Here is a 70,583-nt window from a genome sequence, read left to right as displayed (position 1 = left end):
CGCATATCTGGGGTCATATCTGTTCCCTTTCCAGGTTTTCTTGGCCCTGCTCTCAGCCCCACCCCTTACCCAGCTTCATTGCACTCGCTTTGGCCCTATGCTCAGGCCCCCCCAACCTCTCCCTCCCTCTGCACCCGCAACCAGCAGCCCATTCTCAGATCACTCTTCCTGCACAGGTTAATCAAAGCACTCTTAATTCCTTTCTTCTTTGGGACCTAGACTTCCAGACCCACTTGGTCCACTTCTGTGAATTCCACCTTCAGCTCAGCAAAGCCTGAGCTCTCAGCCATCCCCTTGCTGACCCCTAGAGGGCGCGCTTTCAACACTCCCCTCCCCGCTGCCATCACCATTCTGGAACCACTAACCCTGTCCTTCAGGAGATGACCTCAGCTTCCATTCCACCCAGACCTGTCTAGAGATGGCTCAGCTCCTCCTCCAACTTCCTTCCTCTCCCACTCACGAATCCTGTAGTCAACTGTGTGCTCACACCCCACCTCCTCCACTAGCTGGCCGTGTGGCCTCAGCAAGCAGCTTTACCTTCTCACTGGAGAGCGGTGAGCACCAAGTGAGTGATGATGTGTGTAAGGAACCAAGAACATGACCGGAGAGAGGCAAACACTCGGTAATGTCGGGGTTACTGTGGTCGTGGGGCTGGCTTTTCCCTTTACCTCTTCTATCCTGCTCCCCTTCTCTAGCACTTTGTTCTGCTCTCTCAGGTATCTTCTTTCTCACATGGACTCCTTCCCACATTGAGTCCCGCACATCTTACAAAGAAACAGCCCAGGACTTGGTCTCTGTGTTACCCCAGTACCACTCACCCATCCTCCCCTCCCAGCCCGTGCCCTCTCCTCACCCTTGCCTCCCCGGAAACCCCTCACCTGCTGCAATCTGGTTTCCTTCATGGCAAGACCAGAGCCAGACATCAATACACAAAGATGGGGCATCCAGGGACTGATCCAAGAAGGGCTGGGGACCGAGGACCCCAGAGAGCTAAGATTACATTTGAGAGCTAAATCTATATAATCTAGTTCTGGGGCTCAGCCCACTTCTATGAGTGAATTAGGTCAAGTTCTTAGAGGGTGCCAATAAGGCTCCAAAATTGATGGGCCCTCCTCACCACTCCACTGAAACAACTCTCTCAAAGGTCACTTGTGACTTCCAGATCCCCAAATCCAAAGGCCATCTTGATCCTGTCTCAGGCATGCTGCATTGTAGGAAGTAATACCCCGTCTAGGTACCTTAAGCAGAAAGGGATTTAACATGGGGAATTCGGCGCTTACAAAATCCTAGGAAGTACACGCTGAGTGACTGAGTCCCCAGAACGCCACAGAACTGACCAAGGGAGCTGCTGCCAAGGCCACGGTCAGGACAGTGAAGACGCGGAGGCCAGCCCCAAACACACCTCTGTGGCTGCCACCAGGGCTCAGGAAGCTACAGCCACCACTGCACCTGTCCCTCGCCCCTTAGAAAGCAGGTGCCTGGACGCTATGACAGAGTCCAGCCACTGCTTCCTCTGCTGCAGCTAGCTGCTCTCGACACCCACCCCCACCCGGAGCAGCAAGAAGATAGCCACCTTCGAAACCTCACATGAGCAGTTCTCACAGGCAGAATCCAGTTTGCATCCAGAACCAGATCTGGGAGAAACGGTATTTTTAGCTTTCCAGGCTCCACTGTCCAAGGAAGCACAGCAGAGGGAGGATGGAACGGAAGCTAAGTGAGCTGACCCGTGGCTCCATCACAGGCCCATTCTCCCAGCCTCTCTGCATCACTTACCTGGTGGCCTCTCCCTCCCCTTTCAAGCACTTCTTAAACACGCCTCTTGCATTGGTTTGGGCTCCTTTGCCTGGCTCTGTGTGTCAGCGGACTCCACTCCACTGCAGGTACGAGAAACCCAGCAGCAGGGGCTTCAACAGGCAGGGGTTTGCTGCCTCGTTCAGCAAGGTGTCGGGAGGAGGCAGCCCAGGCCAACGTCACTTCACCCTGTGGAGAAGCAGTGACGTGGGAAGATGGACATGGCCGGCCTTGTGACTCACACTCACCGGGCCTCACATCTCTACCACTCATAGACCGTGGGACCCTGGACAAAACACTGTACCCTCTGGGCCTTAGTTCTTCAGATGTATGTCGCTGAATGTGTGGAGATTAGAGATCAGTAAATAGTTTCTAAACAATGTGTTCAAGTATTATATGAAAAACTTTAAAATGTGGAAGCGTATCAAATGGAAAGTATGGATGCTGAGTGGACGTCATCGGTCACCCAGGAAGGGCAGCCAGGGTGCAAACTCAGGCCATCCAAGTGCAGAATGCAAGTCCACAACACTATGGGCAGATGGACTCGTGGCAGGGAGGATGGATGGAAGAATGGAGAGTGGAAGATGGAGGCAGGTTGGGAGGATGGACAAATGAACAGTCACTGCATGGAGTCAGAAGGGTTCCTTGAGGGGCTTTCCATGTACTCCAGCTGTAGCCCAGCTACTCCCTACCCAGTCCCCAAACAGGGCCGGGCTAGGGTGAGGCAAGTGAGGCACTCACCTCGCCTGGGGCACAGAATCTAAGGGGAGGCCCAAAATTCACTAATCAAGACAAATAATACTTTATGTGATATCTTTATAAATCAAAATTAATGTAAAACACCATGATGAACAAAATGTCAAAAATAAAGTTAGATTTACTTACTTAAATTTAAATGAAGCTCAGATCTAATCCAGCACGTGCATGATCTCAGCCGCCTCACCCTGGTCCAGGCCCCACCCACCACCCCAGCACCTCCCTACCAACCCACCATCGCCCCCACCCCACCACTTCATCACCACCCCACCCAGAACCTGAGAGTCAGGAAGGACGCGATAGAATAAGAAAGAAGACAGGGAGACAGAGCTGCCAAGCTCTTCCCAGCATCCAGCCCTGACCCCGGCTACAATCACCACCCACAGATCCCTCGGTGTCAGGGTGAAGGGCCCTCTGGGGAGCCTTAAGTTGTGGCTTCTCTAAGCGGCGTCCCCTCAGGCCACCACAGGGCGGAGCCCGCGGGCTGCTTTGGTCTCTGTGGAAACGCTGGAAGGGGCTGAGGGAAGGGGCCAGGCCATCCTGGGCCTCCCTGTCTTCCCCGATGGAGCCCTCCTACTCATCCAGAGCGATTCTGAGCCTTGACTGTGGCCGAGGTCTGTGCCAGCTGCTTTACATGGATTCGATCAGGAAACTCCTCACACCTCCCCTCAGGGGAGGTACTATCATTATCCCATTTTTTGCAGAAAAGGAAACCAAGGCCCAGAAAGAGAAAGTCCCTGTGGACAGCAGCTGGCTGTGAGAGGAAGCTCCTCTCTAAAGGTCTGCACTTCTGTTTCTGTCTCCTTGGTCCCCGGGCCTCACAGAGAGCATTCTGGGCAAGTCTCAGGAAGAAATGAGCCCCCAGTCCCATTTTGTAAAGTTGGAGACCAAGGCCCAGAGTGGCTGAGTACTTGAGCTCCGTCACACAGCAGGGAGGGACAGAGGCAGTAGGGGAAGCCGGAGCCTGCCTGAGCCCAAGCCCCAGGCTCTCTGTACCTTCCATGTCCTTAGCCCACCCCGTGTGACTCCCACCTGAGGCCCCTTGGTCTGACAGACTCAGTCAGGCCCGGAGAGGAAACTCTAGCAGGTGGGAGTCAGGAGCGCTTTGTCCCTCCCCCCTAATGCTGACTTAGGGCAAACTGCACCCCTGTCTGTGCCAGGTCTATTTCAGGGCCTTGCGGGCCTGGGGTTGGGCAGAGAACCAGACGAGGCTTCCTCCCCAGCATGCTGACAGCCTCGTGTGGGCAGAATGGCAAAGCCTGAGGGTGAGTGAGAGAATAGGAAAGGACAGTAGGAAAAGAAAATGGGGGTGGCCGGATGGCTCCATTGGTTAGAGCTCCAGCTCTCAACAACAAGGTTGCCGGTTCAATTCCCACATGGGATGCCTGGCTGCGCCCCCTGCAACTAAAGATTGAAAACGGCGACTGGACTTGGAGCTGAGCTGCGCCCTCCACAACTAGAATGAAGGACAACTTGGAGTTGATGGACCCTGGAGAAACACAATGTTCCCCAATATTCCCTAATAAAATTTATTTGAAATAAAAAAGAGAGGGAGAGAATGAAAACCAGGACTCGGGGTGCTTGGGAACACCTCCCTACCCCCCATCCCACCATCGTTTTCTCTCCTGTGACCATAAGGGGAGAGATCTCGGACACTCTATGAGCCCTTCCAGAAGAACGCTCCAGGGTTCAGGGATTGCAAGCTCATTGCAGTGACAAGCTGGTCTCTTTTGCCATCCCTGGACACGCCAAGGAACCCAGCTTTTGGATAACTGAAGGTTCTGGTTAACAGAGTTACCATGTGCTCTGTGTACGGGGATGACCAATCTCAGAGTGAGGGTGAGAAACCCGAGCTTAACACTAGAAAATGGGTAACAAGGGTCGATGGCCTCCGCTCTCATTTTATCCCCGGCTGGGTTGGGAATGTTACCACCTCCGAAACTGGTTACTGGGTGGGGAAGAGATGCCAAATGCTGAACCTGCTGGCCATCTGCCTTTTGGTTAGACAGAACTTTACTGTTGTAGGGCATAGAAAGTCAGGGGTCAAAAGGTCCTCAGAGCCAATTTGGTCAAACCCTGTCTCCCACCCCAGCCATTTATTTATTCAACAAATACTTAGCACCACCATGTGCCTGAGGCTAACCAGATAGACCTGGCCCCATCCTTCATAGAGTTTATCATCCAAAAAATGAAAACAAATATTCAATAAGCAATTAAGGTGATACGTCCTAGGATTCTGGTAAGGTATACCGGGAGCCAAGAGTACGTGGGTTAGGAAAAACTGCCCAGAGAAAACAGATTAAGCCACGACCTGAAGCCTGAGCAGGAGTTGGCTAGAGATGATAAGGAGAAACAGCACTTCAGAAGGAGTGGCATGTGCAAAGGCCCTGGGGCATGAGAGAACATGGTCTGATCAACGTGAAGGAAGACGGCCCATAGAGCTGTCACATAGAGTGGGAGGGAGGAAAGGGCGAGAGCGGCAGGCAGCAGTCAGGTTCCAGGGCAGTGTGAGTCATGCTATGGAATCCCAATGCCTTCCTGAAGGCAATGGGGAGCCACTGACGGTTTTTAAGCAGAAGAGTAGAGTGATCAGATTCACGTCTTAGAAAAATCTGTCTGGACTATGAGGGGAAAGAGTCTGAGTGGAAAGGGGGCAAAGCTGGAGGTCAAAGGACCAACAGGGGCTGTCACAAGAGGAAAGATGATGGTGGCCCAAACAGGGAGGTGGCAGTAAGGGGGCCTGAGGATTCCATGGTTTGGAGAGTCATTTGAAACATCACATACTGGGAGACAGTGATTATCTAGGCAGGGAGGAGAGAGGAGTCCACATTGGTCCCCAGGGCCCCTCTTGGGTGGCTGGGGAGACAGAGCTGCCTTTGCTGAGCTGGAGACACAGGAGAGAAATGAAAGGCCAGTTTGGGACCCACTGAGTTGAGAGCTACAGAGACATTCACGTGTTCTCAGTAGGAAACTGTAAATGTAGGTCAGGAGTCAGAAGAGAACACGGGGCAGAAGAAGGATGTGTGTGGGGATGTAGGCCTTGACTGATAAAGACAGAGGTCCCGCGATAGCCCCTGGGGGAACCCCAGCATCCTACACACCGCTATGTCCGTGTCCCCAGGGTCTGGCACGTTCCTTGGCATTGAGGGACAGAGGCAGGAGGTATTTTCCAAACATGGCAGCATCAACATCTGCCATCCCACATGCTCGTCTTACAGTGTGACCCTGTGACTGTGGGAGAAGTGACACTGAGAGACTTCTGAGGCCAAGTCACAAAAGATGACACAGTTTCCACCTGGATCTCTCTCAGGACGTGCACCTTGGCTTCCAAGGCTAGCAGCTACCCTGGAGCTGCCATGCTGGAGGGACCAGGTAGAGAGGTCACACAGAGCAAGAGAGAGCTGCCTGAGGAGCCCCAGCTGTTAGAGTCCTCCCAGACCGGCCACCAACCATGTGGGAGAGTGAGCCTGAAGATATTCCAGGCCCAGCCTTGAGCCATCCCAGTTGACACCAAGTGGAGCAGAGGCCAGCTGTCCCCACTGAGCCCTGCCTGGATTTCAGATCTGTGAGCAAAATACATGTTGTTTAATCCACTAAGAATTTTTTGGAACAGCAGAACAGGGAGGCACCTCATAAGTATGTATTGAATGAACATTTCAGGGCAGGAAGAGAAAGGGGAGCTTGCAGAGGAGACCGAGGAGTGGTCAGGAGGTTGGAGGGAATCAGAGAGGGTGAGTGAGTGGTCCAAGGGCACACAGCAGGCTGGTGGCCAAAACTTTAAGTCTGGTCTCCCCTGTCCACTGCACTCATACTTTGCCTCAGATTTTTATTTTTCCTTCTTTCCTTCCTTCCTTCCTTCCTTCCTTCCTTTTTTCCTTCCTTCCTTCTTTCCTTCCTTCCTTCCTTTTTATATTGAGAAATTTATATCTCCCAGATAAGTACACATACACACAAAAAGCCAGGAATATGAAAGTAGAAAATCAGGACCAAGGAGAAAAGAAAGCAAAGATGTCAGATGATAGGTTGCAATCATTAAGCTTCAAATTTGCCTAAGTTTCCTGGCATCTGAAGTAAAAAGAGAAACAAGACAAGTGATTCAGTTCTCCTTACTAGGAAAGTGGAGCCTTGCCAGTCCCCTGGTGAGTTGGATTTCCCTGCCACCAAGCTAGAAGAAAGCTCGGTGTGCCCTTGGTGTAAGGGGTGCTGAGCGACCTCATGCTTCCAACAGCAAGCAAGCACTGATGTCGTTTCCTTGTTTCTTGTACTAACTTCTTTGCTAAAGGCTGATCCCAGAGCTCTGAAGCCCAGAGCGTATCCTGACATTTTTATGGAGAAAACAGGACAACGTCTCCCTTGCTCAGGGCACAGGCATCTAAGAACATGTTTAAAATAATGATTTCAGGCCCCTCCATCAGCGAACGGACTCAGGAGTCAGCAGTCTGACAGTTTATCTCTTAACAGTCACCCTGGGTGATGGGGGTGCACATCCAGGTTTGGGGTCCCCTGCCTAAGACCATCTTTCTTAAATCTCAGGAAAACAGACAATAAAGCAAGGCCCTACTGTCCACCGGGGCCCTGGAGCACGTTGAAAAAAGAAAAGCAGTGGAGGGACTGACGGGGGAGCAGTGGCTGGCTCCCCTGAGACCCTCTCCAGGCCAAACGCTTCATCACCACGCTCTCTGAGCTTCACAAGCTGGTGAGACACATCATGGCATCCCATTTTACAGATGAGAATGCTGAGTCCGGGAGGATGCTGCCACAGCTCATGGGTGCGGGCACTGAGGTCCAAAGCCAGGGTAACCCACCAGGATTCGCTGAGTGACACGCTGACACCAAGAAGAGCCCGGTGCCCCTGGCTGTGACACACATCAGCCTTTCACAAACAGCCCAAGTCTCACATGTGACAGTGTAATATTTACTTCTTCAAGAAGCATGTATTGAGCACCTACTGTGTGCCAATCTCTTCCAGCTGCCGGGGATGCCACAGGGAACCATACCAACCCAGCGTATTAACTGTATTTAACTATATATTAATGATATTTCCTTACCTTCTGTATTCTTGATGCTCAGACATCAGGCGCCTCACTGCTGGGGAGTGGCTGCCTCTCGCAGGGCCAGCTAATTTCTAGAGGTGGCCAATGACTGGCCTGCCAGCACACCTTTCATATGCAAACCAACCGACTCTGGATCCATACCCCCATCTTGCCTCCTCTGTCTGGCTTTACACTCCAGGAGGCAATATTTCTCTGCCCTAGTCATCCCAGGGCCACATACCAGGCAACTGAGGACCACCCCCATGGCCCAGAGCTCCCCCCTCGAATTATTCCAACTAGCCAATCCTAAAGCTGCTCAGCTGCTTACCCTGCCTCGCCTCTTCGTTCCCTGGAAAACCACAGTAAAGGCTCCTGTCCACGCTTTCCCCTCACTCTTCTGCCTCTTGACAGACCCTAGTGCTCCCCTGTGTGGCCCTGCGTAGCCTGTCATGTCCTCTCCTCTTGGGAACTGTGAGTAACAAACTATCTTTTCCATGGTAGTCAGCTGCTCAGTTGGTCTCTCCACACCTGAATAAAACCAAAATCTCAGGGAACATTTAAAAACGCCCAACCCTGCCCTCTTAGCCCACAGACATGGTTCTAACCAGTTGATTTCCAAAACAGGAAGTCCCAGGGAGCCCCAGCATGGCCCTGGGATGGGGGCGATCCTGGATGGCATGGCAACCCCAGCACACGCAGCTGGTAGCCCTCATCTTCCCACATACCGCAGGGCCCATGAATGTGGACATGGGAGCTGAAGAGATGAGACCAAAATAACAGAAAAGGGGCCAGAGGGATCCAAGACAACACGTAGAAAAAGATTATTTTGTTCAAACTCTGTAATTACACTTTTGAGCGAAAAATGAGGTTCCACAGTAGACCAAACCTGACACAAGTTTAAATACTGAAGTGTAAGATTTCAATCTTTGGAAGGACTGACAAAACTCTGGAGGAGTGGCCTCCAAACTAACAAGCACTCATGTCCCAGAAAGATGAGTCAGCCTTAACCGCGATAATGCGAAACTCAGAACCTCCTCCGGGCCGGAATCCCTGCCTGCGGGCAGCCCTCTGAGCCTTGGTTTCCTGGTCTGTGAAGTGGGGAGCAGAGATGCCCTTGGGCCTTTCTCCCAGGCTGCCCCTCCACTCTGCCCTCCTCTCCTTCTCCCAGCGACCCTCTCCAGTCACAAATTCCCTGGGTCTCTGATGCTTTGACTCAAGTCGCTCTCTTCTTTAAAACACCCTCCTCAGCCTGCCCCTCCACTCAGGTGGACCCCACCTCTGCTCTCTTCTTGCCACTCTGCTTCCCCACTGCTTCCACTTCCTCAGTCCCCCCTGCCGGATACCCCGGCCTCACCAACTCCCACCCCCAGGAGCCCAGCTGCTAATGCCCTGGATGCCCAGAGACCTCCGCCTCCCCCACAGAGGGGACGCGCTGACCACTTCTCGAAGGACCCTCATCTAGGGTCTCTGACCACTCCTGGACTTCCTCCTCTACCTCTGGCTGTTCCCCCTCGGCCCCTGGGGGGGGGAATCTGCCTTCAGGGCCCCATAGGCCTGGGCCTTGGTTCCTACCTGCAGCTTCCTTCATTCCACCTCCCACTTAGCAGCTGCAAAGACCAGGTGCATCATTTCCCGGGATCCCTTGCATCCAGGTGTACGTGGTCAAGTAGGTATGAGACTCCTCCTGGAATTGCGCAGATATCTGGTGACCACGAGGGAGGCATTGCCTCTGGCTTGTCTCAGACCTCAGCCCTGCCCCACCCCCTGACTTAGCCACATGGGCCCCCTGGAGACCTTCTGCTTCCCCCAGACCCCTACTCCAGTGAGCTTGGGAGAGAGGTAGAGCCTGGGGCCACCTCCTCGTGCATGTGATGCGTACACATGCCCTTGATGTGCCAGTGTGTATTCCTGTTCCCAGCAGAAACTGCTGTTCCGAAATTACTGCCGCCTGGGTTGGAAAGGGGAAGTGGGAGTCAGGGAACAGCGGAGTGCAGGGTGGAGACCCAGGAAGAGGAGGAGGGACAGAGAGGGAGAACAAGATCCAGGCCTGGATTCATCCCAAGTCCCAGCCTCCATTCCATCTCAAGCCTCTGAGCCTTTGCTCAGGCTGTTCCTTGAACCTGGAACACCCTCGCCCTCCCCTTCTCCAAAGCACAGACTCCTGCTTGACCTTCAACAGGATTCTTTCCTTCCTTGTGCAAATATCCAAGACCCCAGGTAGTCACCCTGCTCTGCGAAGCCCTCGCTGAATGGGTTAAGAGACCCTCTGCCCCCTCGGGTTTATCACTGGGTGTTGTCAGTGGCTGTTTAGTTTTCTGTCTCCAGCACCCAGCACCTGGCTTGGCACAAAGTTTGCAGTCAAGAACTCCTGGCTGCCCACTCAGCGTGAAATGACAGCTCTCACTTAAAATCTCCCCTCCCCTTGAAATTCCACCACGCAAGTCCCATGCTCAGGTAAAAGCACTCGTGATCTGGCGAGCACACACATCTCCAGCACAAAAGGGCAAATTCTCAGAAGGGAGACATTCTCAGATGTGGGCGGCACATCTGGGATCCTGCCTACTGGACTACGGTACTCACAGCTGTGCTTTGGTAACCTCACCCACAGAGGAAAGAAGGAGGTATTCTTGCTTATTTTTGCAGTTAAAGAAGCAGATTCACAGGGTAAGGTAACGTGTCCCAGGCCACACGGGTAGGACTAGGATTGGAGCCCGTGTCCAGGGCTCCTCAAGTAAGAGAAGAGTTCACCTGCCTGGGCCACCATTATTGAGAATACAGCTTTGGGCCCCCCCTGCTCCGCCATTTCACTGTCTTGATGAAGGCGGGTTCCCTTCCTGGGCTGCCCCAAGCACACCTATCTGGCCTTTATCGTCTTTACCTTTTCTTCCCACGTGCTCGTCGTCCAGCCTCCTACAGCTCCTGGCAGCCCTTCTGTTGTTGACGTTGTTGAATAAAACATTCAAATACAAGGAAAGTTCAAGTCACCTTAAATCCCACAACACAGAGACGGTGTCTGTTATGTTGGTGACCATTCTTCCATTGTGTGTTTACATCCCAAGCATCAAATGGGTGAGCCAGAAGCCGATCCACCCATTTTGTTAGCTTTCACCTTGTTCTCCAGCTCAGCATTTTACAATAAAAAAAAAACACACAAAATGAATTGATTATTAATATCATACAAAAATTTATAAATCCAACTATTCTTGGAAAACAGAGATCTGGCCATTCTGGGCTCCTGGGTCTTCATGGCGATAGTTGCCTAAAGCTGAGGACCAGCTGCCCACTTCATATGGGACAAGGCTCTCTGTTTTGCCACAGTCCCCACCATTCCCTGTTTGTCTCCACTTCCCTCATTTACTTACCTGCCTGACCCCTGTGAGAATTCAGGTTGATAACTTCTGCTGTAGGCATCTATAATTGCTAACATTTACCAAAAAGCCACTCCATGCCAAACACCATTCAAACATGCTTGATATGGGTTAACTTGTTTAATTCTCACAGCCACGCTATGAGGGAGGCACTGTTATTATGCCCATTTTACAGATGAGGAAACTGAGGCTCCAGGAGATTATGTCAATTGCCCAAGACCATGATAAGAAAGTGGTAATGTTGGGATTATAACCCAGGCAATCTGGCTCCAGAGTCTGCCTCTCATCCCTATCTTATAGACACATACACTCAGCTCGATGTTGAGAATAATTTTCCGTATCAATCAATATAGTCGAGGGTCATCCGGATAATAAAAACAAAAGAAATAGAAAAGACAAAAACTTACCCCAAAATAATAAAAGTGAACATCTGTTTTTATCTGCTCAGTTTTTCTTCCTTCAAGGAACTGCCCTTCTCCTGGTGGTTCTGGTGGGGTCGTCTATCCCCTCACCTCCCTTCTGACCACTGGGGCTGGGCATGGGACCCAGGCCTGACCAATCATGGTGTTCCTCCCATACTGTTGCAGTGATTGGTCCAGAGATGGGCACATGACCCAGGCCTAGTCAATCAAAATCTTTCCCTGAGAATTTTTTTCGGTAGGCCCACTGTCTGAAGTCAAAGGTAATTTGATGTGAGCCTGGAGCTGCCTGTGGCCAGGCTAGCTGCACTATAGAGAAAACCGATCTAAAGCCACACAAAGAAACAGCTAAGACAGACTGAGAGAATGAGAGTGAGACAGAGACAGAGAGAGAAAACAAGAACATCTCCAGGGCCAAGCCCAACCCCATCCCTGCCTCCCCAGGAACGGAGCCAGTTTAAGTTAGACTGAGTTATGTTTACTTAAAACCAACAGATTTCAATTCTATATCTTCATTATTCTCTTTAATGACTCCCATTGTCCCATAGTCTGTAGGCAGCATAATTTATTAACCATTCAGCCGCTGATGAGCATTTTGACTTTCCCCGATTCCCAGGTATCAGTGATGCTGGGATGGGCCTCCGTGCGCTCCTCCATGTGCAAATATCTCATTGGGGCAATTTCTAGATGTGAACTTGAACATCAAAGTAGGCTCCACTGCCCTGGACCCCCATCCCTGCCTTTGTCTTTCTGAATCATGGACCCTCCCTGGGCCCAGCTTCCTTCTGTCCCTCTGTGCTCCCAGGAAGTCTGTGGCCAGGCCTGGATGAGGAGTGACAGGTCTGAGGGAACCCCTGGGCTTCTGAAACCCCACTTACAGCTCGGGTCTCACAGTCCAGACCCCCAGCAGTGCCAAGTTGCCGGAATGTTCCACCTGCCTGACAGAGGCTGCCTTCAGTTCCAAGTCATGAGAAAAAATGAGAAATCAGAGAAAATTATGAAGGGAACGGACCTCAGGGATGAATCATTGCACACGCACACCCTGCCCACCACCTGCTGTGTCCCACCCAGCTCAGCTGATTCAACCATGTGCCCCACGAGCACTGGGATTATTGTCAATCTTGCGCCAGTGCCAAGAACAGCACATGGCACGTAGTACACCTCTAACAATCATCAACTGAACAGATGGATAGATGGGTGGATTACTCTAACTGTGCAGCTCAAACGGGCTCAAGGTCAGGTTTTTCCCCTTATTCTACATCCTCTCTCTCTCCAAGTCTCAGTTCCCCCACGTGTAAGCAAGGTCATTGAATTAGACCACATCTAAGATCCTTCTAGCTGTTTTGCCCTCAAGCCAACTGTGTCCAGATGAGGAAGTCTGAGTTTGGGGGCAAGTAGGAAGCACTACCTGTGTGATTTTGCTATGGTTAGATTCTAGAGCTGGACGTTTCCTATCTCTCCCCTGGGGGTGGGCAGGCTGCTGAACTTCTTAAATGTTTGATGCTTGCACAAGTTCAGAGTGGGAATGAAGGCAGAGAGTGGAGGGCTTGAATCTGAGCTTTGCCTCTTCCTGGCTGTGTGAACCTAAGTAAGTGACTTAACCTCTCTGAATTCAATTACCACATCTATAAAACAGGGATTATAATACACTTCATCGGGTTGTGTAAATGATTAAATAAGATGATATACAAGCACTTAGCACAGTGCTTGACATGTAGTAAGCACTCCAAAATGGTAGTGATGTTAGTTTAGGGACCACCCAGACCCCATGTTTGGTGACTGCTGTGTATTGTCCCATCACCAACTGCAGACCTCAATATAGTGTGCATGAAGGAACAGAGCCCCGTTTCGGGAAGAAGGGCTGACCTCAAGCCAGAAAGAGCCTTGGAAAGATCCCTTTAAGGGGAACTCTTCCCATCTTCATCCTTTTTCCTATCTGAAATTCAGGCACAATGGCTGGAGATCAGGCAGCCACTTTGGACCATGAGGAGACCTTGAGGATAGAAGCAGAAAGTTAGAAGAAGCCAGGATCCCTGATTACTAGGCTTCTATGAAGGCACTCCTGTATTACCTACTTTCTTTCTTGTAAGACAAATATGTGTCTAATTTCTTTAAACCATTATTTGAGTTTTCTGTTCCGTGTAAGCAAACCTAATCTTATCTGTCCCCATTTTGCAGATGACAAAAAACAAGGCTTAAAGGGGAGAAGTTCACACAACTAGCAAATGCTGAGTCTGGATTTGAACACAGATCTCTATGGCTTCCCTGCCATTGATTCTACCAAACCCTTTCCTACCCACAATGAGACGATCCCTCCCTCCCAGGCTACCTGCATACAAGCTGTTAAATATGACCAGGGCTGTAGAGGCAGAGGGAAAGGAGGTGTAACCACAGGCTTCACAGAGGAGAAGATATTTGCATTGGGTCCTAGAGAATGAGATAGCAATAATAACTGAACCATTCAACCATTCAAAGGAAAGTCCCAGATGCCACACTGGGCAAGGTACATCTTTGGGCCTGGCTGCAACATTAGGGCCTGTGTCGGGGTCCCAAGACCATCCCCAGGTTCAATGATTCACCAGGAGGATTCACAGAACTCAGCATATAATCTTATCTATAGCTATGACCTATTACAGCCAAAGAATACAAAGCAAAATCAGCAGAAAACACCTGGGACGAAGGCCAGAGAAAACCAGGCATGAGCTTGGTCTTCCGAGTGAAGTCACATGGCAGGCACTCCATTCCTCCAACAACAAATTGTGAAAACACATGCAAGGTGTCGTCAACCAGGGAGCTCAGTAGAGATTCAGTGCCCACAGTTTTTACTGGGGGCTGGTCACATAGGTACCCTCTGCCTAGCACGTACGAAAATTCCAGTCCCAGAAGGACAGCAAGTGTTCAGCATAAACCACCCTGTTTGCACAAACAGTTTCAGCTCAGCGAGCCACTCTTATCGGGGTGGCAGGGACGCTCCCCAAATCCAAGTTCCCAGACGCCAGCTAAGGGCCGAGCTTGCAAACAAGCCTTTCTAGGGAGAGCAATTTCAGACTTGCTATGCTAACACTTTTCTGCCCAGGGAATCACACCTTTCTCCCCATTTTTTTTTTTTAAATGACCCAGGAAATGGTTTTTTGTGCCTCAGGCCTGGATTGGTTGAGAAAAATCTAGTTTACCATGGAAATAATTTCAACAAGTTTCCTAGAAAATAACCTTGCGTTATGCAAGAACCTGTAGGTTGGGGGCGGGGAATGGCAGGTTCAAAGCGGCCTGAGGGCTCTGGATTGGCAGTAGGCCTGGCCTCTAGTCCTGAGCTGGCTATGAACTCAAATTCCAACTTGGCCAAGCATGCCCCAGAAATGAGCCTCAGTTTTCCTTTTCAATGAAACGAAGGCACTGGATTTCATCTGTATCAGTGAGCTTTTGTTGCATAACAAGCCACCCCAAAAGTTGGTGGTTTAAAACAATAAACATTTACTACTTCTCCCAGTTCTATGCAAAGCGATCAGGGTTGTGCTCAGCTTAGCGGTTCTTCTGGTGTTGGCGGGGCTCCCTCCTGAGACTGTAACCAGGTGGCAATCCTCCATGTGGTCTCCCATGCTCCAGTAGACTAGCCCAAGCTGGTTCCCATGGCAGATGGGCAGGGATCCAAGAACAAGCGTGAGAGCTACAAAACTTCTTAAAGCCTAGCCTTGAAAGTCATATAACATCACATTCTAGTAGTTAAAGAAACACAGCCCAGATTCAAGGAGAGAAGAAATAGCCTCCACATCCTCATGTGGAGCGTCACAGTGCCCAGGGATGTGGATACAGGGAGGGATGGAAATTAGAGCCAACTTTTGTACTAACTACGCCATTTGCCTTATGCTCCTTTTATTCATTCATTCACTTATTGCACCCTTGAACAACCTCTGTGTCCCCAGCATTTGCCGGACATGGGGACACAGAGGTGACCTTGTCCTCATGGGGCCTCCAGACTGATGGGGAAACAGAAGAATAAAGCAATATGTGCCACAAAGTTATAAGGAACAAGCATTTATTTTATAAATATTTCTTTATGCCACACTTTTTTCCACAAAGGATTTGAATCTACCTGTCAGACAAGGTACAAGCAATAAAATGGTGAATTTTAACCAAAGAAGAAAATCAAAACCAGAAGTGGAAAGAAGACAGTGTTTATTGAGCACCCACTATGTCCCAGCATCTTATACACATTATATCCCTCCATCTTTCCTATACCCCTTTTATAGGTAAGCAAACTGAGGCTCATTGCAGATAAGTGACTTGCCCAAGGTCACAAAGGGCTGAGTGGCAGAGCTGAAAGTCATACAGCTGAGTCTAGCCCCAAAGTCTGTATGCTACAATAGACAGCTATAAAGGAGCTTCAGATTTGACTGTGAGTTTCCTAGTAGCCTGAGGGAAAAGGGAAACTAAACATTTGCCCAACTGGTCACTAGACAGGAAAAAGCCAGACATTTCATTGAGGAGAAGCAAAGCCCTTCCTAGCACTGAATTAATTTTTCTTTTCTCAAGGGAGAGTTGATGAAAGAGAGTTTGTGGGGGTGGAATCTGTGGAGCCCAGCTTAGACTGTCCAGGTTAAGTGACCCTTCACTTTACATGTGGGGAGGTTGCTGATTGAATCGTTCCCTGGTGAAGATTCTGTCCTCTAGTAACCATCTTCCTCTAGGTACGTGTGTATGTGTGTTTCTCTCTGTCTCACTCTTTCCCTTTTTATCCCCTAACCCTCCCCCTGTCTCTTTTGCCTATCCCTCCCTTGTTCACACCCAAAATGCAGAGTTTCTGCTACTCAAAACTGCTCATTTTTAGGAAGTGCTGCTGCTACATCAAGAGCCTACGCATCAGACCCCAGCAGGACAGGACTTCCTCCCCACACAGGCTGGGCGGGGCAAGCAAGAAAGGGCCTGTGGCAGCCGAGGTGACACATCTCTGCCTGGCCAACCCAAGGAGCAGCTGGTCAGTAGACAACGGGAGCTCAAGCCACCCTTCCCTGGGGGCTTCAGAATGGACTTGTGCCACCCAGGTAAGCACCTGGGGCCAACCTCTGGGCCTCAGTTTTCTCTTCTGTAGAATGGGGATAATAGTGCCAGTCTCACAGGATCCTGGAAGGAATCGATGTGTAAACAGATATAACAAGGGTGGGAAATGCAAAAGCAAGTTGATAAGCTCAGGCTAGCTGCCAGGTGTGTTCCAGGGGCTGAGAGTACAGTGAACAAAACAGGAACTGTCGCTGCCCTCATGAACTTACATTCCAGAAGGGAGAGAGATAATAAATATATGAATGTCATCTGTCAGGTGGTAACACAGAGACGGAGTGATCCTTGTGGGTATCCAGAGAAGGAATATTCCAGGAGGAAGGAAAAGCCAGTGCAAAGGCCCAGAGGTGGCGCTGAGAAAGGTTGCTTGTGTTGAAGGTGACAATGTTGGTGACAGTGATGCCTATCTGGGTGTTACAAGAGCCCTGAAGCCCCTGTTTGGCCTTTTGCGGGGGTGAGGGTGGCCTTTGGGGGCGCTGCAGACACCACCTAGCGCCCCTGGAGAGGGTCAGGAACAAGCAGCAGGGGGCCGTGGCTGAAACTCTCCCAGGGAAGCAAGACTGTGTGTCTGGAGGGAAAAAGGAAAGAAGGAGGCAGTACAGTTGGTGTGGGAGAGAACGGGATGGCGCTGTGTTTCTGTGCGGCAGAGAAGAAGGGCCCAGCCTCTGTGCCCCGCGTCTCAGGATGTCCCAGCATTGCCTGCAATTCCAGAAGACAAGGGCTGCCAGGAGCTGTCTGGTTGCCCAGGTCAGATGCCCTCAATCTTGTTAGCAACAGAACCCTTTCTTCAAACAAAACCTTCCACAGAGCAGTCTGACCCCGCCCCTTGGGCCTCCCCTCACCCCACCGATCCATTTCAACAACCCCATTTACAGATGGAACAAAGGAGGCCCAAGAGGGAAACGGTCTTGCTGAAGCAGATCATTCCCCATCTCCCGAACAGAGATGATTGTCCTCATGGTGCAAATGAGGAAACAGAGGCTCACTGTGGTGAACTGGAGGATAGAACTGACTTGTCCAAATTCAGGTGGTCGGTAAATAGCAAAATAGGGACAAGCCCCTGAAAGGAGTGAGAGCCCATGTTAGCCTGGGCTGTGGCGGGCAGGGGCATTCAGGTGAGGCCAGAAGGCGAGTCACTGTTTTGCTTTGGCTGGCCCTGGAAGGAAATGGATTCAGTGCGGTCCACACAAACAGTCTGTTGGGAGATTTGAAATCTCTGTTGACTGGTGCTTTTATTCATCCATTCATTCATTCTATACATAGTCCTCTGGTGTGCAGGCCCTGTGCTGTGCAATGCTGGGGACAGCACTAACCAACCCTGGGGAGATGCTGGTCTGGGGTGTTGGGGGAAGGGGGACAGATCTGCATGACAATGACCCAGGGCAGATGTGCTGATGGGCACAGACCTGGAGCATGGAAGGAAGCGACTTTCCACCCGGTAGGGGAAATCTGGGAAGACTTCCTGGAGGAGGCCAGAGAAGGTCATTAATCTGTTTTCCAGACTGGGTCTTAACCAAAGCTCCTCCACGGCCTGGTGACTACCTCTCTCTGAGCTCAAATTTGTCATTTATAATTGAGTACTATCATCCTGGCCTGACCTGGGCAATGAAAAGGGATTTGGAATCAGCCAGACCTGGCTCAGGTCCCAGTTCTGCACCAATCTGCCAGTGATCATGATGGGCCTCAGTTTCCCCACCTGTACAATGGGCAGGTCTGTGGTAAAGATTCCCCCAGGGTTGCCTCCCCTCCTCCAGTCATGGGTGTGTGACATCCAGGAGCAGGTCAAGCCCCCTCCCCCACAGCCTGCCAGGAAGGTGAGAGGTCCAGGCAACAAAGCCCCAACATAACCAAAGACAGCACTGGGCTGGTGCAGCGACTGACTGACCGGTGCAGTTAAAAATAGAGGCAGCTCAGCCGCTGGGGGGAAGCCACACAATGCACCCTGCACCGTGCACCCGCAGGGCAGGCTGAGGCTTGGCTCAGGTTCCTCCCCACACCCCCTCTTGCCCAGTGGCCCTCCCACAAGACTCAAAGGAGCCTCTGCCCTCAGGGCCCCAGGATAGCACCCTCCTCCTGCCCTGGAAAAGAGGAAGCGAGGCCAGCTGTCCTGGAAGTGGGGCTGCAAGCAGAAGGATTTCTAAAAATACGATGGGAAAGAGGAAGGACAAAGGGGAAGTGGAGAGGAGTCGGGCAGATAGTGGGGCAGATAGTGGGGCAGGCATCAGACCATGCATGGCTGGACTGAGCACTGGGGACAGAGGGCAGCCCCAGCCCCAGCCCCAGCCTGGGTGGGTTCATAGTTTAAAGGCAGCCCTTGGGAGGTGTGAAAAACACAGAGCCAAGTGGGGGGTAAACAGAGCTTGGGGGGGGAGTGAGGGGTTGACGACTGTTATTACCATGTTGTTATTTTTTGTTTTATTACTGATGTTGTCATTATTATTGTTGTTGTTGTTGTTAAAAATCTACCTCCCGTGAGCTACACCAGTGAGTGAAACATGCTTAGAATCAGTGGTGGCCGTTCTCAGGCTGTGTCTTTCTCACCCTCCGTGAACCTCAGTGTCCTCAGCTCTGAAATGGGGAGAAACCTCCAATTTTTACCAAATAGGTGAAGGGTGGGAAGGCCCCCATGTGCCACATGATGGTTGTAGCAGTCTAGGGGCTGTCCCCACTGTCTCACAGGTTCAAATGCACTTGGCCAGTTGCACCTGCTGGGGTCATGACCCCGACAGAGGGGACGGTGGACCAAGAGTATCCACGACTCGACCTGTCAAACTACAAAAGGCGCTGCTGTATGAAGAGAAATGCAAACAGCCCCCTCACTCCCCCTCACTGTCCCACCCTCCTGGGAAAACCACCTCCATCCACACCTGTGCCTCAGTGTCCCCAGCTCAATGATGTTGGCTTTGTTTCATTTCTGACCCCAAAGGGGCTCAGACTGTAGGCATCATTGTGCATCTTTCCTTTGTTCTCAAGCACGTAACTATGGTCAGCATTTCCATGTCAAAATATCCAGGGTTAGCATCTGATGGGGTTTTGATGGTTTGTAGGGTGATATTCAGATGATTCACGTCAGGGTTGAGTCCTCAGAAGCCCAGATGGGCCTGGATGTGAATCCCAGCTCTACCCCCTTCCAGCTGTGTCACCTTGGGCCGGTCACTTAACCCCTCAGAGTCTCAGATGTCTCATGTACAAAATGAAATTAGAAATACCTTCCTTCCAAAGCTGTCATCAGGATCAAATGAGAGAGTAGATGGGAAGAGCCTAGAGCACACAGGGTCTGGCACATAGTAGGTGCCCAACTATTACTCCGGTCCTTAACCAATGGCTGGGCTTGTTTATCGAGCTAGGCAGATTCAAGACCTACTACAGTGAGTGGTGAGAAGGTGAAAGAGAGGATGATGCCCAGACAGAGCACAGGAAGCACCTGAGAGGAAAAGTAGGAACTCCTGAGCAGAGAGGAGAAGGAAGGGCATTCCAGCACAGGGAACAGCATGTGCAAAACCTGCAGAGGGAGAGAGCACATGGGAGCAAGTGTAGAGCAGCCAGTGAGGCCTCAAGTCTAGGGCGGGGGGGCACAGTGTGCGATGAAGATGGGGGCACGCCAGCAGGACTGGTGGGCCCGTAAGATTGGGAGCCATTATCCCAAGAACTATGGGATACCAAGGGAGCCTGGGTTGGAAGGGCAGAGTGGCAGAGTGGAGGCAAGGAGACATGGGCAGGCTCTAGATCAGCCAGCAACGGGAGCCCATGGTCTGGGTGAGGGGAAGGGCCATGGAAACAGGACGAAGATAGATCGGGCTTGGTGAGGGAGGAGACATGAGGGTGAGAGAGAGGTGTGTCTCCAGCTGCCTCCTGGGGTTCTGGCCCGGGTATCTTGGGGACCATCCCACAGCTCAGGAACTCGGAAAAAATCGAGGGGAAATTCTAGGCCTTCCATTTTGGTCGTAATGACAAGCCCCAATGACAAGCAAGATGACGGCCAGTGCCCAAGGGGATAGAAGGGTCTGAAACTCAGGGAGGGGTTGGAGCTAAGTGTGTGCAGTGTGGCTCCTGGCCTGGAAGAGGAGCTGGGGGCTCAGGAGACCTGGTGAGAAGAGGAGTCATCCTAGGAGCTACCGGCGCCCATAGCTCACCTGTTGACCATCCACATTAGGGATTATTCATTGAAATGCTAAAACCTGGCTTCTCTCAGACCAGCAGCCTGTCTAGAAATTATGTGGCCTCCAACAGTGCATCGCAGAAACTGGATTCAGGACACAAGCCCCAGCCAACAGAAAAACAATGGGAAGCACACAAACAAAAGGAAAAATCTGATCTTTCACTCCAGAGTCAACTAGAGGTGCCTGGGTTTTTCCATGAGAGCACTCAGCCTCCCTCCATGTCCTGATTAAGGAGTTCCAGGTCCCAGCCTCTAGCACTGCTATGTTCTTGCTAATGTCTCCACAGAGATGGCTCCTCACGTCTTGTCTTAGTCCCCAGAATGTCCCCATAGCATGCAGCATGCACCTCTCTCCTGGGACAGAGTGTTAGGTGTCAGCAAACCAGAGTTCTAATCCCAGCACTGCCATTTCTTGGCTGTGAGACCTGGGGCAAATCACTTCACTCAGACACTCTCTGAGCTTCAGTGTCTTAAACGGAAAAAGATTCACTTCACAGAATTGGGAGGATTGAACGACACAATTTATACGAAGCTGATGGCATGGAGTAGAAGTTTTTGATCTTAAAGTTTAATGGAACTCTTGCTTTGTCTTCTGGTGTAGGGGCCACTTCCCCCACCCCCTGAAAACCAGGAACTCTAGAGCTGCAGAGCTGCTGAGTTGCAGGAACAGAAAGGAAAACTCCCAAGTGAGTCACTAGGAAATGGTACTGGATCCCCTCCTCCTCTTTGTTCTTGGATACATGTAGATGACTGGGGACAAAGCACCGTCTGATGGTCATTAATTTAAGGTGTCAAGGGTATCCTGAGGGATGGTGCCCATCCAAGCAGAATAGCATCTCCAAGCTGACACCTCAGCTGCACCTCCAAGATGCTGGTCCATCGTTCCACCAAGCCGGCATCTTCTGGTGGGGAAACGCTGACTGGCCCAGCAGGTCCTGTGGTCATATGCTCCTCCCACAGCTCCTTTACTGTAAAGAAGGTCCTTCAATCTAATGTAATGTCATGAGTGCTCTGTGTCAGCAGATCAAACCCTCTGGATATCCTTGGCAACTGATGCTGGCCGAGGCTCTGAGGGCAGCAGAGTCTGCCACCTGTCCAGAACGTGTGTAGATTCCAGTAAAGATGAATTGCTGGCCTCTACAGCATAGAAGGGATGCAGAGTAATCAATTTGCTACCAAGTTGCTGGCTGATCTTCTCAAGAAACAATGAGTCTCTGTTGCTGGCAGTTCAGATATTCAGTAGTAGCTCAAGGAGCCTGAGTGAGTGGATCTATGCCTAGCCACCACCCAGGCCACATGGCTACTTCATTCACGTGCCATTGTACCAACACTGGGCTGGCCAATCCGAGACGGGCTGATGTCAACTGGCCAAGTCATTCTGCCTTTCCTGTAGTAGATGCTTGCAGGGGAATATAAATGTGCTTTACAAAAATCTTCCCACTCTGTCTCCATTCCCACAGGGCCATCCACTTGCCTCTTCCCCAGACCTCTCTGCTCCCAATCTTCCAATCTTTCTCCTTTCCAGCCTCTGACCAAGAAGCAAAGCCATCCTTTACTGCCTGTGAATGTATGTATATTCTTACTTCACATCACTTCTCTTTCCACATGAAATAGATGACCAGGTACCCTACCCATTGGCAGGAATTCTCACCACTGTCTTTCTAGACTACTTTTGAGCAGGGCTATATTAATAGCTTTCCAGTTTCCACTTGTACCCAAACACTGAGCCACCCATCCTGAAACCAAGCTCAAGCATTTTCATCCTTTGTCAGAAGGTCTCAAGGAACACACCCATGCAGACAGGATGTGAGCTGAGGGACAGGTCCTGCTGCAACAGAAGTGGATGACACAGGGGTCTGGGCCATCTATCCATGGGGCTTACTGGAACCTGCTTGCTCTGCTCATGCCTGTTCTTAGGTGAACCACTTACGAAGAACTGCTATTGGGCTTGCTTGACTTTATAACTTAGTGGGTCAGACAGACCCATCTTGGTTATTTGACTAGAGGAATCATTACCATATATGCTTGCCACAGTGTTGCAGGACCCTTCCTTCTGGGGACCCAGCCTCTCCTTCAATCAATAGGTCCTGGGTCTGAAGACTGGCTCAGGTCCAGAAACAAGGCTTTTGATTGCAGTGACTGCCCTATGAGAGGGGCATATCCTTGGGTGAGACAGCTCCATTTGCTGAGGTAAATTTCTGGGGAGGGACTCAGCTATAAGACGTTAGCAGACTATACTCCTAGCAGCTGGGGAATAAAGAAGAAAGCTGGATGACACAACATAGCATCCATTATACATGTGTTGGACCCTTACCATATGTCAGATACTTGCTGGATGTTTGACAATGTTCAGCTCTTTTAATCCTAAGAACCACACTCTAGGTAAGGATTATGGTTCATATTTCACATGATATGGATCACAAATAAGGACACTGTATTCATTAAGTGTCAGCTTTGGCTGCTGTAACAGAGACTCAGAAAAATGGTGACAGAGACATTCTCAAAACCTATTTCTTTTTCATTGAAAAATTCAATTGAGTAGTAGGTCAAGGTGAATATGATGACTCTTCTCCACGGAGGCCCAGGGCCCAGGCTGTTTCTAGCTTGGTACCCTGCCATTTCAATATGCAGCTTCCATCTTAAAGTCCAAGATGGCTGCTCCCATCGCACATACTAAGGATATCAGGACCACCCTACTACAAGCTCATTTTCCAGCCTCCCTTGCAGCTAGGTATGGCCATGTGACTACATCTGGCTAATGGGATGTGAGGCAAAATGATACACCACTTCCTGGCTGTGCAAATAAGTGAATAAATGACAGATATATGATCCCATGCAGAAGTAAATTAAAGTTCCAGGGAAGGATGAATGGCCCCAAAAATATTTTATTGAGTATCTGCTGTGTGTCAGTTTCTTTTTAGCTGCGGAGGTTGCAGCAGTGAACAAAATAGTTGAAGTGCCTGTTTTCATGAAGCTAAGAGTATAATGAATGCAATAGTACACAGATCATTTCAGGGTATCTATACCTGAGGGGTAGAAGAAATAGTAATCTGGGTAGGAGAGGAGGGTGGGAGGAGCTGATTTAGACATAGTGGTCCAGAAGAGCGTCTTGTAGGGTGAACAATTAGCTCAATTGGTTAGAGCCTGGTGCTAATAACAACGTTGCCAGTTTGCTCCCCACATGGCCACTGTGAGTTGCTCCCTCCTCATTAAAAAAAGAAAAGAAAAAAGAAAGGTCTCTTGGAGGAGGTGACATCTGAGCCAAGTCCTGAGCGAAAGGGGCAAACAAGTCATCAGTTTCTTTCTTTCTTTCTTTTTTTTTAATTTATTGGGGTGACAATTGTTAGTAAAATTACATAGATTTCAGGTGTACAATTCTGTATTACATCATCTATAAATCCCATTGTGTGTTCACCACCCAGAGTCAGTTCTCCTTCCATCACCATATATTTGATCCCCCTTACCCTCATCTCCCACCCCTCTACCCCCCTTACCCTATTCGGCGGTAAGAAAAGATAATATAGGAACATTTGTGACAACATAGATGGATCTTGAGAGTGTGATGCTAAGTGAAATAAGTCAGACAGAAAAAGCAGAGAACCATATGATTTCACTGATATGTGGTGTATAAACCAAAAACAACAAAAGAACAAGACAAACAAATGAGAAACAAAAGTCATTGGTTTCTGAAGGAAAGAGGACCGGGAGAGTTACCTGGTGTAGCTGGAGCTGAGTGATGGAGGGGAGGGCGGTGAGTCAGCCAGTAACCACTGGTCCACCTCTTTCCAGACCCAGCGGAGCTGAGCAGTGGGGAAACCGAGGAGCTTCAGCTGATCAAATGGCACCGGAAGCAGCTTCTGGAGGACATCCAGGTGAGTGCACACTCATAGTCACAAATATACATACTCATGTCCACACCCACGCACTTACACATATTCATACTGACTCTCAAACCACCGATTCTCAGACACTCTCAAACCACACATATCCACAAACACTCATACATGCTCACAGCCCTCCCACTCACTCCAGAGCCCAGCCTGGTCAGAGAGGGGGCCAGGTTCTAGCCACACCTAGCTGCAGCCCCAGCCCCCAGCAGTGGGGAAGAACAGAATTCCCAGGGGACTTCTCCCCACTCCTGGGCTTAGCTGCCAAGAGAGAGACAGGAGAGTGGGGGAGGGAAGGGCAGCCATGGATCAAAGCCCTCCTGTGTGCAGAGCCCATAGGACGCTCTATACACCTCATCCAGTGGTAGGTTCTACTCCCACCTGGGTGCCCTCAATCCACTCTCATCCCCATGCTGGGCCTCAGCTTCATCCCCCCTAAAATGGAGACCATTTGATCAACATAACACCAACATGTGCCCAGCACTTGCCGGTTTACCAGCTTTTCAGACGTGGCACATCTGATTCTCAGCAGCCTAGAATGTGCCATGCTCAGTCCTGCCCCTGGGCCTTTGCACCCTCTGCCCGGGACTCTCTCAAGCTCTCGTTATGCCCCTCTCATTATTTCATTCTCATCTCAAATGCTACCTCCTCCTAGAGGCTGCCCTGACCATGCTGGCTACAGCTGTTGGGATCCCACCCCACCCCACCCCGACACATGTCCACCTAAGATTGCAGGGAAGGATGAGAGAACCACAACATTCACTCAGCAAGTATTTAATTGAGTGCCTATCATTACTGTGGTCATTTTCTGCACAGACATTTCATTTCCCCATGACCACCACGATCCCAGTCCCAACAAATTGTGAGCTCCATGTAAGCAGAGCTTGGGTCTGTCTTGCCCACCACTGTATCTGCAGCCCAATAATCAACACATAGTAGGTACTCAATTAGCACTTGAGAATGAGTGCCCATTTTCAGTGGCTCGGCCAAGAACACATGGACAGGAGCTGACTGGGCTCAGATATAGGCTCCAGGACCCATGCTCTCCCTGGGTCCCAGGACAAGCCCCTGGGACCACCCATCCCACAGATCTCGGAGGAGGTAAGGGAGGGTTGGGTGCCTTTTGGGGGTTCTTGCCAACGCTCATGCTGCCCTGCAAGGGGATGCTGGAAGAGCTGCCCCCTTGCCCATCTGCCCAGTGGTGGCAGTTGGCAGAGTGGGGGAAAGCAGAGACTTAGAGTCAGACCTTAGACACGTCACTTCACCGCTCTGTGCCTCAATGTCCTCTTCTGTAAGTTCCACTGTGATTGCAAAGTCCCTGAGAAGAGTACCTGGTGCACCCACAGTACTTGGCACACAGGGGGCACTGAGTCAGGGGCAAGTGAGTGACAGAGTAAACAGATGGATGGAGGGAAGCTGGCGAGGAGCTCAGGCCTGGTCACAGGGCCAGAATCTGTGCCTCCTAAACTGGGGGGAAAAGAGGGAGGGTAGTGGGAGCCGTGGAAGGAGTTTGGGCACAGGCAGGGCAGGTACCAAGTGTGCTCCAGAAAGATGGCAGCTGGGTGGAGGAGGGCTTGATGGGTGGGCTTGGCTAGTGGGCAGGAGACTTTACAGCTTCAGAGAGGAGAGACGGGGAAGGCCAGAAACACAGTGGGGCAAAGGGTGGGTACTTGGGAGCTGCCCACTCCAAGTCAGGAGATGCTGGAAGAAAGGGTACAGATAGAGGCAATAGTTGGGCCAGGGATTTTCAGGATATGAGACAACTGGGGAGGGGATCTGTCCAGACAGGGCCGTGTGGGAGTCATGACCAAGAGTGGGAGTGGTTGTGGGGAAGGGCCCTGAAACCCCTTCTGTCCTGGCCTCTGCCTCCTGACCCTCCCTCCCTGTCATGTCCTCCCCACCCCCACCACCCCACAGAAGCTGAAGGACGAGATTGCAGACGTGTTTGCGCAAATCGACTGCTTCGAGACCACAGAGGAGAGGTGAGGGGCCTGGCCAGGAGACCCTGGACGGCTGCCATGGTGGCTTCCTAAGGGTGTCACACATTATGAATCAGCAGAGGACATGCCTAGGCTGGGCCCTGGTAAAATCAGGGATCAGGCCCTCCAAGAGGAGGAGGCAGCGGGGTGAGATAGAAACAGGACGACCCCGAGACTCCAGCCCAGCGGTCTGGCCCTTGTTTCCAGACAGCTCCCTCTCTTGAGAAACAGCCCCATCCTCTCACCTCCACCCAAAGCCCCTTTCAAACTACCCTGACCCAGCCCCTGGCCAATGCCTGCCCATCCCCGGAACATCCTGGGATGGGCCAGGGAGGAGGAAAACTCAGCCCCAAGGATGAGAACAGAGAAGCCAAGGGTCTCAGGGGGACAGGAGCCCGGCCCGTGGCAGGACGGAAGCTGGTCCACGTCACCCCACCCACATGGTGTCATTCATCCCCCCCTTCTATAGGAAGACTCCCATGGGCTCTGTGACCCAGGGCTGGTCCCACCCCTCTCTGGGCCTCAGTTTCTCCACTTGTGAGATGAGAAGGTTGGTCCCTACATTAATCCCCTAGGACCCTGGACAGATTCCTACATCCAGTGTCCCAGGAAATCCCCACCCTGCCCCTGCCATCCCTTAGTTCCCTGTTGCCTCTGATCTCCTCCACTTGTTTAGCTCCCTTCCCCGACCCACAAATGCACACGGGCACATCTACACCCACTCCTACATGGCCCTGCCTCCAGAGTCCCTGGTCAGGCCCCAATTACAACAATGAAACATTGCCAGAGCACCTACCACCAGCTATTTTCAGCGCTTTTACCTCCCAACAAAGCTGGGAGACAGGTGGCAATGTCACCCCATTTTACAGGCTAGAAAACTGAGTTCCAGATAGATGAAATGACTTGCCCTAAGTGGCTGAGCCAGAAAACAGTGGAGTGGGATTTGCACCAGGTGGCTGGCTCCAGAACTTGTGCTCTCACCCCCAGCTTCCCCGATTTCTTGCCCACCTTCCAAGCACAAAGCCCCTCTAAATGCTCCTTCTGGCATAACTCTGGGCTCCCAAGGCCATGGTGCTGGGCCCATTGGAAGAATCTGGTGCGGTAGCTCTGAGAGGGTCCAGATCCTGCATTTCTCATACTCTCAGAGGTGATTCCAACACGGGGCTTGGGGCCCCCTCTTGGAGGCCCCTAGGGAATACTGGCTCTAGCTGAGGGGTGTTCTCAAGGTCCTCAAGGGTCCTTGGGTATCGGAGCGGGGGTGCCCTGGGGTCCTGGGGCAGCCCACACTGACTTCTTCATCTCCACAGCCGGGCAGCCCAGAAGGAGAAGGAGCAATGCATTGGGCGCAAGAAGTTCAACATGGACCCCATGAAGGTAGGCAGTTTTGGGAGGGCTGGGTCATGGGGTCGGAGTTGCTGCACGCCGGACCTCTTCACAATGTTCTCTCATTTCCCTCAACGCGCACAATAACCCACCCTACAGATGAGGAAACTGAGACCCAGCAGGGCTCAGCATCTTGTTCAGTGCCCCACGGCAGGTCACGGCTGGGGCTTCTGTCACACACAGCACAGCAGCCTCAGGCATGAGGTGGGAGCCAGGAGGATGGAATAGAGTCTATGATGTCCGTGGACTTGGAGTCCTTTGGCACTAGGCCTCTGTTTCCTCCTCTGTGAATAGGGCATTGGACAGCGGGGCCCTTAGATTCTGGGGCGCAGTCTCCAGAAGTGTCTTCCAGCCACTTGGCTGGTGAGGGGCAGACCTGGGGTGCCAGCACAGAGCCCTGAGAGCTTAGCTGCTGCTCTCCCCACCCCAACACCTCCCCCACGGGCCTCAGAACAGCCCCAGCCCTCACCCCTCATCCTGCTAGGTGGCTGTGGGGTCCGGTCCTTTCCTGCAGGAACCGAGGCAGGAGGAAGCCACAAACTGACATACAAAGAAGGTGGGGCAGGGCAGCCAACGGGCCCTGGAAACTTACAGCTCTGGCTTGGAAGGCGGCCTCCCTTCCCTGTCACAGGCCCACAGTGTCACACACCCATTCACCTCCCACAGCTGCAGCAATCAGACCCCTGCCCCCATCCGCCGGGACCACACACACACACATATGCACACTAACTCACACTCCCACCCAAGCACCGGGGAGGGGCCACTGAGGGGTCCCCAGGGCCCTCTGCCTGTCACTCAGAATCCCCCACAAATTGCCTCCCATCTTCCAGAAGCTCCTTCTCCAAAAGGAGCAGGGACATGAAGGAACCATCACAGAAAACCAGACGCCAACCCCTGAAACTCCTAAAATTAGGATGACAGACTCCGAGTGCCTGGGTCTTGGGAGGAGATGTTTGGGATGCTGTCAAATCAGAAAAGCAGGTTCCAACGTGGTGGACGTGGCATGTTCCCACGTTCATATGGAAAGGGGAAGAAAGTCACCACCATGGCAACTGCCTACCTCCGAGTGATAGAACTTAGGCAATTTCCTCTCCTTTTGATTTAGCTGGGGTTTTTTCCTAATTTTTATACAATGGACATAGATTACTTGTGAGACAAAAATGAAACACTCTTTTTAAATAATGTGAACTTTAAGGGGACAAAAGGAATGGCTAAATCATTGAATCTTAAAATTATAAATTCATGGAATCATTGAAGCATATAATCAAAGAGCGTCAGAATGAAAGGGACCCAGGGGAGAACCTGGCATGAATCTGGTTCATTCCAGGAACCCCATCTCTCTTTGCACGCCTCCAGAGATGGGGAACTCACCACCTTACAAAGGCAGCTTCTGTTAAGGAGGGCCACAGCTTCCTAGAACGGACTGTGCCAGTGCCAGAATGCCAGTCCTCAGGGCTTTGTGTACCACCTCCAGGGCATCCAGTATCTCACCGAGCACCAGCTGCTGACCCCGGATGCCCAGGACATTGCCCGGTTCCTGTACAAGGGCGAGGGCCTCAACAAGACGGCTATTGGCACCTACTTGGGGGAGAGGTAAGGGAGCAAGGCCTTAGGGAGGCAGGGAATGAGGGTGTGCACATGTGTGTGTGTGTGTGTGTGTGTGCCGGGGAGTGAGAGGGTGAATTGTGTTAGAAAAGTCATAATTCCTGGGGCTTGAGGGGGCTACTGATCACTCCCCTCCAGATTCGGAATCAAAACTTTCCTTCTTTCCTTCTTCTCTTCCTTCCTTCCTCTCTCCCTTCCTTTCTTCCTTCCTCCCTTCCTTCCTTCCTTTCTTCCTTTATTCAACAAATGGATATTTGTTAGTATCTACTCTATGCCAGGCACTGTTGTAAGCTCTGTATGCATACCAGTGATTAAAACAGACAAAACTGCCCTCTGGGAGGTACATTCTAATAGGGAAGACAGACCCCCAAACAGGTAAGACATGTTAGAAAATTTTAAATGCTTCGGCACACAAAGCAAGCAGGGAAGGGAGGTGAGAAGTGCTGGGAACCACGGGCCGAGGGCTGTGATTTCAGTGTGTGTGGGAAGGGTCTCACAGAGAAGGTGATGTCTGACTGAAACTTAAAGGAGGAGAGCAGTGTAGGTATCCAGGGGAAGAGCATTCCACGCAGAGGGAACAGTATGTGCAAAGGACTCAGGGCAGAAGAATGCTGGAGGAACAGCAGGCTGGTGAGACTGGAAGAGAGTGAGGGAAGGAAGGAGGAAGCAGTAGGTGACAAGGTGGGGGTCTATGGGAGGGGTCTGGGCAGAGGATGGTCTGAGCGGACCCCTCTGGCTGCTGGGTTGAGGGGGGTGGCCTGTAAGGGACAGAGTGGAACTGAATCAGCGAGCCAGCAACCCTTCTCCCAGCCTCCCCAGAGGATACATGCCTTCTCCTGAGCAAGCAGGGGACACAGGTGACAAGAAGGGCAGCAATTCCTGACTGAAGATCTGGGAAGAGAGAGGAAAGGGAGTGAGGCGTAGTTGTCTCCATTTTAGATGAGGACACTGTGGTTTGGGAAAGTCCAGAGGCTTGAGTGGGGTCACCCAAGCAGGCAGTGACAAAGGAAGGATTTGACTCAGAACAAGCCACTCCAAAGCCAGATTCCCCTCCTGGGTGAGATGAGAGCAGTGCTGGTGAGCTGGGGCAGTGGCAGGGGTCTGCTCGTATGTGGGAGGACACGGGTGTGCACGCGGGTGAGGGGGCAATGTGGAGTCAGACTGACGTGAGCAGAGCAAACAGTGGCTGGACCCAGAAGGAGGCCATCTCTGCCCTCCTCTCCCTCCCCCGCATCAACCCCCCCGGGAAGTGGGTACCGTAAAGTTCCCCAGTGGATCCCAGCCTCCCTTCTCCCCCTCCGCAGGGACCCCCTCAATCTGCAGGTCCTCCAGGCTTTTGTGGACTGCCACGAGTTCGCCAATCTCAACCTTGTCCAGGCCCTCAGGTGAGTGGTCCAGGGGACAGGGCCCAGCCCTGGAGGGTGGCACAGATGGGGAGGGGGTTGGGGGTCGGGGAATCACGAGCCACATGGCTAATAACACAAAGAGCCAGGAGCAAAAATGAATGAATGAGGAGCAAAAATGAATGAATGACAGTACCTGCCTCATACAGCAGAGGCTGGGTGAGATGACAGCCGTGGACAGCCTGGAACAGCGCGTCTCATTACTGCTGCTAATATCACTGGTATTATTTCATTATAGCATTGTTATAACAATATTTAATCATGGTAACCATTATGACTACTATTACTGCCGGAATAGTGCTGGTTTAATTTTATTAATACAGCTTGGTATGTATTGCATTATTATTACTTATTATTTTCTAATTAAGAGAGTATCGTTCCTACTCTGATTTTTATCACTACAAGAAGCATGACAGTATATCAGTCAGGAGCACACACTTTGCAGCCAGGCTGCCCAGTTCATATCCCAGCTCTGCCATTTACCCCCTGTGTGACCTTGGGCAAGTTGCAAAAACCTCTTTGTGCCACAGTTTCTTCATCTGTAAAATGGGGATAGTAGTACCAACCTCATACAGTTGTGAGGACTAAACAAGAAAATGCTTAGAATTGGCCCATAGTAAGGGTTTAGAAAGTCTTGCTGCTGCTTAATGCCTGGAAAATTGGCTCCCAAGAGGGTGCATTTGAGCTAGGCTTTGAAGGGTGAATAGGAGTTTTCAAGGCAGAAAAGGAACAAGCCACCACCATCCAGGCAATGTGGCCTTCCTTCCAACTACCATGCTTTTTGAGGGAAAGGGGTAGTCCTCAATATTCATTCATTCATTCATTCATTCATTCATTCATTTATTCAAGAAGCCTTTTACAGAGCAGTTCCTGGGTTCCCAGGCCTATGAGAGGCCCAGCAAGAGATGTGAGAGGAATAGGCGCAGCCCTCGCCCTCAGGGGGAGGAATTTAAAGCTGTGGAAATCATCAACCTCCAGAGCTGGAAGTTTAGGTTCCAAGAAAAGGAGTCGCATCCAGGAGAAGGCACTCTGCCCGGGTCCCATAGTCAGGTCATTGGGCCGATGGCCAGGCAGGGGGAGCTTCAGAACCTGGCGCAGGCAGACGCTCCATCATGGGCTGAGGTGCTGGGCCACAAAAGGTGCTAGGACTCAGATGGGTAGAGGGGAGCGCACACTCACTCCCCTATTCTGGAACAAAGGGGAGGCATTTCTTGGAAACCTTCTGCATGTTCATCAGGACAAATCCCACTTACTCCCCGCCATGAACCTAGATGGCAGGTGCAGACTCACCCATTTCCAGGATAAAGAAACCAAGAGTGTAGAAGCAGAGCATCTTGTCCAGGGTCCCCCTGAGGGACCCACCAACCTCGCTGCCCATGGCCCTGCCCCTCCCCCAGGCAGTTCCTGTGGAGTTTCCGGCTGCCCGGTGAAGCCCAGAAGATCGACCGGATGATGGAGACCTTTGCCACTCGATACTGCCTCTGCAACCCAGGCGTCTTCCAGTCCACAGGTGCCAGTATGGGGTGGGACCCGGGGCTCCGGAACCCCTCCAGCGTTGCCAGCCACAGGTCTGCTTCCCAAAGCACCATGGCCACCACGCCCCCTCTGCCTGCCTTCAAGCAGACCCTGGGAGCCCAGATCATTTCACGAGCCCTCATTGAGCAACAACTCTGTGCCAGGCCCTCTGCTGGGTGTTTGTTTGTTGGGCAAAGATGCTTAGGACATGATCCTTGGAAGAGAAGGCAGGAAATAATGGCACAGGGGGTTAGGGCAACAACACACCTGCCTGAGGGCAAGGATGAGGGAGTCAGCATGTCCGGGATGGCTTCCCAGAGGCAGTGGGGTCTGAGTGGGGTTCTGAAGAATCAATAGGAGTTCTCCAGGAGGTCAAGGGGTAAAAGGGCCTTTGGGGCAGGAGTTCTAGTTCAAGCAAAGATCCAGAAGCACGAAACAGCCTGGGCAGAACACAGGGAGCAAAGGAGCATAGAAGGACATCAACAAAGGTCAGTCCTCCATACTCTCCCATACAGGGTAGATAAGAAGCCATCATAGCAGATTTGTCCTGGCCTCTTCTCTGGATCTGAAGTTACCATAGCAACAACAACCAATTTTATTTACTGAGTACTCCCCTGTGCTAAGTGCTTTACTCATGCAAAGTCATTTAATCCTCACAGCCACACTGCGATGTCGCTAGTATTCTCAGAATTCTCATCCTGCATAGAATACAGATTCAGAGAGGTGAAGTGACTTGTCCACAGACACAATACTTCCTGGCTGTGTGTCCTACAGAGCATCTGCCCCGGCTTGTAGGTATATACGATTTCAGTGGTTGCTTGTTTTATTATCTGCCAGCTCCACAAGTCTAACTGTCCCACAAGGACAGAACCATATCAGTTATTCACCAGTGAATCCCCAGCCCTCAGCACTTAGTAGGTACTCAAATATTTGTAGAAAGGAAGGAATTTTAAAGCACCAGATTTGAATCATAGTCCAACTACTTCTTAATTCTGTAATCTTGGGCATGTTACTTAATGTCCTTGTGCTGCAGTTTCCTCATCTGTAAAACGGGGGTGGTAACAGTACCTTCCTCACTGGGTTGTCATGGAGATGGGAAGAGCTTAGCACAGGGCAAGCAACAACAATGTTAGGTGCCACTGTTATCAGAGGTAGAATCACTGATGGTTTAGAACATAAAGCTACTTCAAAGTTAAAGCTCCGAACGTCACAGATGGGGAAGCTGAGGCTCAGAGAGGTCAGGGACTTTCCCAAGGTCAATCAGAGAGCTGGGGACATTAGCTGGACTTCCCTGGCTCTGGACATACACCACAGAGTAGTAGTCTCCTCCCTCGCCAAGGCGCCGCCCCGGCTCACTGCCTTGTACCTGAACATCTGAGTCACGGGACAGTCACTCTGGCTCCAGAAGCCCCACAATGTCAGCCAGATTACCAAGCAGCACGTGACTAAGCCCTGCACAGTGGTGCCAACAATAAGTGCTCTCTGAGATCCAAGGAGGCAGAGAACAGAGTGGGCAGAGGGGCTGAAAGGGCTCCTCGGGGAGGAGAGCTAACGCTGGAGCTAAAAGAGGGTGTGAATGGCTAGAAAAGGGAAGAGGAAGCATGCCTGGCAGGGGGCAGCAAGAGCAAAAGTGCAGGGGTAGGAAGGCACAGAGGGGCTTGGAACATGACAGCTGGATTTTCTTGGAAGCAAGAAGGCCAGTGAGAGTGGGAGGTGAGGCCAGGCCTCAAATGCCAAGACAGGAGGACACGGTGGACCTCTGGGCCTTGAATGGCTGACCTTCAATCCCTAGAAGGGGTCAGGACAGAGGAGGGGAGAACAACCAGGGCCAGGACTCTGACCTGCTGTCCCAACCCACAGACACCTGCTACGTCTTGTCCTTCTCCATCATCATGCTCAACACCAGCCTCCACAACCCCAACGTCCGGGACAAGCCCCCCTTCGAGCGCTTTGTGTCCATGAACCGCGGCATCAATGACGGTAGTGACCTGCCAGAGGAGCAGCTGAGGGTAAGAGAGGCGCAGCCGGACTCAGCCCAGTCCTCAAGCATATGGGCGGGGCCTGCCTTAGATTGACAGCCCAAGGGGGCTGGGCTCCTCTGACATAGACCATCCAGGTTGGTGACTGTCCTGAGATGGACGACCACAAAAGTTGGGCCTGAGGTGGCTCTTCCTAAGTGGCCCCCATCTTCAGAATGATGGCCAGAGATAGACCACCCAGGAGGTCCTGCCAGGTTTGAAGCTATGGGAGCCTGGGCACCCTTCATTCACACCTTCCAGAAAGGGTGCAACCCAAAACTATTTCTTAGAATCCCAGATTCTTAGAGTCTCAATGTGTCAGAGCTAAAAACCCTCACACACTGTGCCCAAACCCCTCCCTCCTTCACAAAGAAGGAACTGAAGTCTTCCAGCAGGTTGCATGGCAGCTTGAGAGCTGAGCAAAACCCAGGCCCCCCGTCTCTTCATCTAACAGCCCCCACCCCTGCCACACTGCACCAGGCCCTCTGCCTGCCATGGGGCATCCAGGGATGAATCACCCTACCCAGGCCAAGTTCAGGGTCTGGTGGAAAGATGATACACAAGTGAATTACAACCCTGGGTGATTCATGCGACGCTAACTATGGGAACACAGCTATGGACACACAGAGGACAATACGGTCACTATCTTGGGGACAGGGGAAAGGTGCCAGCTTAGAAGACTCCACAGAGGAGGTCACTTTTGAACTGGGCCTTGACGGTTGAATGGGAGTTTCCCCAGAGGAGAAGCAGGGAAAGGACATTCCAGAAAGAAGAGTTGACCAGAACCCAGGCCTGGCATGATTGGGGAGGGGCGGGGCATCCAGAGTGCCTGGCTGGGGTGTGGGAGCGTGTGGACAGTGATGGGTGGAAAGGTGGGGCCAGAGTGTCCAGGGCTTCGAACCACAGCCTCAGGAGTTTGTTTCCTATGGACAACAGGGAGTCAGGAGCGGTTCTGTAAACACAGGAGTGAGATTCAGAGCCTGGCTCAGCAAAAATGAATTGACAGTTCATTTCTAGGATCAGAGATGCTCCAGAACTCCATAAGGCTTCAGTCCTCTCCAGGTCAGAGCCCCGCAGGAAGGAGAGAGTGTGAACCCCACTATCCCAGCTTAGCACCCCAAGTACCTCCTGTTACAGAAGTCGGGGGGAGCCTAGGTCTGGAATGATTCTTGTGTCCCCTCCTCGTTTGAGAAGGGCCCCCTTCGCCCACCACCCTCCTTTGTCCCCAGAAGAGAAAATTGATCGTGGTGGGGAGCTCAGGTGAAATCTCTGCGTCCCCACCCCCATTTGCCCTCTGGGTGACCTTGGGTCCTGACTCACCCTCTGGAAGCCACCATTCCCTCAACCAGGACAATGGGGCTAATGCCTGGGTCATAGAGCTGCTATGAGTAGTAATTTCTTTTAATGTAAAGGGCATAGCCCGTGCCAGGTACGTAGCACAGGCTCTAAATGGCGGCTTATGTCACTATTAAATAATTAGTGATCATTTTAAAACCCTGGCACTTAGTAAAATGGCTGAAACACAAAAAGCACTTGAGAATTGGTGACTCATATCATTGTGGTACTCTTGGCAGGAAGCTGGGCTCACCTTGTCTGGCAGTTAATGAGTTAATGATAAGCCAACACCAGTCCTGCCAGATCTCCCAGGTGCCACATTATTGCTTCAGCCTCCAAAGAGCCTTCAACATCTCCCTCCTTGGATATTTTTCCCAATTTAAGCCTTTTGTTGACAACAATAGGCTGCATTTGTATAGAGCTTGTGACTTTCTCCTCAAAGGGCTTTCAGGTCTATTATCTCAATTTAGCTTCAAGCTCTGCCTGGGAGGGCTGGGAAGGGTTTATTATTCTCCTTGGCGTCCAAGAGAGGCAGGGACCCAGTGGGGAAAAGAACAGAGCGCTGGTCTCACAGCCACATCCAAATCCTGGCTCCCCCACTTTATGGTTGTGTGACATTAGGTAAGTGGCTTGACCTTCTGAGCTCCCAGCTCACGGGATTAGTGTAGAAAGGTAAGGTCTTTAGCAAAGTGCCTAGTGTAGTTGGAGGGGGCTAATTAATCCAGAAGCTTCCCAGGGCCCAAAGGGAACCACACAGGCCTGTGCCTTGCTGTTCAAGGCTTTTGCAAGTAGCTGCTGTGGATTAAGGAAGGGTGTGGTGGGGGTGGGGGACATCTTCTCACCTTCTCTCTGGGCCTCATTTTCCCCATATGTAAAGCAAGGACGTGGTTTTAGGCAGCTTCAGATATTCAAAGTTTGCCACTTTGCAAAAGGATTCTCCATGAAGCAACTGCAGCTTGGGCCCTGCCCAGGACACGTAATGCTTTCAAGTGGCCTGACTTAGGAAATTAAACTGACGCAGATACATTACGTAAAGAGAGGTCACCCCAAGGTCTCACAGACCATGAGAGTGCGCATCTGGAAAGGCTTTGGAGAGGGGCGCGGTGGGAATGAGGGACAGGTGGATTGAGCAGGTCTTGCTCTGGCCATCGTGATGGGGACGGGACAAAGTGCCTAAGAGACTCAGGGCAAAAGTAAGGGGTGTGGACTCAGAGGACAAGAGATCAAATCCCAGCTCTGCCCTGATGGCTGTGTGATCCTGAGTGTGAGCCTCAGTTTCTTCATCTGCAAAGTGGGCTGATGACACTGACTTCATGATGTTCTTCTGAGAAGCAGAGCTAATGCACTTCAAGTTCTGGCACTTGGCAGGCACCAGAGAAATACTGAGAGGAGTCACTCACCTTGAGAGGGAGCTGGGGGGAGGAGGGGAAGAAGGAGGGCTCTCCACCCTCTGAGGTTACAGGTGGAGAAACTGAGGCCCGGGCAAGACAACAGTCTTCCAGTTCAGGGTATCTTCTGCTATTGGCAGCCCCGGACCTCCTGGGTCCTTGCCCAGATGACTCCACCAGAACTGACCAAATCTGAGCTCAGTCGAGGTTCTTCATGTATCCATGAAGTCCTCCCCACAACTTTAGGCTGCAGGTACCATCCCTAGTTGACAGTGAAGGAAACAGCTTCAAGAGGGGTCACTGGTCAGGGGGCCTCATAGTTTGTGAGGAGTTCGGATTCGAACCCATGTCTGTCCTTACTCCAGCACCCTTCCCTCTTCAGAGACCAGAGGCACAATTTAGCGACAGAGGACTTCGCCGTGTGTCCCTGCTGACAGTTTCTCCCTGGCAAGAGGAATCTCAGCTCATGTAGCAGAAAAGATCAGGGATCGATTTGACTTCAGATCAGTTGGCTTCAGGTTTGGCTGGATCCAGGGCTCGGGGAGGTCTGGACTCAGTCTGGTCTCAGCCCTCAGAAACCCAGTCCTGTATCTCAGCTTTCCTCTCCAACAGGCTCTCCCCAGGTTGTGGCAGAGATGACCCAGACTGCTCCAGGCTTCCCTCTTGCTTAGCAGTTTAAACTAAAGTCCCAGAATGAAGGCTTATTGGATGGCTTGGGTGACATGTCCTTCTCGGAACCAGTCACTGTGGATGGCAGGATGAAATGCTCTGATTAGTTAGATGAGAGTCACTCATACCCCACCCTGGAGCCTGGGGGTGTGGGGCAGTAGGTGTCAAGCCCCCTGAGCAACCTGGACACAGAGTGTGTGTTGTGTGTGTGTGTGTGTGTGTGTGTAGGGGGGGTGATTCCCCAGAGGAAAACTGAAAAGGTGGGCAGGGACAGATGCGAGGCCAGTAGAACCACCAGAAGGTGGCCGTTTGTCTGTCTGATTACATCTACCCAGACAAGAGAAGACAGCCTGGCCCAGTGGTTTGGTGGTGGCGAGTGCAGGGGTGTTTTCTTACAGAGCAGGGGCGGTGTTTACAAAGTACAGGAAATGTGGGTGAGCTGAGCTGTTTTCTTTGTGGGGGCAGAATGTGTAGGCTGATATGGCGCACTCAGAAGCTGCCGGGCCTCCTGTGGGTGCTGTAGAGGCTGCCGGCTGCTCTCCCGCCTGCTTCCTTGGGCCTTCCAAATATTTGTCTGTGTTGACAGCTTTGCTGACAAGGCTTTCCTGCTGCAGGCCTTTGTTTAACCAGCCTGTGCCACTTGGGAATTCCCAGGGCCAGGCTGGACCTGGGCGGGAGGGGCTTCCTGGCTGCTCTTGGGGGTGCAGGGGCTCCAAAAACAGCAAGAGGTTCCTGATCTTCCCTACACCCACCCACCTCAGTCCCCAGGCTGAGCCCAGGGACTCTGAAGTCCATGATCGGAGACACCTCTGTCAAGACCAGGAAAACCTGCTTCCGCCCTCCCTTCCCGCACCCCCCAACCCCGCCCTAGCTCTCAGGTCAGAAAAGACCTTTCAAAACCAGCACGCTATTTCTAAAACTTTTGGGGAATCAAACAGTACTTGTGAAATTTTTCAATTAAAATTTTGAAGAAACCTTCTGAACAGCAGCACACACAAATGCAACAAAAGGAAATTATTTAATTATCTTAAGGATGGAGACCTAGTATTGTATCTGATTTTAATAAACAGACATAGACAATTTGGAATGGTTTTCATGGAACACGGTGCCCCAGAGGGTTCAAAACACACAGGGGTGATCCATCGCCAACATCCACAACTCGCCCACAGGAAAGTCTCAGCTCTGGCTTGCATACCTCCAGTGACAAGGCACTCATTACCCTCCAAGGTTGCTCCTTCCATATTTCAGCAGCGCTAACTGCTAGAAAGTCCTCCATGAAATCTGCTTTCTGGGAACTCCCCATGCCCAAAATCAGAACCCACCCAGAACAGGTCTTTGCCCTTGCCAGCCAAGGTCAGCATTCTACCCTGAGTCCCTCCTTTGGCCAGGCCTCTATTCTGGTAACCAATCCCAACTTCCGGTAGCTCCTCTGTGTGCCCCCCGTCCCAGGATGCACCTGCAAGTTTTGCTACTGCATCTAAGCGACAAGGAGACCCCTTCCCCCTGGGCGTTGCCTAGGGAGGCCCTGACCTCAGCTGCTTGCCCTGCAGTACGCGTGTGTTTGTATGCACACACACACACACACACACACACACACGCACACACACAGGTGAACATGTGTGGGGGTGTACAGGTTCCAGCCAAGTGTACTTGTCTCCAACACCTTCAGACACAGGGATAACTGTCTTTGATTCACTCATCTGACCCAGAAGAGCAGTGCTGGGTAGTCGGGGTGCAGGTGGGGGCTGTACTCCTCCCTCCTCATCACCTTCCCTTGCCTTGGAGAGGTGGGGCTCTGACCCCTGCGTAGTCCATTTACTCCCCCCAGAACCCAGGCCAGTCAGCCTTGTTCTCTCCATTTATCGGATGAGGACACAGCAACTCAGAGAGGTTGAGGGACATGCCCAGGGTGACACAGCCATTGAGTGACCGGGCTGAGATTTTGACCAAGATGGCCTGACACCAAAGCCAATGCTTTTTTCCTGCCATGCCATTGGCTGGAATTCCAGATGGGGTGGGGAAGGGACCATCATTCCCTTGGTCAGCAAACAGTTGCCAACCTGCTTTATCCCAGGCCCTGGGAAGCCTCGGGGTTATGACACCCAGGCCTGCCCTAGAGGAGCTCCCCCATATAGGGAGGTCAATCCCAGCCGGCAAACTGATGTTGAAATATTGATAGCGTGGGGGCCATGCGTGGGGCAGCTGGCACCATCTCTCTGAGGTACTGGCTCCCCCTGGCTCTGCCCCGCAAGAGCACAGGGGAAGGCATGACATAGGGTGGGGGCGGAGGAGCACCGTGGACCTGGGAGACCCAGGTAGGGTTTCACCATGAGGCCAGGGACCAACGATGAACTAACAGGCGGGGGAAGAGTTTGCCCAGAGGTCTGTGACCTCTCCGAGGCCACACTGGTCAGGCCAGGCCCAGGCCCCAGACTGCAAAGGACGTCACAGCCAGGCCTTTCCCTTCCTTCTCTCTCGGGGCAGAACCTCTTCGACAGCATCAAGAGTGAGCCCTTCTCCATTCCTGAGGATGACGGCAATGACCTCACTCACACCTTCTTCAACCCTGACCGCGAGGGCTGGCTACTCAAGTTGGGTAAGACGCACACTCAGGCACATGGGCGCACAGCTGAGACTCGTGCACACTCATTGCCATGCCCGCACACTTGGACACACCACACACACACACACACAAGTTGACATGCAGGCTCAGGGTGGAGTCGGGACGGCCCAGGTGTCCTGACTCCCCGTGCAGCATCTTCCTGCCCCATCTCTCCATCTGTCTGTCCTGGAAATGAAGGGGCAGTGGCGGAGGGGAAGGACGAGCAGGAAGTGGGGATAAGAGGCTGACAGAACCACAAACCCTTCAATTGCAGTTCTGTCTCTCTTCCCGGAAGAGAAGAGAGACACCAGCCGAAGGCCACACAGCCAGCAAGAGGCCGATTTTAGTGGGCCAAGGATTGGGAGTCCCTGAAGGATGGGGGGAGGGAGTGTGACAGGATGTGGCTCAGGGGAGCTTTCCCTCAACACAACGAGTGGGCAGGGAGGGCCTCGGACTTGCAGAGAGGAGCTGTGGCTGGGTGTCATGGTCGTGGGGGCTGCGGCTGCAGAATCCGGCAGGGGAACCGCAGGGCCCAGCCACTTGCTCCTGCCCCCACTCACACTCCCGGATGCCACCCAGCAGGGGCAGCCCAACCAGGCACAGTGGCCTTCAGAGGCAGGTGAGGACAGCGCCTCGCCTTGTGTTGGAGCAGGGGCCGTGGCCTGGGATGTGCATGCAGGCCCTCCGTCTCTCCATGCCCACATCCCAGGCCTCCCTTCTTGCCCAACGGACTGTTCTCAGCCCCGGGGAGACTCTAAGCTGCAGATCCCAGCCCTTCCACCCATGTGCTGGGGTCGGGTTGCTCAGCCTCAGCGTGCACACACACTCCAACATGTCAGGGTGTACAGGTCCCAGCCGAGCTGTGAAATGGGCAGAATACATAATCACTGGGAGGGCTGAACGGGTAGCAAAATGGCCAAGTGCTTGGCTGTGGAACTAGGACACTGGGGTTCAAATCTCAGCTCTGCTGCAGGACCTTGAACAGAGACTTGGTCCCCTCGTCTACACAATGGGGTTGCTAATGGTCCCTTCCTCCTAGGGCGTCATGGGGGTTAACAACGAATATTTTTTTAACCCTCATGAACATTGCCTGGCAAACGAAAAAGGAAATGCTTGGCCCAGTGCCAGGCACGGAGCAGGCCATGGGATCACCCTCAGGGATAAAGTGGCACAAAAACTCAGGGAACGGCCACTGTCCTGGGGCCTGATCACGGGGGAGCCTCGAATGTCGGGTGAAGCAGCTCAGGGAAGCCTGCGGATGATGGGAGTCACCAAGGTTTTTGAGTGAGGAGGGGGTAGATATGGGGGAAACTGTGTGGGGGCTCAGGTGGGAGCCCAGGGGGAAGCATCCAAGTTCCCTGCTCTTCTGTGGAGGGAAGTGTTAGTAGCCTGGGACTGACTGACTCCACCGTTGACCTCTTGCAGGGGGCCGTGTGAAGACGTGGAAACGGCGCTGGTTCATCCTGACCGACAGCTGCCTCTATTACTTTGAGTTCACCACTGTGAGTCTGCCCCTGCCCCCACCCCCTTTCAGACTCCCACCAAGCGGTCAATTCACAGAGCTGGGGGCCCCTTTAAGATCACACAGTCCACCCCCATTTCACAGATGGGGAAAATTGAGCTACAGAGAGGAGGAAGGGCTGTGCCAAGGGCCAAGCAGAGCCAGGGCTTAAAGTCAGGTCTCCTAATTCCCAGCCAGGGCTCTTCCCGTGCTGTTCCCCCTACCCTTCCAGGGCTGGACAGAGTCTGGGAAGATGGGTACTCTCCTCTTGGGTTTGAGGAGCCCAAGTTCACTCCCTATCTTCTGCCTGAAGGCTCTCTTTGCTGATTTTGAACTTCCCTCCTGTTCGCCTGCAGGACAAGGAGCCGCGGGGAATCATACCCCTTGAGAACCTGTCAGTGCAGAAGGTGGATGACCCCAAGAAGCCAGTAGGTGTCGGGGTGGGGCCTGAGGCGGGAGCAGCTGGGAGAATTTCCGAAACAGGGAGGGAGGAGAGGGCAGCTGGGCTCTCCAGGGGGCTAGGCATGCCCAGCACACCTTCCTGGGAGCTCAGGGTTGCCTCAGTCTCCCTCCTGGGGCCGTGGACCCTTTGCCTGCCCCGTCACCTCTCACAGGAAGCAGGCCTGGGGCAGGTGGGTGCCGCTGCTTGTCTGAGCTCTGCTCTTGCCCAAGTCCTCTTGCCCTAGTCCTCTCTGAGTCTCCTGGAGAGCCCACCCCAGCTGCCCTCCCCTCCCATCCCTGCCCTGCTCTCACCCGGCCACCTCCCCACAGTTCTGCCTGGAGCTCTACAACCCCAGCTGCCGGGGCCAGAAGATAAAAGCCTGCAAAACAGACGGTGACGGCAAGGTGGTGGAGGGCAAGCACGAGTCTTACCGGATCTCAGCCTCCAGTGCCGAGGAGCGGGACCAATGGATCGAGGCCATCCGGTAAGGGGTGGCCAGCTGCTGGGGATGGGCTTCCTGTCACCTCCCAGAAGCCCCTGCTTCTCTCAGGGCCTTGTTTCCTTGTCTGCAAAGGGGGCTAACTCTGAAATCTCCCTCCTGGTTCTGGCATGCAAATCCCTCCCACCTGTGTTCTGTGAGCACCTCCTCTGTGTAGGCACAGTGCCAGGCCCCAGGACACAGGGGAGTAAGGCACCAACTTCATGGGGCTGGTGGGAGGAGCGGGCGAGATGTGGCTTGTAAAGCTCTTTGCCCAGCACCTGGCACTTGGTAAGTGCTCGGGAATGGCATCCTTGTTAGCCCTGGAAAGACCTGGTGGAGATGGAGGCAAGGGTTTTCCCGCTGGAGGGACCAATGCAGGCAAAGATGGAAGGGCAAGTTGGTGTGTGGCAGCCCCTCGGAGTCCTGGGTAGCTGCCGCTGGGCAGTGTGGGGGCAGGCAATGCCAAGCAGCGCAGGGGCCTGGCTGCGTAGGGACAGGGCACTGTGGGGGCTGAGCAGGAGGAGATGAAGCTGCAGAGGATGGCAAGGCCTTGGTCGCCATGGCAACAAGCTTGGGTTTCTCCTGGGGGCCCTGGGGAGCCACAGACTGGTAAATAAAGAAGGGGTGTAGCCCCGTGAGAAAGGCACGGTGTAGGGGCTGGTTTTACGAAGACAGGCAATGAGGACAAGTAAAAGGGAGCTGGGTGAGGGACAGGATGACAACCTTGACTGATCCAGTGGGGAGATGCAGGCAAGGGCGCACCCTGTAGGCCAGAGGAGGACACAGGGCTAGTCTCTGAACTGGGGCCATGTCCCAGGGACTTGCAGGGTCTTTTCCCTCAGGCTTTGCAGCGTCCCTATGAGGCTGCCAGGCTGAATCCATTCTCACCTCCATTTTACAGATGAGGAAACTGAGGCCCAGAGAGGGAAGGCCCTTGTCCAGGGCCACACAGACAGTGAGGGACAGAGCTAGGCCCAGCAAGCAGGTCTGCTGACTCTGCCCACGCTCTTTCTACCTCCTTCTGAGAGTCTGATGGGAGTTGGAAGAGGGGTCCAGGGACATTTGAGGACAGAATTCTCCAGGCTGTCAGTCTCATTTTCCCCAGCCCTATTCGTGGGACTCTGGGTTAGACCAACAAGGCTGGACTCACCCTGACGTGCTCCTGGTTGGGGTCATCTGGCCTTTTTCTCCTGTAGTGGGGCAGGCCGACCCCGCCCTGAGAGACCCACACCCTTGTTACAAGCCCTGAGAGATAAGACCGCTTTGATGGCCAGCTCAGTCCTGAAACCTTTTCACCTACTCTCCTTCCAGAGCCAGCATCACCCGTGTCCCGTTCTACGATCTGGTCTCTGCTCGGAAGAAGAAGATTGCCAGCAAGCAGTGAGCTTTCTGGGAGGTGGTGCTGGGGGCTGGGCGTCCAGGAAACCCCATGACTGTGGTACCTCGAGACCCACCTCCCACCCAAGGCACCCTGTCCTGGCCTGCAGACATCCTCACCCACCCCCCCTTACTCCAAGTTGACAAGAGGGGGAAGGCAGAGCTCAGGAGGGTGGGTGGGAACCACCAAGGGCTCAGAGCCAGCAATGAGACCCCTCGGCACCCAGCTGCTGCCAGGAAAGGCCTGAGGAAAGCAGCTGAAGAGAAACCAGCCTCAGAACCCGGCCTCCTGTTCTCTCTCTGGGTCTCCGTTTCCTCTGCTGTGAATGTCTCCTTGATTCTGAAATACCATCAGTCCTCACAGTGAGAAGGGCTGTGGGGCTCCGGAGCTCCGTTTCCAATGTGCCGTGTGCCCTCTGCCCAAGTCAGACTTCCCCTCTGGTTTTTGGAAAACTGTGGTGTTTGGATAGAAATGTCTCGGCCCCTCAGGCTCTGTGCTCCCCGTCATCCTGCCCGGTGACAGTAGGCACAGCCCCAATGCAGCTTCCAGCGGTTGGACTGCTTCCTCCAGGCAGAAGGGCAAGATTGCACCAGGCTTCCCTAAGGATCTTCTGGCCGGAGATATCTGCACTTGTTTACTGATCTGGAGGGGACTCGACTGAAAGCTGCTGGGGAGCTGAGAGCAGAGTGGGTTGCACCCTCAGGATGTCCATTGCAGGCAAGGGCCAGGTGGGACACCTCAAGAAAATGGCAGAGAACATCCCAGACAGACGTACGCAAGCAGCATCCGGGGTACAATCAAGAAGCCAAACAGAGAGAGCTTTGTGGGTGTGGTTACCAGGAGGGCTGCCTGGAGGCAGCAGCCAAGCCAATGACGGACACAGAAGCTCGAGGCAGAGTCTCAGCCAAGGCTTCCCTACGAGACCTCTGAGCGGGGGTCCCTTGGTGGTAAGGGGCACCTAGCTGGATCCTCACATCCTGAAACCCTCTGCAGCAGCACTGTAGACAGTTGAGCTGACTTCCCAGCACACTGACAGGAGGCTCTGTCTCCAGGGAGGCCCCGCCTGGAGGAGGATTCCATGAATTCTCAGAAGCACTTCTCGCCCCCTCACTGGGGCCCTGGGGGAGCCCCTGGAGGGAAGTTCCCTGGAAGGAAAGCAGGATATGGGGTTGCCTCTGCCCCACCACCAGCCTGAGTGGGTAAGTGGGAGTAAGGTGCGTTCCCCAGGGGAGGAGAGGCAACCTCCCCTCCCCTCCACTCCCACCCCACATGCACACCATCCATAGGGTCAGGATGGAGTAGCTGCCTTGTGGAGTGGTGAGATCCTTGTCCCTGGGAGTGTGCAAGTGCCTGGTAATAATATTGCACTGAAGAGGGTCTGGGTTGGGGGACTGCAGGAGGAGGCTTTGCAGGATGCTTTAGGACTTCCACAGATCCTATGTCAGCCTGGGAGCTATGTGCCATCTCTGCTACCTCACTGGCCCATTAAGGGACATCCAGAGGTCATGGAAGAAGCCCTGGTCTAGGGCTCATGAGGTCTAAGGACCTTTCCTGCCACAGGCATAAACTGGCGGTGTGATCTTAGTCCACTCCCTTCCCCTCTCTATTCCTCAGCTCCTCCCCCATCATAGAGGGGATGGATTCAGTGATTTTCTGGGCACGAGTGGCTGTTTGGGAATCACTCAGAAGAGAGAATAAAGCTCATGATCCACCTTGTGAGTGGGGCTCTGTCCTCTCTGTGACCACATCTGCCATCTTTGACTCCACCCTGCTCCTTCACCTTCATCGCCTTCCCAGCTGAGGGCAGGAGGGCCAGACGTAGAAAAGTGGGCACTTAGAGGGCTCTGGACCCTCATCCTCGGGACACTGGGGCTCCCACACTGGACAGACATACCTGGAGGCTAGATTTGCTACAGAGCTCCCTCAGATAAGCGGCAGGGTGAACTGGTTCTCCCTAGGCTGAAGAAAGGCAAAAGAACTTCCCAACAGGCAGCACTGTCTAAAGAGAAAGAGCTGCTGCCTGGAAAGATAGGTAATAAGCTCCCTGTCTATGAAGGGATGCAAGCACAGGCTGGCTCCAGTGATCACTTGGGGTGTTACGGAGGGGCTTGAATTCAGTAACCTTCATTTATTTGTACTTTCCACCATATTTATTAAGTACCTCCAGTGTTCCAGGCACTGGGGGAACAAGACAGAATACCTGCCCACACGGGCCTTGCATTCTGGTGGTCCTGAATTCTAAGACTCTAGGCAGCCCTCTCCAGATGTGCAGGACACCCAGGTGGCTCCCGTACCTTAACCCAGCCCCCTGCTTAGGTTCCACCAGTGAGTCACTGGTAAAGACCTCAAGGCCCTGGACTGATCCATATATTCGTTCATTTGGCCCCGGCTTATTGAGCATCCGCCGTGTTCCAGCTCCACACGCAGAGCCAGGGACCCACAGACGATCAAGACAAAACCCTTGCCCTCAGAAGGAGCTCAGATCAGGTGGGAGAGACAGGTGCGAAAGAGCAATGGCAGCTCAGGCCGACCTGTGCTGTCACGGGTGGGGCACAGGGGCCAGTGGGAGCTGGGCGGGGTAGAGGGGCAATCCCGGGAGGCTTCTCAGAGGAGCTGTGCTTGGGGAAAGAATACACACCTGAGACTGCAGTGAGTTCATCTCATGTCTGTTACCCGACACACACACACACACACACACACACACGACTGTGAACCCTCGCAGGCCAGACTGTTACTGCTCAGTGCCTAGTACACAATAGGTGCACAGTAATTATTGAAGTCATCTGAAAACGCCCGTGGGGCCTCAGCTTCAGCAGGTGCAAATGTCTGGAGGCACAGGGAACTATGGGAAGAGTCGTGCTGCCGTGGGGTTGGGGGAGTGAGGGGAGAGGCAGGCGAGGCCCCATCACAATCCGGATCCCGCGTAGGCTCTGACTTGGGGGCCCAGACCCCCTTGCCCCTCCCTCCCCTGGGTGGCCTCTGCCGCTTTCCCACCATTTTGCCACTCCTCGCTTTGGGCAGCAGGGGGCGCCCACCACACGTGAATGACAAGTTCCCACAAAGCAACCGGACTGGATCCCGACGACACCTGGCCTCTGGAAGGGATGGAGCCCCTGCCCAGAGCAGAGCCTCGGCCTGGGCAGCCTGGAGAGGGAGGCATCGGGCCTACGAGGACCTGCAGGCTCGAGCAGCCCAAAGACATCGTGGCACAGATGAGTATGGGCCTCCCTGCACCTTCGTGCTGGGTTCAGCCTGGGAGGCAGGATACCCCGCTCTCTCACTTCCTGGTGTGGGGCCCTGAACTAGTGGCTTACCTTCTCTAGGTGTGATCTCCCTCCCTGAAGGATTGGGCCAGGTGACCTCCAAGACACAAACCTTTCACGGGGACTTCCGTGAGCAAGGGGTTCTTAGACATGGGTACAACACAGCCCCTGCCCTGGGATGGACTGAGACAGGTATGGGGTGGTGCGTGGCAAATGAGGAGGTGCCACAAAAGCCTGTTGCTGCAAAAGGCCACAGGGGGAATCGTGAGAACCAACCCGAGGGCCTGGGTTCAAGGTCCAACTCTATGGCTGTGTCTTAAGCAAATTTCCTAAGCTCTCTGAGCCTCATTTAATGGGAGTAAATATATGCAAAATACTTAGAACAGTGTTGAGCACCTACTCAGGTTATGGTAAGAGCTATTTTTATTATTATTATTATTACACAATGTGTACATGCCTTCTTGGAGACACAAAACAGGTTGCAGCCATTAGAGGAGGAAAAATTCATGGGGCTAGGGGGGTGAAGATCTGGGAAGGCTTCTTGAAAGAGGTGCCCATTAAAGATAAGCAGAGTGGAAGCCTGGCTCTTCAGCCAGTGGAACTAGGAGGAGCCAAGACAAGGATGCGTAACAAGGCACGGTATTTCTTGGACTCCCTTGGAACCCCAAAACTAGCCCCAGTGGGCCAAGAGGACACAAGTTTGAGGGGGGCTGGGTCCTGGCAAGAGCTGAGCTGTGTGTACAATGCTGTAATCCCGTGCATCTCTGAGGACACCGAGCCCCTTTTCATAAAGCTCTGACTGGAGATCCAGTAACAGGGCTGCTGAACAGAGACCATGGCAGAAAGAGGGAGGACAAACAGGATGCCCAGGCATGGAGCAGGAGAAGGCAAAGGGAACCCATGGAGGGAACCCTGAGGAGCAGCAGTACACCGGCTAACCCAGAGCTGGCAGTGGGGCCCTGCCCCTGGATGCCAAGGGCAGGAAATGGAGGACAGGCAGGCAGCCGTCTAGCGGCAGGTGTGAGAGACCTGGAGAAATTGATTTATTAGGGACAATGAAAGGAGCTAAATATGTTTGCCGGCTCAGCGATGACTCAGGCATTCCCTAGGGGTCCACAAAGTGTGAGCATCAAAGAATCTAAGACAGGCATCTTCCCACCAGGGCTCTGCCAGCCTCAAGCCCCTCCTTCCCGGTGACAGAAGGACTGCCCCCTGAGTGTCCTGAGGGCCTGGCCTCTGAAGGGCAGCAGAGACCCGGCCAGTCCAGTCTGCCTGCCACCATCACCCCCCAACACACACACACACACACACACACACACACTGCCAGACCTCCTCAGAATGGCTGAAGAGCAAAGCCTCCTAGTGAGACACATCTGGGTCGAAATCCTGGCCTTGCCCCAAATTGCTGTGAGATCTTGGACAAGTGGCTGGCCCTCTCTGGACCCACATTCACCAGAGCAGATGGATCCCCACTGAGCCAGGACCCTATGTCTCCCTCCCTGTCTGGCAGTGTCATTGTCACCCCGGTCAGTCTATTCCAGACAGCCCTACGCACAGTCTCCTCTGCCTAAAACCCACCAACTTCCCTCCAGGAGAAAAGCCAGCTCCAACAGGCCCTCAAGTTAGGGGAGAACATGCTCTTCCGGTGGTGCTGGGTTCCAGGCCGGTGCCAGGCTCCAGGAGAAACAGGGATGAATCAGAGTCTGAGGCCAGAGGCAGGACAGACAGAGGAGGAAGAAATGACCTCGTCCTGGGGCAAAGCACTGGGGGCTGCAGTAGAGGTGTAGGAAGGGGGCCTGCGGTGGGGGTGGGGGGTCGTTAGGAGAGGCAATGGAGGCGGGGCTACAGGGTGTAGGGAAGGACATCTGCCAAGCAGTGGGAGGGACAGTCCTGCTATGAGAGACTGTGCAGGGAAACACATGGAGCCCAGTACATCAGTGTGGCGTGTTTGGGGAGCAGTGGACTGTTCAGTGGGCATAGAGGGGGCCTGACACTGGAACCGCGGGATTTGGAATTGAACCGAAACCGGGACCAGGCTGGCCAACTGAGTGCCACCGGGAGCTGGGGAAGGGCTAGCAGCAGGAGAGAGGGGGGCTGGAGGCTGTCTGTGGGTGGTCCCTCTGGCTGTGGGGATGGATTAAGGAAACACAGAGGCCACAGGGGACTGGAAGAAGCACTAAGGGACAGGCGCTGGAGGAGCAGCAGCTTGGGCATGAGGCAGAGGAAGAGGGAGGAGGCTTGATGGGCCCCCAGGAATAAGGCTTGTGTAGGAGGGTGACGGCAGCCCCAGTAGCCCAGTGAAGGGCAGATGGCAGGGCAGGTGAGTGGGTAAGTGTTGGGGGAGTGGGAGATACACAGGGTCACAGTGAGTTGCAGGAGCCTGTCGGACTTCCAGGTGGAGAGCTCATTCTGAAGTCAGATATGGACCCGGGGCTCGGGGCTCGGGACAAGGCTTCCCCCACCACCCCCTCTGTACCCTCTCGTCTGCTCCTCCTCCACCTTCTCCCCCCTTTTCCTACTTGACCCTCCCTCCCTCTCCTGCCCTATTTCCCTCTCCCTGTGCCCCACCTCCCTGGGTTCAGCCTCCCTCTTGGTCATCCAGTCCTGGCCCGAGGATATATTGACAAGTGCCAGGCCCTGGCCTGTCTACAGAGCTGGGTTTGAATCCCAGCTTCCCTACCCCCGGCTGTGTGACTCTGGGCCATGTACCCCACAGTCTCAGGACCTCATTTCCCCAACTCAAAGCCTTGGGTGGCAGCTCCCACTGTTGGAGACTAGGGACTCTCCATCAGCTAGGTCCCCAGAGTTTACAGGATGACCTGAGGGGACTCAGGCCCCTCTCTATGGCGCAGACTGGGAGGCAGCTCACCCAGAAGCCCCGGAGGCTAATTGAACCTCAGGCCTGCCTAGGAGAAGGAGGACACTTCTGTGGGTCACAGAAGTCCCTGCCCCTCTTAAGCCCACCTGACTTCTCTTGAGCCCACAGGTTGAGGCCTCTGCCACCTTTGCCACCAAAGGTGATATTTATGGAGGTCTCTCTTTATATTCTCCTGTGAGTTCTTAGCAGCAAGTGACCACAAAGACCCAGTGCTCCAGATTTCACCTGAACACCCCTGCCCCCACCCCATGCCCAGCAGCAATAGGTCAGGGCCAAAGCAGCCAGTCGTGGGGCACTAACTAGGACCAGACCTCTGCCAACATGCTGCCCTCCAAACTCCAACACTCTCCAGGGTGGGCACTATTATCCCCACTCTACAGATAAGGGCTCGCAGGCTCACGGGGGCGCCTGGCCCAGCTAGAAGGGCCTCAGCCAGCATGGAACAAAGACCATCTGACTCGAGACCTGTATAGATTTCAGGTGGCCACAAAGTCATCGTCCAAAATGGGACTCTTCTGAGAGTGCTGGGTTAGAGGGGATGCAGGGACAATAGGAGTAAACCAGGACAGCCCCAGGCACCCCATGACATATGGTCCCCCTAGAGATTGGACATATCTACAAGAGTCCAGCAAGGAAGTGGGGACAGCCTAGGTGTCCCTGGAGGCTGGAACAGACGTGGCCTATGGCTGCTTAATCCTGAAGAAGCAAAAGGCAGCTATTTTATCCAGCGTAAACTGGGCTCCAGGCCTCTCCCATCACCGAACTCCAGTGAACACTTCCCCTTTACTAGTCTCCCCAAGTGCTGCCTCAGAGGAGTGTGGTGTGGCCTGATCATGAGTGCAGCAAGCCTGGTCCACCATCCACCCTCTCCGGACACTAGCTGTCACTGTTATACTTCTGACGGGGTCTTCCAAGCGGGACTGAGAGCAAGGGCTCTGGAAAGAACCACCACAGGTGTCAGGGGCTGCCCACCCCATCCTTCCAGGACCACCTGAAGCCCCCCTCCTATAGGAAGTCCTCCTTCACCATCCCAGCCCCCTCTCTCTGCTTCTACACGGGGCTCTCTAGCCCCTTCCAGGAATGCCTGTAAAATCACCCTTCCCCTTCTTCATGAGAAAACTGAGACTCACAGAGGTTACGGGACACGTTCCAGGTCACCCAACACAGAGGCTCCATGAGGAAGACAGAGGCAGAATGCACCACCATTTATTAAGCATTCTTTTCTCGTCTGGTCCTCCCAGCAGACCACATGGCAGACAGAATGCTCCCCATTTAACAGAAGAGGATGTGGAGAGTCAATGAGGCTGTGACTTACCCAGAATCCCACAGCCAGGAAGTGGCACCTGATCAACTTGCTTCCATTGAGTTGTCGAGGCCGGGAGGACCCGGGACGGGACCACAGTTTCCAGCAGAGGTGGAGGACTAACTCCTGCCTTCACAGTCACTTTGATCCTTTGAAGCTACAGCTTAACTTTCTTCTCTTCCTTCCTCCTCCAAGGGATGTGCATTTCATAAATAAGAGTCCAGGGAGAATGCAGCTTTGACGAAAATGATTTTTTAAAATAAAACGTCCCCTATTAAAAAAATAATAGGGGCAGCCGGGTGACTCAGTTGGTTAGAGCGCGAGCTCTTAACAACAAGGTTGCTGGTTCGATTCCCACATGGGCCAGTGAACTGCACCCTCCACAACTAGATTAAAAACAAGGGCCTGAGCTTGGAGCAAAGCTGCCGGTGGGAGGGCTCAGTAGTTGGAGCGTGGTGCTCATAACACCCGAGTCACCGGTTCGATTACCACATGGACCAGTGAGAAGCAATGGCTTGAGCTTGGAGCTGGGCCGCCAGTGGGCAGCCGGTTGGCTCAGTGGTTAGAGCAAGGTGTTCACAACACCAAAGTCACTGGTTCGAATCCCACATGGGCCAGTGAGCTGCGCCCTCCACAACTAGATTGAAAACAACAACTTGAGTTGGAGCTGAGCTGCGCCCCCCATAACTAGATTGAAAAACAACGACTTGACATCCTGGAAAAACATACTGTTCCCTAATATTCCCCAATAAAAATAATAATAATAATAAAACATGCTCATTGGAGGAAACTGGAAAATACAATGATCAGGAAGAAAAAACTTAGATCAAGAATTCTTCAACCTGATATAAACGTTTCAGATTATTCCCAGCACACCTATCTGCGTTATGTGTTACATCTCTGCCTTGCTACTGCATAGGCAAGTTTGTAACACGTCCTTAACATCATGGACCCATATTTGCCCCTGTGTACAAGTCAGAACAAGCTAGGTTATGCTGTGGTAACAAATAAGCCCCAAATCTAAGTGGCTCCACACACAAGACTTTATGTCTTGCTCACACTGTATGCTCAGTGCAGAGTTGGACAGAGCATGGTATCTGCTTATCACAGTCCCTCAGGGACCCAGGCTGAGGCGGTGCCAGCCTGACACAGGCCGCCAAGAGCACTGTCTGGATGGGACACATCACTTCCGGCTCACATTTTGTTGGCCAAAGCAAGTCACATGGCTACCTACCTTCAAGGGGGCAGAGAAGTACCACCCTACTACCAGCCCATCGAGAAGGCAGAACAGACATATCTGGTTGACTGCTCTGATGGCAATTATTTCTAGGGTAACTCATTTATCAGGACCAGTGGGTTTCCTGGAATGCTAGACAATCAGAGCTGAGACTGAGAAAGTCCCGGCAAAGGAGAACAAGTTGTTTTCCCTCGCTCTACCATGTTACATACTCTTCACAAACTCACTTCTCAGGGACTGCATGAGAGTCCATCAAGGAGATGCATCCTGGTTTTTCTCTTGAATCCCCTACAGTGGGAGACTTAGATTGTTTCTAGTTTCACATTCATATAAATACCCTGTCTTAAATCAAACCTTGTCCATCTGGTCTCTCAGAAGTGCAATTACTGGCCACTCTTCAGGCTCAGAATACCTGCTATCCATTCGTACTTCAAAAGGGATGGACCAACACACCTTGCCTTCCACAGCATGAGCAGGAGGTACCCACTTCTGAACACTCGCTGGAGCCCAAAGCAGTAATTCTCAAGTCTTAGCATCACAATCACAAGGGGATTTGTGAAACACAGATTGCTGGACCCCCGCCCCAGAGTTTCAGGTGTCGTAGGTCTGAGGTGACACCTAATCTTTTGCATTTCTAACAAGTTCCCAGGTAATGTTGGTGGTTCCTGATCTGGGACCATACTTTGAGAACCACTGGCCTGGTGGTGAAGCTCCCTCACTTTGTAATCTGCCGGGCTATTCCGCTCAGCTACTCACCAGCTGTGTAGACTAGAGCAAATTACATAATTGACCTCTCAGCCTCAGTTTCCCCATCTGTGGACTGGAGGCATTGTGATGATTTAGCACAGCTGAAATTTGCAGAGCTCTGAAAGGCGTGTCACAAAGTTGGGTTAAAGACAGTTGTAGTTATTCAGTGGTAGAATGAATAACTCCATGTGTTAAGATATTTGTTAATTTGAATGGAATTGCATTTATGAAAGTTCTTGTGCCTTTTACGTCTCTGAGTGGGAATGCATTTTTTCCCACATGGTGGTTAAGCATTTGATTTTCCTTTGTAGTGTGAGTTATCTGCTCCTGTACTTTGCCCATTACCTGCGGGGCTTCTTTGTCTTTCCTCATGGAATGCCTGGGCTCATTATAGAGCAAAGATAACAGATCCCATGGCTGGTCTTATTTTCTACAAAAATTTTCCAAGTTTGCTGCTTGCCTTTCTACTGAGGTCATTTTTCTGGCTTACAGAGTGGCCAAATCCATCTGACTTTCCCATTTTTATTTCCTCTATCACTTTTAAGCTTAGATTGTCTCCCTTCTCCAGCATGTGAAAAATATAAAGGAATTGGATTTTGAGTGATGAGATTCTGTGCACCTTGCCGGTTGGGGCGGGTGGGGAGAGTGCCCTCCTGGCTCACCTCAAACCCTCTGGTCGCAGGAAAGGCATAGTCAGAACCCTTGGAACTGCAGGCCTCTCAGCACTACCCACCACCCCACACCCGCAGCTCTGCCCCAGACATAGCCATGTTGTCTGTCTCCCCAGCTGCAGAGGCCCCCCCCAGAGAGGCGCTGGGCAGTTCAGAGTTGGATGGGGCCACTGGAAGGTCCAGTGGCTCATCCTCCAGCTGGAGATGGTATGACCAAGGCTGTAGGGGGCCATTGGCTTGGGCCCCCAGTTCAGAACTCTCCTCGGGTGCTTTGCCCTGTGAGCTTTGCCTCCGAGTCTCTATTTTCTCATCTCTAAAATGGGAGTGCTAATGCCCACATCAACTAAAGGATTTAAGTAGATCAACAGCCACAGCGTGCTTAGGACACAGGTGCAAAGTAAGGCCTCGAGAAATGGGACTTCTTGTTATGCCCAATTCTATTCCAGGGGCCGGGCGTGAGCCCCACAGCCTTTGCCTGTTTTGGATTGAATATCCAGCACCGCAGGCCCCAAGTCCCCAGGGCTCAGGACATGATCCCCCAGTGCCTCAAAGCCCTCGCGAGTCCAGGCTTTGGAGCAGGACCCCAGAGCCTTCGGCTGCGGCTCAGCCCATCAATCCCGCGCGGGAAAAGCGCCTCCGGACTCCGGGGCTTGGATAGGCCACGCTTGTACCAGGAGTGGGAGGGGGCTGCGTCACCCACCTCTGCCTCCTCCCCGCAGGTCTGTCGGCGCCAAGCCCCTGCAGGGGCTGCAAGCGCCGCCGCCCACCGGGGAAGCTCCTGCGGCCCCGCGCCCCGCTCCCAACCAATCCCCCCACTTCAGCCTCCCACCCACCCACCCCCGCCTTCCCAAAGGAAGCTTCATTTTTAAAAGCTTTCGAGAAACTGTCGATGAGAGAGATGCCCAGGACGTCGTCTTGGCTTTAAGGAGCGGGGGCGGCGGGGAGAGGCCGCTGAGCTAGTCTAGACCAGGCTCAGAGGCGAAGGAGGGAAACTGAGGCAACCAATGTAGAAGACACGTTTCCAGGCACGTCCTCACTGAGGCTTCACAGCGACCCTGAGAGTCGGTTCTCTGCTAAGCCCCACTTTACAGATGGGGAAACTGAGGCCTGGAGAGGTTTGAGATCTTCCCAGCTGGTGGGTGGCTGAGCAGGGACCCCCCCTCCCTTCGGGGTTGGTGAATCCAGAGCTCATGGCCTCCTTCTGAAGAGGGGCAGCCTGGGAGAAGGGTGCCAGCGTGCATCCTGAGATGACTGAACCACAGGAGATAGACGGGAACAGACGAAGCTGAGCCCATGAGAGGGAGGCCGAGGTTGTGCACAGCACTTGGAACCGGCCTGGTCTGGAAGTCCATGGGTTTGCATAACTGAGTTCCAACCCAGCTCCACCACCTCCCAACCAGGGGAGAGCAAACTACAGCCCACCGCCAAATCCTGTCGCCCAACTGTTTTGGTAAAACCAGAATTACACATGGTTTTTACATTTTTGAATATTAAAAAAAAAAATCCAAAGAAGAATAATATTTCCTGACATGTGAAACTTTATAAGATTCAAATTTCAATGTAGTTTTATTAGCTGCAGCTATACCCATTAATTTTTGGTCTGAATACAGCTGCTTTTCCACGACAATGGCAGACTTAAGTACTTTTGATCCAGCGGTATGGCCCCCAAAACAGAAAATATTTATTACTTTAGCCCCTTCCAGAAAAAAAGTTTGCCTGCACTAAAGGGACAAGTGGTGAAGTCTCTAGCCTCAGTTTCCTCATCTGGACAAGTAGGAATAATATTAACTGAGGATTGAATGAAAAAAACGGGCAAAGCGCCACACACAGCTGGCGCCCTTCTACTCCCCCACTGGAAATATGTTTCTTTTCTCCTAGTCCCTGCCCCTTGCTGCCTCCCCCTCCCCAATCACAGCCACCTGGATGAAGGTACCTTGAACACAAAGTATGTATCACCCACCCCTAATCCTGCTAGTCCTCATTCCATGCTCACCAACTGAGCCCCCAGTCCCCCTCCCCAATCAGTGACTGATCTTGGCAGGTTCCACCTCCAGCACCCAGCACAGTCCCTGGCACACAGTAGGTGCTCAGCAAGCATTTTCTAGGTGGATGGATGGGAGGATACTTTGCGGTCTTTCCCTTTTTTCCCTTCCCTTTGCTCTGGCCTTCTCATCTCCTGCCAGGTCTCCTTGTCCCCCTCAAGCTCTCTCGCTGCAGAAAGGGTGGTCTGCCTATGTCACCCCTCCCCACTGGTTCCTAACTGCCCTCTGTGTGCAGGCCATGCTCCCCATGCCGTCCCACACAGGGTGCTGAGTGAGCACCCTTCTTCAGTCTTACCATACACCTAAACCACTAGCACTTCCCTGAACCCAAGAAGCTGGATCAGGCCTCCAGGTGGTTGTTCATGCTGTTCCCTCTGTCGAGAATCTTCTTCCTTATCTTCCAATGAGCCTGGCATCCTTTACTCGATCCCCCCCCCAAGACTCAGTACAGGCCCTCGACTCTATGAAACCTTTCTAGATCTCTCCGCCCCCCTCCACTGCTATCCTGGCACCAGTGGGACTTCGGTGCCATTAGGAATGGCATGAATATAAATGCATGAATACGCCTTCTCCGGGTGAGCCTATGAGCCCCTTAAGGGCCAAGAGCATGATGGTATTTCTGTATCACCAGTCCCAGCAAAGGTATAACCCAGAGAAGTCACTTAGTAAATTTTTTATAAATGAGTCCATGAACGAAGGAGGGAATTAATACAGATGGGATCTTGTCCCTCCCTTGCTCAGTAACGTTCAGTGGCTCCCCAGTTCTCCTCTGAAAAGGCCAGCCATCCAGCCACGTCTTCAGGTCTTCAAGCCCTATATAAAGCGGCTCTGATCTATCTTCCTGTCTTGTCTCAAACTGAAACCCCCAGGCTGTCTCCCCAAACACTCCTAGCCTCCAAGCATTTGCTCTAGTATCCTCCACACTCACCTGCTTTTGTGTCTTTGGGAGCCCTGACCATCCTGGGAGACTCACAGAGCTTCAGGGACCCAGGGGCACCTAATGTAGGGGAACAACTACGCTTAAAGTCCTCAAACCCCACAGCAAAAAAGTAAGCAGGGGTTCTGACCAGGCCAATGTCTACAATGGGGACATTGCTGCACCTCTTGGAGTAAAATGGAGACTTACATCGCCACGTAGTGTTGCTGGGAGTTTAGAGATGCTGTTGTCGAAAGTTTCTGGCACATAGTAGGTGTTCAGTAAAGAGCAGCTATTTCTAGCCCTGCCAGAGCCCTCCTGCCCAGAGAGGAGGTTCAGGGAGCAGACCTAGAGCTCCCAACCTACAACCCCGACCTCCCTCCTTCTCACCCTCTCCCTCAACCCCGACTGTGCCTGCAGCCAGCGGCTCATGCTGCCATGGACAGAATGACAATGAGGACAGGACCTAAGCAAGCCCATCTGGGAAGCTGTGGGACAGGGGCTCAGAATGAAGACAGGACTGGACAGGGACAGGGACAGGGGCAGGCAGGACTGAGGCAGGGGTAGGAGAGGAGCAGTGGCTGGGATAGGAGTTCTGAATGAAGATGGGGCAGGAGCTAGATAGGGGAGGGGCAAAGAAGGGCAGGGCTAGAGTGGCAAAAGCAGAAGATGGGGGCTGGGATGGGTCCAGGACTCCTCCAGGCCCCAGCAAAGGGCAGGCAGAATCAAGACCAGCCTATCTCCAGACTTGGAAGGAGTCAGGAGGGAGGGGCGTGGGAAGGGGGCAAGACGGAGGACAGGGTGTGGCCAGCACAAACTTCTAGGAGACAAACCAGAGAGATTACTGCCTTTCCTCCCAGCTTATTCAGCCCACATCACAGACGGAGAGTCCGACTCCTGCCACATGCCCTACTCATCCCATGTCCCTTCATTCCAACCTCCCTGTCCTGCTTCTGACCACTCCAGTGACCCACCAACGACGCCTGTACTTACCTACTGCAAACACTTCATCCTCCCAGCTCGACTCATCCCCGGTCCATGTCCCCTGACTCTTCCAGCCCTCAGACACTTCAGCCCCGACCTCTAATGACCACCTCTCCCTCTGCTTCAGGGCTTGATGCTACTGGGGTTACATTCTGGGGGTCCAAGGGTGCATTTGGGGCCCCCATAAATGTGCTTAGTCCTCACAAACATTACAGGGAAGCTGCCTCGCCTGCTAGTTAAGCCCATGAGCCGAGGACTCTGCTGCGCCAGGAGGCAAGAGGCAGATATTGCAAGTCCCAGTAGCTCCATTTTCATATAGTAGGTGCCTGATAAACACTAGAGCTCCCCCTCCTCCCATTAGTAGCTCGGGACGCACACAGAGCAGGTGCCCAGTAGTGGCTCCTGGGCTGCGCTGAGGTGCTCCCCTGTTCCCAGTGAGACAGTCGTAGGTGTCTCTCCTGTCTTGCCTGCCAGCCCAAGCTCAAGCTGTCCAGGTTGGGAGAAAGGCCCATTGCTCATTCCTCTTGAGTCTCTGCAGCTCCAGCAATCAATCGGTTGCCATGGAAACCAGCCCTCCAGTCAGAGGCAGGCACTTCTTGGCTGAGCTAGCGCCACCCACCCACCCACTCAGGCCAGGCTGTGTCCCTCACCTAGGACTGCTCTGGGGGAGACAAAGGGCCCTAGCATAATCTGAGGGTACCTGCCTGCAGCCTCAAGAGTCTGGGATCCCCAAAGAGAGAGCACTTTCTTGGGAGGGGAGAGCAACCCACTCCAGCTGGCCTCCTAATTTGTATAAGGTTCATTCTCACACATCACTGCCCTCAGTGCTTAAAACAGACCTGAGAGGTGGGGTTCATTACCCCATTGGGCAGAAGGGAAAACTGAGGCCAAGCTGGAAAGCCAGTGGAAGCTGGGCACATACCCACTCCCTGAGCCCTCAGCTCCCACCCCCTCCTTTCTGGCCAGAGGAAAGAGGAGCTCTTGGCCCCACTACAGCCAGCACCCACCTTCCCACTAAATCCACCCCTGACATTTTCAGTGCCCATTAGTGCCAGGTCCACCAGGGACCATTAGCCAAGATCCATAAGTCTACCCACCCACCTGCCTATCCATCTATGCCTGGCTGCAGCCTCCAGCCCCAGTCCCCCATCTTCCCACTGTGCCAGCCACATTGTGCAGAGCCCACACTTTGAGTTAGAAAGCTCCAAGTTTGACAACTGACTCCTCACTGGTGAGCCTGAGTAAGCCAGCTAACCTCTCTCAGCCTCAGTTTCTCTGTTTGGAACATGGGAATAATTATCCCTGTCTTATATGGGAGTGGTGGAGTCAAACAAAAGATGTAGAGACCTTAGCACAGGACCTGGGCTAGGGCTCATACTCAGTAAACGCAAAGAAGCCCCTCTCTCCATCCCCATGGTGCCCTCTCAGTGCCCAAAACCATCCGCTGGAGCTGATCTAAGGCTCCCACAGGGCACCCTGGCTAGGAGGAGGCAAGAGGCAAATGTTGCTGTTATTAATAACCAGCCCAGGAAAATATCAATTACAGATGAGTTTACAGAAGGGTAGCAACTTGACCCCAGGCATAGTCAGGAATTCAAACCCAGGTCTGTCTGATTGAGACCTGAGCCCTCTCTGCTGCAGCCCAGCCTCTCCTGGCCAGTCCTGCTGCAGCCGGAGCCTGTCACCCTGTGCTTCTGCTTCCCAGCTCTCCACAGTGCTCAATGCTGACTGAGGACCTGCTGTGCGGCTGGCATACTGGGCCCCGCATACAGCCCCATCAGGGCTCACAGGCTACAGAAGGGAGTCAAGGGGTGGTTTAAGGTGATAGGGAGACTTCAGGGAGGAAGGAAGAAATTATTTTCGCTCCTCAAGCTGGAGTCCTGACACCACGCAGCTGCCCCTGATGTCCAATGATTAGAGTTTTTGCCCTGTGCCTAGAAGTCCCTGTTGACCAAGACCTGTCTGCTGTCTTACCAAGGATGCTGCATGGAGAATTATCTGGCCCAGCACCTCAAGCCCAGCTCAGCAGGGGTCAATTGTCACAGCTCCACTCAACCTGACTCCAGCTTCCTTCTCTTCCCTGCCAGCCAGACTCCAAACTCAGCATTCTGTCACCTTACTGAGCACCTATTATGTGCCAAGACACTGCATGAGGCACATTTACAAACGGTAGCCCAGCCACACTGCTGGGCTGTCCCCCTCTTACAGATGAAGAAGTGGAGGCACAGAGAAGCTAAGTGGATTCCTCAAGGTCACACAGCTGATAAATGCCAGAACCAGGATTTGAACTCAGGTCTACAAGACTTCAAAGGCCATTAAACGGAGGCAATACCTGAAGGAAGACACTGGGCCTCCTCTACTGGGTCTGCCTCTTCTCCCTACCCCCTTCCTAATGACTCCTGTAGGACAGGATGGAACAACTTGATTCCAATTATTACCATATTTCCGTTTTCCTCTTCCCTCCTCCAGAAAACAAATTGATTCATCAAATTATACCTTTAATCTGTCCTGGGGAAGGGAAGGAATGAGCCCCACCCCAGCCCAGGAGGAAGCGGGGCTGATAATCAGCGCACCTGTCCACGTACTGGGAACACTTCCCTATGTTCTGCCCTCCCGTGATTGAACACTAATTGCTACCATGCTCTCAAATTGAGGATTTTAATTTCCCGAAACGAAACGTACATTTCAATCAGTTCCTCTCCCAAACTATCCCTCCTGAGAGGAGCCAGGACCAGAATGCAAGCTCCTCAAGGCCACAGACAGATGAGCCTACTTCCTGCGTGCTCGTCTTCACCCTTCCCCACCGCTGCCACTTCTGTCCTTCCCAGGTACCTCCTGGGGGAGGAGGCCCTGTGGGTACTTCAAGCGTTCCAGGAGCACCCAAGAGATTCCTACAATTGTGGGCTCAGAAAAGTGAGGCCGGGCCCCCAGCCCTGGAATCAGAACCAAATGACAAAGGGTACAAGGATGGTCAGCCACAGGCAGGGTCACAGCTGCCTGCTCCCCTGACACCATCCAGGTCAGCCTGGTCCTTTGATGCTTTATCTCAGCCCAGCAGAGGGCAGAAAGCTGGGCAGGGGGCCCAGTAAGAAAAGGACTGGGGAGCAAATGACCTGCCCTCTCTGGGTCTCAAGATGGGGTTGAGGGGAGGCTCAGAGTGAAGAGCTGAAAGGCTCTTTGGTCAGTGCCTCCCAGACACAGGTCTGGGGGTCTGCAGATTCTCCCACTTGGATCCTAGGGGTGCTGGCTCACCAGGCCTGAAAAGGGGTCCAGGAGCTGACGTTTTTTTAAAAAACTCTGCAAATGACTCTAAGTGCTGCTGGAGTTTGGGAACTGCCAAACTAGTCCAGCCCCCTCAGTTGACAGATGTGAATGTGGGCCCAGAGAGGGTGAGTGTCTAGCTGAGGGTCACACAGTGAGCCAGAGAATTAGGCCAGATGACCTAATAGCCCTTCAGTTCAGATACATCAAAGAAGGGGATAAAGACATAGAGGGAGGGGAGGAGGGCTCAGGTGTGGAACCCATTGGCAGGAGAGAAGGTTTGTAAAAAAATAATATAGGGGGCGGTTGGTTAGCTCGGGGTGCTCTTAACAACAAGGTTGTGAGTTCGATCCCCACATGGGCCACTGTGAGCTGCGCCCTGCACAACTAGACTGAAACAACTATTTGACTTGGAGCTGATGGGTGCTGGAAAAACACACTTAAAATAAATAAAAGTGTTTTTTTTAATGGAAATTTTAAAATAAATAAGTAATATAAACGGAGCCACTTTATAATGGACTCGGAGCTGCCATCCCAGAGGAACTGGCTTGTTCCTCTTATGCCTCAAACCTGTGAAATGTTAAAACAAGGCAAAATAACCTTTGGACTGGGCCTAAAGCAACAATGTGTTCCAAAAATCTCTTTGCTAGGATAAGAAAGCAAATACGATGACTACCAGACTGCAAATTAAAAACATTCTTTAGAATTAGAGTCACCATGCAATGTTATCTGCACCAATAGAAATGTCTCCCTTCTGTTGATGTCATTTTCCCCTTCTCTTTCTCATAAATACCCATTGCCTTTGTCTCTTAATCGGAACACTATTTGGGCTTCTGCCTGAATCAATACATCCTGAGTAGCTGTGAATAGCTATTCCTTTTTTTTTTTTTTAATCTCAGACAAATGCTTGTTACCTCTCACCTTGACCTTTTATGTTTAGGTTAATGGGTCGCTGAGCGGTCCAGAGCCAAGAACTCTCAAATTTCCACCTGGAAACCACATTCCCTCCCCAGCGTTGGCTGTACACCTTGAGCAAATTACTCCTTCATCTCCAGATGTAGAGGGGCTGGGGGTCTCCAGGGTCCAGTCAGGCTCCAGAATCCTCCAGCCAGGCCAGCTGGGATCATTGTCAGCACCGTAATCATCCGGCAGACATTTATTGAGCATTTACTCATTCCAGGCACTGAGCTAGCAACCCGCATGGATTATTCTTTTCTATCCTCTCAACCATCCTAAGAGGGATTTTCCCCCGGTTCCCCAACCCTTACAGAGGAGCAAAGTGAAGCTCAAGGAGGTATCTCTCATAGGAGCTCAGGCGGTGAGAAACAGCTGTATCCAGATTCGAACCCATGGTGGGTCAGTGGCGCAGTGCTCTAGGACCCGGCAGGGCACAGGAACCCGGCGGGGGGACGCGCAGCCGGGGCCCAGAGCTCTTTAGCCAGGCGCTGGGGTCCCTCATTAAAGCTCAGCGACCCCTCCTGAGCGCTTCCGGCACCTACCTACAGAGTCAGACAAAGAGCTGGGAAAGTGGAAGAGGGGTGATAGGGCCCCCTATGCTCGAGGACCTCCCCTCCTTCAAGCCAAGGGAGTGGGAGTGCAGAATATGTGTGTGTGTGTGTGTGTGTGTGTGTGTGTGTGTGTGTGTCCAAATAGGGGTGGCCGTGTCAACACAGAGAGTAAGGAGCCCAGAACCTCGGAGGGGGAAAGGCCCTTAGTCATCTCGCCCCCCCCACACACACACACAACACACCCATTTTACAGGTGACTTGTCCTAGGTCAGACGGCCATGGCAGGACTAGAAGCTGTTGCTCTCCGCTGGGTTTCCAGACTTGACTGAGAGGCTGGGAATTGGGGAACAGGGGAGGGGCGAAGACCTGACCGGGCCCCTAGAAGGCACTTTGGAAGTGGGCAGAAGAGGACAGCCAGGAAGCGCCCTCAGCTTCACCACCCGCACCCGCCCGAGCGAGCGGAGGCGACAGGAGACGGAGCCTCGCCCGCCCCAGCTCTTCTGACGCTTCCCTCCCCCGCCCCGGCTCGCGCCTCCGCGCTTTGCTGTACCCCTACTCCCTGCCGGGTGTCTCCGCTCCCTTCCCCTTCCTGGAGAGCCCCTCCCGCCTCTTTCCCGAAACAGATCCGCCCCACCCCCACCCCACGGGTTTGCGGTGGCGCTTGCCCACCTCTCCATTCCTGCAGTACAACCCTAGACTGCAGGGTCTTAATCTCTCTAAGCCTTAGCAGTGGTCTGGTATAAAACAGATGTAAGAGGCGGGGAAAAATCCAGAAGACCCAAGTGATGGAATGCCATCTTTAATGTGTGTGTGTGCATTTGCTTTCCTATGCATACGTTTGCTTGTCTCTGCGCAGACACCCGGGAAGGAAGTGAAGTCGCGGGCGAAGCTGGCTGCCTCCAGGGAGGGGGACCTGGTGCCTGGGGGACAGCACAAGGAGATGGAGACCCGGTATTGCACACACTTGTCTTTTAAATATTGAAATACATAAATGCATTAGCAATTCTACTTAATAGATTAAAGAAAACGCAAACACTTACCAAACTAAACTTGAGAAATTATACTAGTACCTGAAGGTGTTGTGAGAATTAAGCAAAATAATGTGTTTGAAGCAGACAGACTCGCAGAAGTGTCAGTAAACCATCCTATTTTGATTGTCACTGGTGACTCACTGACTCTCCTGCTCTCAGTGTCTGTGCCCCCTTCCTCCCCCACCTTCTCCCTACTTCCTCTCTGGTCTCCCTTCCCTTCTCTCCTCCTCCCTGCAGCCCCTTACTGTGCTGAAGTACCTTCTCCCCACCCCCCAGCCTATCTCCTGGGAGGGTGGTGAGGACGGTGTGACAGTGGAGCAGGGCTGCAGTGGAGCCAGGAGAAGGGATAGGGGCCGCCGTGCCTCCCGCCAGCCCCCAGGACCCCCTTCGCTCGCAGTGTGCACACACAGCCTGTGACATGTGACAGCGTCATGAGAACCCCCTCACACTGCACGCTACAGAGCCCCCTGCCCACTCATGTCCCTCTTCTCATTGACACGCTCCTCCCCTCCACTCCCCAGCCTCCTCCAGCTCTCCTCTTCATGTTCTGGGCAAGAATATAACCAGAGATGGCAACAAGTAATCAGTACCCGGGAGGCTTTTCTGAGGTGCAACCCCACCCCCTCTCCACGGTCACCTCTCCTGTCTCCATTCTGGGCGCTGAAAGTGCTAACCTACCCGCCTTCTGTGAGATCAGTCTGTGCCATCTGCAACCACAGCCCAGCCCCTGGGCTGAAGACATAGAGACTGTGGGCTGACCCATCTCTAAGTCTCCAGGACCAGTGGGACAGAGTGACTGCTGAAGGATCAGAGGAATGACAGCAGGTTCAGGCAGAAAAAGGCCAAGCAGGGTCCAGTCCAGACTTAGTGCCACCAATGCTGCAGAGAGACAGCCCGCCTGTCTTTACTTCTGGCTTTTACCACAGACCTGCAAGGTCAGTGTGATCGGCCCCTTTAGCAGATGAAGAAACCGAGGCTCACAGAGATAAGAGACTTGTCTAAGGCTACATAGGCAATGTTTCCCAGGCTCCCCTATCAGTTGGCTTCCAGCTCAATGCAGCCAATGGGAGATCCTGCCGGGAGCCTGGAAGGCAGGAGGAAGGGAGAAAGCAGGGTGTCTCACCCCTCTCTGCCGGCTTCGGGCCAACTCCATCTCCTCCAAGGCTCCAGCTCCCACTTGAAATGCTCAGCCTGGTTGCATGGTCTTAGACTCGGGTAATACCAAGCCCTTGGCCTAGGGGAATCTCTCCTCCATGTCCCCTTCTAACTCTCCTAATCTCCCATACACGAGTGCCCTGTGGTGAGTCCTGAGTGTCCAGGCCTCAGCCCATTTGACCCCACTCTCACTCTAGATGGCTCACTTCCTCTAGGTTCCCCAATCTCACCAATGTCCTTTGCACCTCTGGGCCGTGTCACATGCTGTTTCCTCTGTGGAGACGCTCCCCGAAGCTCTTTGCCTGGCTCATCCATCCACCCCCCTGCTCAGCAGCCTGTTAAGGAAGGTCTCCTCCATCTCCCCGTCTTAATCCAGCTTGATCCTTAGTCCCTCACAAGGCCCTGACTTTCCCCTCAAAGCCCTGGGCACTGCCTGAGGTTGCACATCGTCTGAGGATTTGCTTAATGTTGGATCTTACTGTTTGGACCACAAGCTCAAGAACTCCAGGTGAGTAGGGCACATTTGCCTTCTACACAGCTGTGGCCACAACCCCGGCGTCTGACCCTGCTGGGCATAGCCATCGTCAGTCGATACTTGCTGAAGGAAGGAATGAGTACTGAATCTGTGGCAGGGTCATTGGACAGCAGGATTCAGAGGTGGACGCAGATGAGCCAGATCACAAAAGGCATTAAGTTAGGTCAAGAAGCTGAGTGGAGCTGGGGAAATCTTCGCATCTCCCCTTCCCTCACCAGATATCTGGCTTGCTTATGTCCCCAAGCTCACACCGAGAGCATAATAGGTTTCCCAGTTCCTAAACACTTGCCAGCCACCCTGACCCTCTTCAAACACACATACACAGAGCCTGGGAGGCCTGAGGGGGAAGGGAGATTGGGGGCTGTCTAGGCAATGAGGGTCACCTGGAGGCCACAGCCCAGATCAGACTCTGCTTTGCTCAAGGCGGACCCTCAGGCCATGTTGCTCTGCTAGCCTGTCCCCTCCTTTACCCAGAGAGCCCCAGGGAGAAGTCATGTCAGTACAGCCTGAGGCAACCGCGGGGTCTGGTCATCCAGCTTAGCCTTGGAAAAGATACTGGGACCTGCCAAGGAGCGTGGCGGTCCCTGACGCGTTCCCACCGTGGGACTGACCCAGCCCCTGGGTCCTCCCTGGCAGAGGGAGGTGACTCCCCTGAATGTGTGAGCACTGTACTGGGAGTCTCTCAACTCAGGGGTTCTTACGCCCTTGGGACCTCAGACCTCGTCGTAGCTTTCTCTTCCTCGGTGAAATGGAGGAGTGACCAGTGAACTCAGACACTCACAGGGAATGGAACATGTAGGGAACAGGACAGGACACACGTAGGGAACAGGAAAGAGGAGGTGGGAAGGATACGGCATAGGACAAGCTTGGGGGAGCCCCATGGTCTCTCTGTGCCTCAGTTTACTCATCTGTTAAAAGACGTCATCTGATTATGCTGAGCCAAATAAGCCAGACACAAGAAGACAAATATTCTCTAATTCCACTTACATGAGGTATCTAGAATAGGCAAATTCATACAGAAAGCAGAATCCCGGTTTCGAGGGGCTGAAGGAATGGGGAGTTTGTGTCTCATGGATACAGAGTTCCTGTTTGGCAGATGAAAAGTTCTGGAGATGGATGATGATAATGATTGTGCAACGTTATGAGCGTGCTTAGTGCCACAGAACTATGCACTTAAAGCGGTTAGGATGGTCGATTTATGTTATACATATTTTACTATAAATTTTTTAAATACGAAAAAAAGGGGTTTAGCCCCACCCCACTGGGCTGGCTGGGGCTCATTCCAGGGAAGGGTGTGGAGACACAAGCTGAGGGTCTGTGTTGGGCCGTGGTAGTGTCAGGGCTGGTGGGAGCCCTGCCTTCCTGCTAGGGCCTGGGGCTGGCCCTGAGCTCAGGGCAGGGTAGAGAGCAGGAGGAGCCCAAGGACCCAGTGAAGAGACAGAGAAAGAGATGCTGGGGTCCCTGCTGGCCAACTCTATCACCCAGCAGTTACTTCATCTCCTGGTCTGCACCTCCATCTGCAGCTTGGCAAAGTTCTGTCCTTTCTTCTGGGGGCAGGGCATGGATCACGAGGCCCATTTTCCAGGAGAGAACACTGAGGCCCCAACAGGCTCAGGGAAACCCTGACAGTCAAATAACGTGGGCTAGGGTAGGTGGAACCTGTGACCCCTCTCCCGAGCCTCTTCTGCTACATGTAAACGCAGACCAGTGCCTGGGAGCTGATTTGGAAACAGGCACTGCCTGCTCCAAGTCCTGCTGGAACCAGGCCCCCTCCCATTCCTAAGTGTCCCCCTTAGTCAGCAAATACCTCAGGCATCCCCTCCTTCCCTTCTCCACAGCAGCCACCCTGAGAATATTTTCACAGAGAAGAAAGGGGCAGAGGAGACTCCAAAGAAGCCAAATATCCCTTCGAGAACCTGCTATCAACCTCCTCGGAGGCTCTGGAGGAGACATAGCAAGGAGTGGGGTGCTTGCCGGGCCTCCTGCTCTGTGATGGAGAGCCGGAAAGAAGGTGGTGTCAGGTGGGTGGGAGGCACCGGGCATCCAATGATTTCTATCACCAATCCCCATCACCGTGTGGCAGCTAACTCTGAGTAAGCGCCTGCTGAATGCTCAGGGGCTCCGTAGAGAGGGTAAACCTTGAGAGGCCGGCACCATGGGTGTTACCCCGTTGTACAGAGAGAAATGAGGCCTGGGCAAGGCAATGGACAGGGCTCCATGAAGGTCACAGCTGAGAAATGCCTGGGCTGGGACTTTGCAACCACAACTGTCTGAAGCTCAAGTCTGACAGAGACAAGGACAGATGGAGATAGCAAGGGAGAAAGGGAAGGACAGAGTGAAGTGGAAAGAGGGACAGGGTGAGAAGGACCAGGAGAGCAGCGATCCACTGTCCTCACCACCAGCCATGGGGGCAGCGATATAAATGGAAAGTCGCTGCCAGGAGAGGATGGAGGTGGTCTTGAAGGGGCCAGGCCTGCCTCTGAGTGCTCTGGCTGTGGCTGGGGGTTCCCCAGGAGCTGAAGGGGGCTCAGTACCCTGCTCCATTGCTGTCCACTTTGCAGCTTGCTGCCCCATCATCGTGGCTGGCTGCCATGGCACTTGCCCTCCTTCCCTCCCTGCCCATCCAGCTTCAGAGGCAGGGAGCACTCACCACAGCTGGGCAGCGCCTGCCCTTCCTTCCCAGCTCAGGGTTGAGTCCATGGTGCCCCTTAGCCTGGGCCCAGATTTGGGGAAAAGTCTGAAGACCTGGGTCTTTGTCCCTGCTCTGCTACTGTGTGGCCTCGGATAAGTCACTTTCCCTCTCTGTGCTGTTTCCAAAAATGGTTGAACATTTCCCAGATGGTTCTGTTTCTGGGTCTTTCATGCTATCTGACACCAGCACCAGCTCAGAGAAAGCTCTTTGGTACCATCCGGAGAGCACTGATTCTGGAGTCCAAACAGAGGATTCAAATCCTGACTCTCATCTATTCAGAAAGTATCAGAAATACTGGTTTCCTTGGTGACTTCTAACCCTTGACAATTCTAAATCTTAGTTTCCTCATCCGTACAATGGGCCGAGGGAGGAAGAGGCACAAATGAGGCCATTTAGGGGAATTCCTCCTATAGACAGATCACAGCCAAGATCCCCTTCCTGCCAGGGCTCTGTAGTCAGACCTAGGCTCAAAGCCAAGTTCAGTCACTTACGACTTGCATCACCCAGGAGGGAGCCCTGAGAGCTTGGCAAAAGGGTGGCACTCCATCTATTAGGTACGTGCCACCCCTAGCCTCCCTCCTTCTGCCTCCCTAACCCTCCCCCAGGAGAGGAGGCGTGGGTCTTTAGAGGCTAAGTCTTCGCTTGAAGACCCCCATCCTAAAACGTGCAGAGAAGACGGGTGAAACAGAGCTTTCTTCACATCCGTCTTCTGGTCCAAAACCTTCCATGGCTCCTTAGTGTCCTCCAAATGAGCCAAACTTCTCCCAGGCTTTCAGACCCTTCAGAACAGGACTCACCTCCCTTCTGTCTTCCTCTCCCATCCCCGGTCTCTCCCCAACCTCCTAGCCAGGCCTGACTCCCCAATATCCTGGGAGCAAGCCAATCATACCGTCCTAGTTTACTCAGGCCTTTCCCCTGCCTAGAGGGCCACCCCTATCTCCTTAGGGATAAGGAGAGGACAGGGAGAAGAAGGGGCCAACCCGTTTGATGAGAAGGGCAGGATCCCTCCCCCTGCAGGGCTAGCCCAGTCCAGACAAGCACCCGTGGAGTGTGGCTGTCCTTCTTTAGCCCTCTCCCTCCAGATCCCACAGCTGCCCCTGGGTTTTTTCCACCCTGCTCCTCCGGAAATCCACTCAAATTTCTCCAGAGGCCTGGGAGCCTCTGGGCTTCACTGTTGATTTTTCACAAGTGATTATTGGCGGCAGAATTTGTCACCTGCACAATGAAAGGAAAATGAACCTTTCATCAGAGCCAGCCTGCAGAGGCTTCAAGAGATGGAGGAGCTGGATGTAGGGCAGAGAGGGGTAGAAGGAGAGGGAAGGGTAAGGAAGCCACCTTCACATGGCTACTCTATGCCAGGCCTGGGCAGACAAGATCCCTTTCAAGCCCCTGTTGGAGCGGGGGGGAAACTGAGGCACAGAGCTGCCCAAGGTCCCACAGCAGCTAAGAGTTGAGAGCTTGTCCTGGGTAGAGAGCTTAGCTATGCCCACTCAGCACCCCATTAATGCTGGCAAGGTGGGTCTCTTGGGGTTCAAGTCACAAAAGCTGTAAGAAATATGGCAAATGGTCTAGTCCGAGGCCTCCTCAATTTCTCAGATAGAGAGACTGACGCCCATGGAGGGGCAGTGACTTGCTAAGGACACACATTGAGGCCTCACAGTGTAGAGACCAGACTGAGGGCTCCTGCCAGGCATCCCCAGGAATAAAGACAGGTAAGGCAGGTGGCAGTCCCCAGCCCAAGGTCTAGACCACACACCCCTTCCTCCCCTTCCCCTACAAAACCGTGGGCTTTGTAATCCCAGCTCTCACTAGGTGATTTGGGGACAACCTGCCCACCTTGAGCTTCAGTTTCCTCAGGGACACTGGGCAGCACAGCAGCCCATTTCTTGATCTGCTGAGAGGACAAGCCTGCCTCCCCCCGGCCCCCACCCGGCCGCCTCCAGTCTGAGATTCTGTCTCTCTCTCAGCCCCCAAGGCTCACGGTCTGTGTTTCCTGCCTCCTCCACCTCCACGTTGGCGAGCTTCCTGCACTGCTACTAACCCAGCGTGCCCCCTCCCCAGTGCTCCCGCTGCTCAGTGCTGTGAAGATGATCAAAATCCCAGCTGCCAACCAGTGAGGGAGGAGAGGCGGCAGACAGCAGCCTCGCTGGCACTTTTCATCTTGGCTCAGAAATCTCCATGGCCCCCCAGCCTGCT

The 70,583-nt window shown here is 53.0% G+C and overlaps 1 protein-coding gene across 2 annotated transcripts; it reads left to right on the top strand.

Annotated features, from left to right (window-relative positions):
- Window positions 1-16,214: 16,214 nt before the first annotated feature.
- On the top strand, window positions 16,215-45,883 carry CYTH4 (cytohesin 4). Of its 2 annotated transcripts, XM_033116847.1 has the most exons (13): window positions 16,215-16,406; window positions 24,368-24,450; window positions 26,383-26,447; window positions 27,752-27,818; window positions 29,302-29,420; window positions 30,737-30,817; window positions 32,233-32,345; window positions 34,211-34,359; window positions 40,245-40,356; window positions 41,788-41,864; window positions 42,220-42,291; window positions 42,635-42,789; window positions 44,098-45,883. In XM_033116847.1, the coding sequence occupies exons 1-13, from the start codon at window positions 16,388-16,390 to the stop codon at window positions 44,168-44,170; spliced, it is 1,185 nt and encodes a 394-aa protein (XP_032972738.1). In that variant the 5' UTR covers window positions 16,215-16,387; the 3' UTR covers window positions 44,171-45,883. The 2 variants fall into 2 exon arrangements, with proteins under 2 accessions (XP_032972738.1, XP_032972739.1); XM_033116848.1 differs by lacking the exon at window positions 27,752-27,818 and having other exon boundaries at window positions 16,224-16,406.
- The last annotated feature ends 24,700 nt before the right edge of the window (window positions 45,884-70,583 follow it).

This window comes from Rhinolophus ferrumequinum, chromosome 10 (assembly GCF_004115265.2).
Source record: "Rhinolophus ferrumequinum isolate MPI-CBG mRhiFer1 chromosome 10, mRhiFer1_v1.p, whole genome shotgun sequence".
Classification (NCBI taxonomy): domain Eukaryota; kingdom Metazoa; phylum Chordata; class Mammalia; order Chiroptera; family Rhinolophidae; genus Rhinolophus; species Rhinolophus ferrumequinum.
The sequence above is the reverse complement of the archived record's forward strand: the minus strand, read 5'-3'. Positions and strand labels throughout refer to the sequence as shown.

Coding starts and splice junctions, on each gene's coding strand:
- CYTH4 (XM_033116847.1), top strand. Junction 24,451..26,382: donor AGCTTCTGGAGGACATCCAG/GTGAGTGCACAC, acceptor ACCACCCCACAG/AAGCTGAAGGACGAGATTGC. Junction 32,346..34,210: donor AGGCGTCTTCCAGTCCACAG/GTGCCAGTATGG, acceptor CCCAACCCACAG/ACACCTGCTACGTCTTGTCC.